The 70633-nt window shown below is 49.7% G+C and overlaps 2 protein-coding genes across 4 annotated transcripts; one reads left to right on the forward strand and one right to left on the reverse strand.

Annotated features, from left to right (window-relative positions):
• Positions 1–5383: 5383 nt before the first annotated feature.
• On the reverse strand, positions 5384–28104 carry PLA2G2C (phospholipase A2 group IIC). Of its 2 annotated transcripts, none has more exons than XM_014562276.2 (5): positions 27979–28104; positions 19237–19352; positions 17134–17278; positions 15358–15461; positions 5384–6496 (listed from the first exon to the last, which is right to left on the reverse strand). In XM_014562276.2, the coding sequence occupies exons 2-5, from the start codon at positions 19274–19276 to the stop codon at positions 6327–6329; spliced, it is 459 nt and encodes a 152-aa protein (XP_014417762.1). In that variant the 5' UTR covers positions 19277–19352; positions 27979–28104; the 3' UTR covers positions 5384–6326. The 2 variants fall into 2 exon arrangements, with proteins under 2 accessions (XP_014417762.1, XP_032351235.1); XM_032495344.1 differs by lacking the exon at positions 27979–28104 and adding an exon at positions 24245–24272.
• UBXN10 (UBX domain protein 10) lies at positions 27780–35789 on the forward strand. 2 transcript variants are annotated; one of them, XM_006188283.3, is made up of 2 exons: positions 27780–27824; positions 33008–35789. In XM_006188283.3, exon 2 carries the CDS (start codon positions 33022–33024, stop codon positions 33862–33864), a length of 843 nt encoding a protein of 280 aa, XP_006188345.1. In that variant the 5' UTR covers positions 27780–27824; positions 33008–33021; the 3' UTR covers positions 33865–35789. The 2 variants fall into 2 exon arrangements, with proteins under 2 accessions (XP_006188345.1, XP_032351234.1); XM_032495343.1 differs by lacking the exon at positions 27780–27824 and adding an exon at positions 27934–28035.
• The last annotated feature ends 34844 nt before the right edge of the window (positions 35790–70633 follow it).

The following is a 70633-nucleotide window of genomic DNA, read 5'->3' on the forward strand; positions in this document are numbered from 1 at the left end:
GAGATTCCTTATGAAAAGTTCCAGCAAAGCAAACTCAAAATGGTCAATTATCATTCTGACTGCCCTTATATAAATAATCATACCAAATCTAATGAGATCAGATTCATTTTGTAAGCAGAAGTCCAAAAGAAGGGTGACTACAAAGATCCATTTTCCATGCTTCAGTGGGAAACTACAGTGCACCGTCATGGATTATCAGTCTTGGTCATTGTCATTCAGCTATTTTTCACCTTTCAGTCGGACTCCGTTTCCCTTTCTGCTTTGTCATCTGCCAGTCCACTGCAATGGGTCCTGCCATCCTGCACGTTTTCTACTAGTTGCCTCCAAAATCTGGCTATGACTCTTCAAATTAATGTTTCCAGCTTTCCTCCCACCTTCTTGACTTGGAGTCACTGAGAACTAAAACCCAACTTCCCTGATTCTATTTTTCATTTTTTTTTAATTGAGTTATAGTCAGTTTACAATGTTGTGCCAATTTCCAATGTAGAGCACAACTTTTCAGTTACACGTGAACATACATATATTCATTGTCGCATTCTTTTTCACCGTCAGCTACCACAAGATCTTGTATATATTTCCCTGTGCTATACAGTATAATCTTGTCTATCTATTCTATATATACCTATCAGTATCTACAAATTTCGAACTCCCAGGCTATCCCTTCCCACCCCTCTCCCCCCTGGCAACCACAAGTTTGTATTCTATGTCTATGAGTCTGTTTCTGTTTTGTATTTTTTTCTCTTTTATTTTTTAAGATTCCACACATGTACCTGGATTCTTACCGCGACCTTGTAAGCCCTATAAGCTGAAGCCGGATGTCCCTATGCTCTTCTCCAAGAAACAAACAGGACTGTGGCAGCAATGTCTGTACCGTCACCAAAGACGATGCAAACTGCAAACCAGGAAGACCGCTGGATTTCCACTGCTGTCCTCACCACACCGTCTAAAGATGCCTGAAGTTCAACATCCAGAGATCTCAACTGGCTGCCCTCTGGACTCAGAAACTGCGTTTAGTCTGCTCCAATCCTTAATCTTTGTTTTTCTTTTTCTTTTTTTTTCCCCATGGAACCCCCCACCTCATTCAAATGCTTGATAGTTCACACCATCCACGAAATACCCTCTACCACCAAGTCTCAACAGATGGTGCCACAGGCCACTAATGAACAAAAAATGACCGATTGAGAAATGCACTCATTGTTCAGAGGAAAGAAAGTCTTCTCTTTTTTCCTTCAACAAGAGGAGGGATTGGCAAAGACTCTCCTAGACCAGACTTTAGTGAGGCTCCTCTGAGACCTCTTCTCAACTTGGCCTCAAACTTTGGGCTTGTCTTTGCATCACCCAGTTTTAGAAAGAATTTTGCTGTATCAGTTTAGTGAGAATCCCTACCCTCCCTCAATAACAAATTCCTCACCCCCTCCCACCAATGTCCAGGTGATAGCTGATGTGAATGAAAAATATTGCCAGCCATAACAGTACACAAAAAATGCTGAGACCATCAAGTCATCAGCTGGTACTGCCACCCCCGACAGTGAGCTCAGGATGCAGATAAGCAGGTAGGCCGGCCTCTGCAGCCACTGCATCGAGCACCCTGAGAGAACTCAGCATGTGAAAGAACAGGACACTGGCCCTAGCTAGCCAGGTGCACGTCAAAGGAGTGGTTTCAATGAGCCCAGACATTTGCACCTTCCCACATATAGAAAAGTGCTAAAATTTTTAACTCGAGATGCCTGGTTTTCTTTAATTAACAGTAATCTTTTGATGCTCCGACTAGCTGGTCTTTGTGGTAAAAACTCCTATCTATCCTGGCTCCTCCTCTGCCTCTTCAGAGCAGTCCCTCAGAGCGGTCTGAGAGGCCACCATCCCAGACTCAAGTGGTCTGAGTCCTCAGAAATGCCCACAGCATAAAACATAGCTCTTAACTTTTAGGTTGTGCATTTTATTTCAGTCGACACTGATCGTCCTGACCTGCCTCCAGCAAGAATCCTGTTAGGTCAGTTTAGCAAGAATCCCCTACTCTCTTAGCAATTTTCCATCCACCAACCCCCCCCCCCCCACTCTGCTCCTTAGTTATAAATCCCCACTTTTCTTTGTTCTGTTAAGAATTGAGACTGGGTCTCTACTCTTTCCTCCCATTGCAATAGTTCTTGGATAAAATCTACTTTTACCACTTTAACTTCTCTCCAGCTCTGAATTTCTACACCACCACCTCTGCCCAGACCTGGGTCAGTCTTCTGCATTCTCGGACAATCACCGCCTCTCTCCCCCATTCTTCAGACTCCTCCTGGAAGTGACTGCCAACTCTTTTCTAGAACTTGGGTGACACCTAGTGGTCAATATAGGTCACCACCAATGCTCTGCTCCAGACCTCCTGCCCTTCTGTTTCTGAACCCACAGTGGGAGACCCTTCCCCAGACTGGCAAGGCCCAGGAGGGGACTAGGAAATGATCACTGTCACCTCCACCTTATCATTGCCATCAACACCTCCTCTCACAAAGAACAGATTGGGTGTAACATTGGCTTTGCCACTCACAGGCCCCACGGCCCTGGGTTAGTCACCACACGCCTCCCAGTCTTGACCGCTCCCTTTGTAAAATGTGGATAATAATGAAGAGGCTGTGGTGGGATCTGAGGACTGTATGAGGCCATGGAGGAAAACGCCCCCAGCCAAGGCCTGGTGCGGAGAATGGAGACCGTCAATGCAGGCGGCTGGAGCCCTTGGCTGTGTGTTGGGGCAAAGGTCCTCAGGGCCAGATCAGCAAATGGCAGTAGCTGGACGGAAGGAAGATGCAGATGGAGGTGTATGGCTTGTGACATTCTCCCCAGAACAGAAACCTGGCAGAGCAAAGCTGCGATTCAGCAAGAATATCTGACTCTCTGCCTGTGCGTGTTGGGGCAGGGGAGATGGGGGTGGAGAGGCGGGAGAGTGGAAGGGGGCAGCTTAGTGCCCCAACCCCACAGCCAGACACCTGCTGCCTGCTGGGCCCTAGTCTCAGCCGGGCCTGGGAGCCACCACCCTCCATGCTCAGGACTATGGGTGCAGGGAGGTGGCCCCAGCCTCCCCAGAGGCTGACACGGCAACGCTGCTGTCAGCTGCCCCAGAGCACTTACTGATGCCAGGCTCTGGGCCCAGCGGTCTGTGTGTGCCATCCGTTTAACCCTCTCTCAACCCTAGCAGGTGGAGTCTATTAATAGCTTTGTTTATAAAAGGAGGAAACAGAGGTCCAGGGACACCAAGGATGTTTCTCAAGGTCATGCAGCAGAAGCAGGGTTTGAACCCCGACTCCAGAGCCTTGGCCTCAGAGAGCATCCCGCCAACTTCCTCATTTTGAGAAAGGGGACGGGACACAAGAAAGTTAGAATCGGAAGACAGGAGTTTCCATTCCACCCACACCCGCCCTCTCAGACCTCTCAGTTTCATCTGTGAAATGGGGATGATTAATTCCTGAGATTCTGCTGATGCTCAACAAGACATCAGATGAAAAAGAGCCTCAGGAAGGGTCAGATGTACACAAATATCAGTTTTTCATTATGATGAGGAAACTGGGGCCCAGAAAGACAAAGGAGCTTATGTGAGGTCGACCTCACTCGAGCTTCCTTCACGAGAGACCTAGGCCCTCTCTCCAGCCTCCTTGCTTACCACCTTCCAGCCCCCTCCAGCTCCACCCCTGGTTCACACTCATCTCTGCTTCTGCCCTCCCGGCACCAGCCTCTCTCCCCCTCACCTTCCTCCTGGGCTTTGTTCAGGCCATCCCCTCTGCCCGGCACACTCTCCCTCCTCTCTGCCTTTCCTGGCTAACTCCCACCTAACCTTCACATCTGAAAGCTTCCTCTAACCAGCAGGCTGGATGGGGTGCCCCACAGGTGTGTCTGCATCCAGGCTCCCCACTCCTCACTGTCCAGTTATCACCTGCTTACCTGTCTCCAGCTCAGCTGTGCCCTTCAGGTGGTGGTGGTGAGGCGTCTCCTATTTCCACTGAAGCCCCAGTGCCCAGTCTCGGCACATTGGATATTTGTATACAGGGTCAATGAATGAATGAACGAATGAATGGAGCCACACAATGATTTAGCGGCTTAGCCAGAATCGGAACCTAGGCCTCCCTCCAAGGCACGTGTTTAACTTCCAGGAGCAGCCTCCTCACTTACCGCCTCCCCCAAGACTCTCCAGCCCTGTATTCCTTCTGGACAGGAAATCTCAGGGTGAGGAGAGTCAGCCCGGGCTCAAGTCCCTGCTCTGCCGCGTGTGTTAGCTGTGTGGCCTGGAGCCTCAGTAAATTGGGGGTTTAAGAGCATCTGCCTAAAGATGGGCGGGTTACTCTGCGTAAAGGTAGCCCTGTGCCAGGACGAGGGAAGCCTCAGTACTGGAGGCTTCCCATTCCAACAGCCAAAGCTTGGGGGACACATCTGGATTCCCCTTCTCCCCACTCAGGACCTGGGGCCGGGGCCATGCCCCTCCCCCAGCTCTCTCTGTTCTCCCATTGGATGTGATTCTGCTTCCTGATGCGCTCAGTGACGCCTGGCCCATCCCAGGAGACACGAGTAACCCCTGTAGTCACTGACGCAGAAACCCAGTCCCCTCGCTGCCCGCCGCACTCCAGCCGGTGGCCCTGCTCCAGGCTTGCCCACGCCTCCTTAGCTGCATTCCCCACATCTGCTCATCCCTGAGCCTTTCACAGCCTCGCAGGAACCCAGGAGACGGGCTGGGGGACAGCGACTCCGCCTGCCATGCATTCAGTCTCCTCAAAGCAGTGACAGCCTCTCCCCTGTGGGGCACTGAGCCCAAAGCCCGCCCCTGGTGGAAGGCATGCCCACCGCTCCACCTCCCTGGCTGTCTGATAGCTTCAACCAGATGGCAAGAGATGTGACGGAGGAAAATCTGCAGACAGAGAGCTGTCCGTAAAAATACATCTACACCCGCAGCCTGTCCCCTTTGAGGCAGGGCGCTCGCTCCAACAACAGTGCCAAGTGGGAAGGGAATGAACACTACTGTGTCCCCATGATTGCCATGCCACCCTCCCTATGTGAGTCATCACGTGCCCTGGTCTCAGCTGTCCATGTTGCCCATGAGGACACTGAGCTGGCCGAGTCCTTACAGGTGGAAAGCGATGGGTGGCTCAGAACCCTGGGACGCCCACTGTTCCCAGGGTCAAGTTCCCAGATTTCTCAGAGTGGCCACAGGCTCTCCTTGACCTAGCCCTGCTCTCCGCATCACTTCAGCTTGCTCTAAAATCCACCCCCATGTTCCATGCTCCCTGCGCTGAGCTAATGCTGTCCTTTCACATTGCACATCCTGCCCTGACCTCACGTCATTCAACATATACATCAGCGAGGGAAAAGGACACAGATCCTTGCCCTCAGGAGTGCATCTTCCATGGGGGGAGGCAGACAATGAACAGTGCGTACCAGTGAGTGCACAGTTCATCGGGTAACAGAGAAGAGAACTGGACAGTGGGGATGGGAGAGGCCAGGGGAGGGTGTGCAGTATTAAAGGAGGTAGTCGGCATAGGCTTTATTAGGAAGCTGAGATTCCAGCAAGCACCTGGAGGTGCTTGAAGGAGGCAGGGAGTGAGGCACGTGGGAAGCACCTTCCAGGCAGAGGGAGCCTCCGGGGCAGGATCCTCAGGAGGGCGTGTCCCTGGTGTGTTCAGTACATGGCATGGAGGCCAGGGTGGGGAAGGGGAGAGTCCAGGAGGTGAGGTTGGGAGGGGACGATCATGCGTGGCTTCAGGGCTCCTACTCAGAGGGAAATGGGGAGCCAGTGGAGGGTGTGATAGAGGAGTGACACGGTCAGACACCAGGCACTCTGCTGACCAGCCGCTGTGTGGACGAGGGATTGCAGAGGCCGAGGGTGGAAGCAGAGAGAACAATGAAGGGCAAGTGGTAGCCCAGAAACGAGGTGAGGGTGGCTCAGACCAAGATGGCAGCCCTCAAGCTGGATCTGGGTTGCAGGCCTGGTTCCCAAGTCCACCCCACATCTTGATTTGGGGGTGGGGATGGACGGAGCATTTAAGGTGGATCCTGGGGCCTCTCCCTTCCTGGAAACTTCCTGAGATGGGAGATGGGGACATCTCCCTCCCCTGTCACCTTGTTTTATTGCTTCCTAGAGCTTACTGCTATTGGAATATATCATTTATTTATGTGTATACTTATGGTCTATCTCCCTCCTTAGAAGGTCAGGATTTTGTCTTGCCCACTCTTGACCTCCAGCCCAGGCCAGATGCTGAAGGGTCAGCTGTGAGAACTGGAGCCTGCTGGGGACAGTGAGAAGGCTCCCCGGAAGGGTGGTACTGGGGCAGATGCTGGTGCCCAGCAGGGACCACACGGCCTCGCTAGCACTGGAGTTTGCGGCGGCCGCAGCGGGGCCGACTGGAGAAGAATTGCTTGAAGTTTTTCTCATAGGTGGGCAGGCTCTCTCGGAAGCAGTATGCAGATTGTTTGTCACACTCGCAGGCCCTCAGCCCACAGAGGCAGCCGACACCAGGACCAAGGGCACATTCACCTGCAGAGAGACAGAGGGTCACCAGGAGCTTCTGGCCACCCCCAGTTTTTGGTTCCAAGATCGGGGAGAACTGGGAGCTCACTGCAAGGGGTCAAGGATAACAAACAGAAAAGAAAGGAACCAGGAGTCCTTTTCCTTCATCCCTAAGCCCTTCCCCTACCACACCTGGACATGCCGGGAGTACTGGCGTGAAGAGGCACCTGGAAGGAAACAAGAGAAGGGGCAGGTGTATGCTGCACGGAGGGGCCCTGACCTAGCACACCTGGGCAGCACACAGGCCAAGGGCACGGGGCCAATTTTCTCAGAACACATCTTCTATTTCCAACAGCTTGCCTGGCGTCTCACGTGGGCGTCACAGGCATCTCCAGTGTAAGACGCCCCAAAGGAAGCTCTTGACGGAAGTGCTCCTCTCACCTGCCAAGTGGTCCTCCACCCCCACTCCCGGCTCAGGAAGTGGTACCACCTCCCACTCAAGCCAGAAAACTAACAGCTAATCTCGATTCTTCCCCTCCTTTCTCTACCACATCCTGTCCCCTCAAAGCTCCACTGATGTCTCTATGTTCAAAATATTTCACACCCCACCCTCTTCTACCTTTTGGCCACAAACCCAATCCATGTCATCACCAGATTTTCCTCCCTAATGGAAGGAAACAAACAGGGATCTTCTTTAAGTGTCACTTGAATTAGGTTCACTCTCCTACTGAAAGCCCTGTAGTGGTTCCCTTCTATTTGGGAAAGACGTTCCAAATCCTTGCCCAGGTTCCAAAGCAGGCTGGTCATGATGGGGCCCCTGACAGCCTCTCCATCCCCACGGTCCTCCACTCTCTCACCTTCACTCTGCTCCAGGAATGCCGGCCTCTCTATGTCACATGTCTCATTCAGTCTTGCCCCAGGGCCTTTGCACTTGCTGTTCACATTGTCTGAAACACTTCTCTCCAGGATCATCAAATGATGGGATCCATCCCACCCTTTGGGTCTTGATCAAATTTCCCCTTTTCAGAGAGGCTCTCCCTGACCACTCCTCCTAAAGCTCTCCCCAGCCACTCTCCCTCACACCCCCGTCTGATGATTCACCATACTTTTCACATCTCTTACTTCTCTTCTTTGTTTACTTGCTTATGCCTGTCTCTCATGGACAAAGTGTAAGCTCTTTGAGGCTGGAGCTTTGTCTGTCTCATCCCTCCCAGTATCTCCAGCATGCAGAGCACATGCTGGCACATAGTAGGTGCTCAGATGTCACTGACTAAATGAAAGAAGCCTCAATGGGCCTTTGGGGTCGAACGTCTGCCCTGTGGCCAAGTGACCACTAGAGGGTGATCTTTCACTTAGTAGTCGGAGCTGTGGTGCTGTGTGTGTGTGTGTGTGTGTGTGTGTGTGTGTGTGTGTGTGTGTATGTGTGTGTACCAGATTCTGGTGTGTTGACCTGGGGCAAGTTCGCTTCAGTATCAGTTATAAAATGGTGATAAAAACCCAACAGTGTCCAAAATAAATAATGGTGCCCACTTCACAAGATCCCTGGGAGGACTTTCGCTGTTGTCACAGGCGGAGCGGCCTGGGCGTGCCCTGTGACGCTGGATTTATGAGGATGATGCGCGCTCAGCCTCACAGGTGGGAAAGAGAAGGGACTTCTGAGCCGGACCCAGCGCTGACGGTGCTCTGCTTGTTTGCCTTTTCCCCTCTCTGATGTCCACAGCTCCTGCAGGAAGCTGTCCTCCCACATCTCGCTGGAGACTGGATGTCTCATGACGGGTTGACACCCACCGTATGCCTCAGCGGTACTCACCCTCAGGAGATGCGCCAGGGTATGGTTCCGGCCGCTCCCGCTGTTCCTGGTGCCTGGGTCACCTCTGCCCTCCCACTTCCCCTTCTCCGTCTGTCTGGCAACATCCTTCAGGCGCCAGCTCCCCCAGGGACTCCCTGAGAGCCCCATCCCCATCCATGTCCGGATCTCTCACCTCTGCTGTGCCCAGCGCGCCCTCTGCTCCCCTCCCTGGATGGCCACCTCTGTGAGGCCACCAGGTCATGTGGCTGGTGGTCTTGGTGGGGCCAAGGGCTTCTTGGACACAGGGCTTCACCCTATCCAACCTCGCTTCCCTCCCAAAAGGCCTGGCACCTCGTGCAGTCACTCATCCGGGTGGAAACCAGACGTGAGACTCTTCTCACCTTTCCTCTTTCTCATCCATCTCTCTTCCTGTTTATCCCTCTGTCTCCTGTTCCTCTTCTTTTCCATCTCTTCTCTCGTCCATCTTAGTTCCCCAAACCCCCTTCTTCTTTTCTCACATGTCCCTCTCCCTTTCTCGTTCTGTCTTCTGGTCCTTCCCAAAGCAGAAAGGACCTTTTCCTTTTGTGGGGTACAATTCTCTCCTGACATCCAGTCCTGCGTCTAATGGCTTTGCCCAGTCCCCAGGCATTTGGGACCGATCTGGAGTTGCGGTCCATCGCTGTGGACCCCCCACAGCCGTGGTAGGATCAGGCCTGTCCTGGGCTGGAAGAAGAGGCAGCCCTAGGCCAAGAAATGGACCAAGCCAACCCAGTGAACTCAGCTGCAAAGGAGAAAAATCTTTGCAAAGTATAAGGACCCAGCCCTAGGCCAAGATGTAGGACCCTAAAGCCAGATCCTGCATCTTCCAATTTGCTTGTGGGGAAACTGAGGCATGAAGAAGGGAACTGACAGCTTCAGGATTTTCTTCCTCATTCCATGAAATATACTTCCATGAGACAACGCGAGAAAGTCTACGTTCCCGCCCAGGCTAACCCAGACTGCCTGCCTGATCTCCATCCTGGTCTCTCAACCCTCTCCTCCAGTGCTCACGTTTCAACGCTCAGGGCTCTAAATACCATCTGATGGGGGGGGGGGTATATGTAGCACAAGTGGGAGAGTGCGTGCTTAGCAAGCATGAGGTCCTGGGTTCAGTCCCCAGTACCTCCTCTAAAAATAAATAAGTATAATTAGCTCTCCCACCCCCGCCAAAATAAAATAATAAAATATACAATAATAAATAAAATATAAAAAGTAAAATGTTTATAAATAAATAAATACCACATGAGCACTGACGGCGCTCTAGTCCTCACCCCAAACCAGACGCCTCCTTTGAACTTCAGACACCAATCTGCTCGTGTCCACCTGACTCCCCCTTGGGTGTCTGATTGCGTCTCAGCCTCAACACGGCTCATGCCAGGCTCTTGCTGTGTCTTCAGAGTCTGCTGTCTCCCATCTGCACGAGCTCATGGGTGACCCCATTAGCCATGGCTGCTCAGACCAAGAACGTCAGATTTGGCTTCCCTTTGCCTCCAGTCCCACAACTCATCCATCAGCAGGTCCTGTCAGTTACCTGCCAAACACAGTCAGCGCACGACGCTTCTTCCCAGCCACTGAGCCACAAGAGGGTAGCTTCTCCCCAGGGTGACTGAATGGTCCCCCCCTCTTTATTCCCTTGCTCCCCAACTTCTCTGTACCGGGTCTGGAGTGATCTTCCTAAAGTAAAATTAGAGCAGATCACTTCCTGTTTTACCTCTTCCCCTTGCAGCTAAAGGAGAAGGCGAGCTCCTTATCCCATCCGCCAGGCCCCATGGGACTCATTCCCGGCGCGACGCCCATCCTCACATCCCCTCCCTCCCGTCTCCGCTGCTCCTACCACACCGGCTCAGTGCCACCTCCTTAGAGAGGTCTTGCTCGGCCGCCTGAAGTAGCCATCCCTCCCCCCCACGGCCATCGTCATCCCTTAGCTTACTGCCTTATCTTAGAGGCTTCACAGCACTTGCTACTACCTGAGTGTCTCTTTATTTCTGAATATTTCATGATCCGTCTCCTTCCCTGAACACAAGCTCCTTCTGGGCAGGGAGTCTGTCTTTTTGTTTCAGATCTTCAACCTCAAACATGTTATAAACTCCCTATCACTGTTTGCCGCTGCCTCCCTGGCTGGACTTAACATAGCCTGTGAGGCAGTGAACGGAGCCCCACCCCAGGAAACAGGCAGTCAGGTTCTCTCTCGGTCCAGATCTGCCCCCTGCCTGCTTTAGCATCTCAGGCAAGTACCCTTCTCTGAGACTCTTTCTTCAGTTTTCAAGTGAGGGTACAGATACTTGCATTCACTATTTCATGAGGTTTTTCCTCCATTCACTGATCAAACAAACAGATACTGAGTTCCTAGCCTGGTCTTTAGCTAGGAAGCAGGGGTGTAGATCTGAATGAGGACCCCACACTGCATAGCTCTGGGCATCCTTCTCTGTGGCTCTATGAGAATGAGCCCCACCACCACCGACAGGTGCTCCCCGATCTCCCAAAACTCACATCGGGTTGATGCCTAAGTAAATAAGTAAGTAAATGAGGTAATGTCAGGTAGAGACAAATGCCAGGAGAGAAAAAGGGTGATGTGTCAGTCAACTCAGTTGCAAAGGAGAAAAATCTTTGCAAACAATAAATGTCAGTGGTTACCCTGTTCACCCTCCCACTTTGGCAGAGGGAGAAGTCACAGGCTCAGAGATGGAGGTGATAGTGGTACCTTTGGCTGGAACCCGGGCTCTGCCGCCCACGGCCGCCCGGCTCCCCCCAGAACTATATATGCATGCATGTGTGGGTGGAGGGGGCGTCACCACAGGCAAATCTTAAAGTCCCTTGCCAATGCCAAGCACTTATGTAAGCCCATTCAAAAGAGGGGTAACAACCTCCCGGTTGCCCGAGGGCGGCCTTCACCACTTGGTAAATTGGCCCCAGGGCTTGGGTCCCAGGCCTTTCTCTGCGTGGATCTCCCAGTGACATTTAGAGACATGGACAGACCAAGTTGTTTTTCTCCTTTCCCTTCCCTGCTCACACCAACTGCATCCTGGAGCAGCCACTGGTTGCTAGGCAACCTGGGACCAGGCTCCGGTGCAGGATTTCAGAACTCAGAGGCTGGGGAGACGGTTAACTCTTGCAGGGCAGCTCTTTGAACTGCAGTATAACTGGGGGGTGAGGGAAAAGCTTTTATCCTATAAGGGGTTAGTGACATCAGGTTGAGGAGATTCAAGTGCAGAGATGCTTCAAAGAAATCTCTCAACAGTAACAAAGAAAATCCCAGTGCTTTTCCACAAAGTAAAGGGGAAAAGAACACTGAGATGAAAAGAGAAACCTTAACTTCTAAAGGAAGGGCATTAACTAAGCACCTGTTACGGGTCAGACCTCTGAGCTGGGTTACCTTGGTCAGTCCTTGCAGCAGCCTTATGAAGTTCCATTTAGTGTCTCCATTCTACAGATGAGGAGACTAAGGCCCAGGGTGGTTGTGTAATTACCCAGCGAGAAAAGGTCAAGGCTGCCTGACTGCAAAGCGTGCGCTCTCTCTGGGCCCCTTAGCAGGGTGCATAGAGCTAGAACTGAAAGGTCTGGGGCGTTACGGTCAGACCAGCTCTTTCAGCATTTTTTCTCCTGTCCCCTGGGCCAGGGCAGAACATTCTGACAAGTGTGCTGGAGATAATGAGGCTGGCATTGGTGTGAGCTCTCCGGTCAAGCGCATCCCCATCACCCTCCCGACAGCCCTGTGACACTGGGGAGGGTAGCATAAGGCAGGAGCATCCGCTGGGGTCAGTTAACTAGGATTTGAACCCCAGCTCTTCTTTCTCTGGCTGTGTGACCTCGGTCATCTGACTTAACCTCTCTGAGCCTCAGGGTCCTCCTGGATGAGGGGGAGAATAATGCCCACCTCCAAGGTTTACCATGGATTCAAGGCGCCGAGTGTAAAGCATCTGTCATAGACGCTCATGAGCCGCAGCTGTTGTTAGTGCGCCTATTTTATGGATGAAGAAACTGAGGCCAAGAAAACTCAGGCCAGCAGTTCCAGAGCACTGGAAAGGCTCCAGACACAGGAGCTTTAACCTCACCTGTTACTTGGATCAAATCCTTCCCCTCTCTGGGCCTCAGTCTCCTCATCACTGCAGTGAGGGGTGGGTCTAGATGGTCTTCAAGGGCACTCTCAGCTCCGGGGAGCGCCAAGACAGCAGGGCCTGGGGCTGCCTTGTTCTGTATGTCTGGCTCCTGGCACAGCACTGGGCCGGGATGGACACCCAGTGGGTGCTCAGTTGATACTGGGCGCGTGAACGGATGTGTGTGGGGCTCGCTTGGAGTCTCAGCACGTATCAGACTCTGGATTAGAAGCCAGATCACCCAGCTCCCAGCCCTGCTCCTGGAGGCCGGGCTTGGTAAAGTACCCACTTTACCTCGTGGGGAACACGAGGTCAGCCTGGTGCTCACTGGCTGGGTCAGCTAAGGAGGGGACGCTGACGTCCTGGTGGGGGTGGGGAAGCATCCCTCCCCGCTGACCCCTAAGCCGGACTCCGGGAGCCCCGGTCAAGCTTCAGGAACAACTGGCCACTGCTGCTTGGCAGGGGGAGCATCTGCGGAAAGCGCAGCCCAGGCCACGAGCTTCCCGGTCCAGCTCTCAGCCCCTGCCTGCACCTCCCACCACCCCCCAGCATGCTGTGCCAAGCAGAGACCTCATCCTGCATGACTGGAGACAGGAAAGAAGGGGGCAGGGCACATTCAAGAAATGACACAGCAATTAACACCAAGACGGTGGAAAACTCAACCGCCAGCAGACCTTGAGACCTAGAATGATGAGAGATTTGACTTCAAGCAGACCTTGAGTTTCAGTATATGCTCATTGTAATATATTAACATGGTAAATGGCTCTTCCGCAGGTGCCATGACAGTTCTGAGGCTGACCGCAAAAGGTCAAAAAGTGGAGAATGGCCCAATTCCTGGGAATCCCTGCCCTTTCCCAAAGTAGTTGGAATAATCCGCCCACTTGTTAGCATATGAAGGTACCGAGCCCATAAAAACTAACAGCCCCCACACCTGTGGCCGCCCTCCCTGCTGAGTGAGACGGCCTGTACTCTGTCTATGCAGTGTGCACCTCCCTGAATAAGTCTACTTTTACTCAACGGTGGCACACTCTTGAATTCTTTCCTGCATGAAACCAAGGGCCCACACTTGGTGGGGCACATGCCAGGGACTCAGCCAAAACCTGGGACACGGCCATCCTCTCGCCCCACATTTTTCCTGTATCACCACCTCCTGGGGCTCCATCCAGCCTCTGCCCGCAGCTCACTTTCCTCCATCCCCTCCGTCCCCTGGGGTCCTGGGCTGTGGCTCTGGCCCCGACCTGGGAGGGTGAAGAGGACTGATTAAGGATCTACTCCTGGTGCAGAGTGCCCGGCCAGGCCTCGGGAGGGCGGCCAGCCCACAGGAGCAGGGGCGGAGGCTTAGTCTGGGCCTGGGATCGCAGGGTGGCGAGGTCCTGTGCAGCTACCACTTCCCTCCTAGACCACTGCTTCCCTCCTTCCTTGGTCCCTGTGCTTTCTGGGGGATCAGAGGAGAGAGCGCTTGGAGTATATTTTCTCTAAAAGTGATGGTCTTCCACCATTTAAAGGTAACACTTGCCAAGACAGATGTTAAGAACAAGATGAAAAGAGGTGAGAAAAAACTATGTGAAAGCGAGACTATGAACCAGGCTGAGGAGAGTCGGGGGCACCTCTTCTGTGTGCCCCTCCCTCACCAACCAACAGCCAGGCCTGCCCCTGGCCCCCCACCACGTGGGGCCAAGACGTGTGGGAGGAAGCAGTCAGAAACTCGGTCCCTGGCCTCCGGCAGGCATCAAGTGCTGAAGCAAAGAGTGCTTTGGCGACAATCACCCCTGGTCCCGCACCCCCTGCCCCTCTACCAGGTCCCACTCCCTTCCCATCTCCTGGATGTGGCCTTGGGGCCTCACAGAAGAGACACCTTGCTTTAGGCCTGAGGGTGGTCATGGCCAGAGAGCTCCAGCACAGGAAGTCTCCTCGAGCTCACACGGGAAAAACAGGGTTTCCTCCCCACCGGCAGTGTGCCTGGGGGCGCTGAGAAGCAGACCACACTGAAGCTAGCCTCGCACTCGCAGGGCTCCGAGCTGCCAGCCCACCACATTTCAGGTCTCACCACTGGGACCAGGGAGCTGGCTCCGCCCTGACTCTCTGTGTCCGGAGCTGGAGCCCTGGGTGGGGGGCACTGGGATGGCTGAAGGGAGATGGTCCCCTGACCTGGGGGGAGGAGACAGGTGGTCTCCAAGACACACTCACAGCTGTGAATAAATACACAGGGAGGGAACGGTGGTTCACACCAGCTCCACAAAGCCCAGCAGAAGGCAAGTCACACGCTCCACGGGGCATGCAAACCACTGGCCCCGCTGAGCTGAGCGGCCACAAGAAGGCTGGGCCCGGCGCCTGCTTGCTTGTTAGATGGAACTTGCCTGACACACCCAGACCCCAGCAGCCCCAGGACACGCTGTGGGGTACGGGGCCCCTCCCCATGTGCTGGCCTCTTAGCACTTACCCACCCTTGTCCTTTGCCCTCCTCCTTGAATGGCCTCGATGACACGTGGGTTCCCTTCCCCATCCCCTCCTATTTACTTTGGTGTCCCCCACGGCACCCATCCCAGTGCCTGGCACGCAATCACCCTTCACAAATATTTGCGCAACTGAAGGAGAGCCGAGCTGCCTTGTTAACGCACGACAGACATCAGGAAGAGAGTTCGCAGCAGCAGCAGCTGCCAAGTGAAGCTGCGAGATTCAGCGCAGTCCCAAGTCAACAGCTCTGTGCCGAGTCCACGCCTGTCTACGCTGCGCACCGTGCCCCGTGACAGCGCTCCGGGCGGTGGCGCCGCACAGCTGCGAGCGGGGGGGCCATAGGGAGAGACCGAGCCAGGACTCTTTTGGGAAGCACTGATCCTCAGAATTGCTGCTTCCCTTCCCAAAGCCCTTGGAAAAATCCCATTTCCCCAAAGTTCTCTGGGTCCACGAGGAGGCAGACCTTAAAGAAGGCCCAGGTTCAAAGACACCCCTAGCAGAAGGCGACTCACAGAGCACGGTCCCGTTGGCGACATGGAACTGGTAGCTGTTCAGCACCGGCTGGCAGCCCAGCCGCTTCAGCTTCTCGTAGCAGCAGTCGTGGGCCAGGCAGCACCTGGGGGCCAGACGGGAAGGAGGTGAGGGGCTGTCCCTGAGGGTGGCCCCGGGGACCCAGCTGGGAAGGACTCGCCCTGGGGGAGAAGGTGCGGAAGCCCGGGAGGTAAATTCCTAATGATATTAAACAGCAGAGAGAGAGCCCTTTCTCTGCCTCCAGCTGCTGCATGAGCCCCTCACAGGAACCCTACGATGTGCCATCGCTGTCCCCATTTTCCAGGGGAGGAAACAAGATTCAGAAGTGAATGGCCCAGAATCACATGGCTGGAAAGTCATGGGGTCGGGCCTCGAATGTAGGTCCCTGTGACTCATTCATTCATTTAATGACTTTTGACTGAGCACCCACTCTGTGCCCAGCCCTGGGAGAGGCTCTAGGAGCCGGGTCAGCACATCACACAAACTCCTTTAGTCTTTGCTCTCTTGATGCTCAGAGTTGGGTGGTGGAAGAGGGAGAACCCTCCTAAGGAGGAGAGGAAACAGCTGCGGGACAGCCTCGGCTGTCTTCCAAACGGGTCTGGGGCTGGATGCTAAGACACGGAAAGGAGCCACTATTGGCCGATACGTTGGCAGCCTCCCCATCCCCAGCCGCACTTGGGCTCTCTGCCGTCTTTATCTTTGGCTAACAGTGTTGAAATTCTCATCAGCCTTAGGACTGGGAAGGGGAGGCACAGAGTGTCAAAGGGCCTGGACTTTGAAACTTGCAAATTCTGGTTCAAACCCTGACCCTGTGCTTGGGGGCTGCGTGTCTGGGCTCTGCCACTTTGTCTAGTGGGTCCTCACTGTCATCACTTGTAGAATGGGAGGGTGGCACGGCCTTGGTTACGCACTGGGTGGACTGAATTGGTCCCTGCATGCAAACCACCAATCCCAGTGCTCAGGATGTGATGGGCATTTCGTCAGTGTCAGTCCCCTCCAGGGCTCTAGGGTCCTTCCAGCTGGAACAGTCTGTGGTCCCAAGAGTCCAACCCAGAGGAATCCAGCTCCAGGGGTGATATTCAGGCCCTGCTGGGACATTTTGCTTCTTATTTCTTCAGATGAAAAGACACACAAACCTTCCTGTTTCCTCCCTCCCTGTTCTCTCCCCGGATTACACCAACCTCCACCTTTTCTGAGAACTCACACTCCCCCACCCCCATCCTTGGAAGTAGGTCTGGCAGCCAAGTTTGTGCCATGTGTCCACACCCAGATGGACATCTTCTCCAAACTGGGCCACTCGGAATCTCTCTCCTGGAAAATGGAATTAGGACTGGGAGAGAGCGGCTCAGTCTTACTGCTCCTGTAATTCTAAAACTGGGGGCCGGGAGAGAAGACCACCTTTAACATGAGGACTGAGGAATGAAAAATGTTTCTGAGCTCTGGGCAGGGCTGACCACCTAATCTGCAAAGCCTGGTGCAACACGAAAACGCGGGGCCTCTTGTTCAACCATTATGAGGCATTTCAAGGGGGTGACAGCAGAGCCATGAACCACGTGCAGGCTCTGAGACTCTGCGCAGCCCTGGCCGTGGCTTGATCCAGACCGCCTTCCCACTCCCATTCAATTTTATTTTTACGCTCAGGCTCACCTGAATTGGTTTTGGTTCCTTGCAATGCAAGTCCCAATACCTGCTCTCTCTTCAAGCCTGCATTTCAATGCAAATCAAAAGACGGGAGTTCTCGGGGCCGCTGCACTCACCTGTCAGTGTCATCCACGGGGGTCCCTTTGCCCCCAAGCCCACAGTAGCAGCCATATCCGTAATAGGAGAAGAAGGCACTCCGCCCAGTGATGCGTTTGACCATCCTTTGGAACTGCCAGAAGCTGCTGTGGGTGGGGGCCATCACTGCCAACGAGAAAACAAGGAAGAAGAGAAGATGTGATAAGAAAGATGCTGCCTTCGCGTCTCCTAACCAGCGCACTTGGCATTCGGATATGAGGAGACCCCCTAAACGCGGTGCCTGGGCATCAGAACCCCTCTGATGCGGGGAGAAGACAGGACCAGCTCTCCCGGGGCACACAGCTAGTTCCTTGCTGGTGCAGGATGAGAACCCAGTCCCCGTGATGTTCACGACAATATTGTCCACTACAGTCTTCCCCCACCATCCGAGGCAGGAACACCCTCAGGTCTGATGTTAAACACTAATGGGAAACGTTGGAAGACAGAAGTGCCAATCCTTGCGAGCATCACTGGGCATTTACAATCTCGCAGGAGAAACAAAATAATTTAAGAGGCATAAAAAGTTGCCCTCAGTCCATTTTTTTTAAATCGCAAATACACATAGACCTAGTAATTTTTACTTCTACAAAACTCACTTAGGAAAGTGAGAGGAAAAAAAAAAATATATATATACACATACACACACAGAAATGTTTTGCTTCAACGTTATTTGTGACAGCAAAAAATTGGAAACTACCCACATGCCCACTGACAGGGAGATAATAACTAAATGATGCCTTGAAAGTATCCTGCTGTTAATAGCAATATCACTAGGCAATGGTGGGGGGGAGGAAGTAGGTGGAGGGAAAAAACAAGCAACGTTTATTTTAAACACTTTTATGCTGTCTGGATTTCTTTTTTTTTTTTTCCCACAATGTGCAGGTATTGCTTTTCTGTTGGAATGTTTGCGACCTACATGTGTAAAGGCCTGGAAGGATGTATGTCAAACTCTTCAGAGTGGTTACGTCTGGGTATAGGAAAAGGATCGGGGTCTGGGAAGGATGAGAAGGGACATTATTTGGTCACTCTATACTCATTTATTTTACTTTTTTCATTACAAGCTGATAATAATTTTACAGTAGAAGTAAAATAAAATATGAACTTGAAGAAGAATATCAAAGATGGGGCAGGGGGCGTTGGGGAGCCTTCCCATCTCATGGGAAGCCTTCCCATCTCATGCTGTGGGTTTTGGATGCCTAGAGGTCACAAAGCACCGCAAAGGATGCTGAAGCCCGGCGGGGGGTCCCTGCTGCTGGAGCAGCCCCTGGAGGGAGGGCGGGACCACACTCCCGCACCGCTCTCACCCTCACCCTCCGAGAACACTGTGGGGCCTGCCTGCAGAAATGACCTCCTATGCAGGGCTCTCCGCCTCTAACAGCACAATCTTGAAAAGTGTAAATTCTACCACTGATGACAGGAAACGGGAACCCCATTTCTGACCTTTTGACTTTAGGGAACCCAAACGTGATTGCATCACCTCTGAAACAGATAGAAAAATGGACCTGGGCAAATCTCTTCTCAACGAATCAAAGAAACCAATGAGTTGAAGGGTTTTCCAACAGACCCATCACTGTTTCCTGGTAAATTTTCTTTCACTTTGCAGAGATACGTAATCTCATCTCCTGGTAGCGAAGCCCTATGATTACCAAGTATTCCATAAATCACCAGAAGAATGCCTTTCTGATGAGAATTAATCATTTCCAAATTAGCTAGATATATGGATGCATTTTTGGTCTGGAATCCACATGACTTTAAATAAAGGCAACTGTCATCCAAAGGGAAAAAAAGGACTCCTGCGGGGGATGGGGGTGGGGGCAAAACAGTAGTCAAATGCCCTTTTTCTTAGCAAAGGGTTAGCAACCTGTTTTCCTTGATGTTCTGTGAGATCCCAGGACTGGGATCGATCCATTTTGCAGAAGAAACAGAAGAAGGAGGACTCTGGTGGGAGCCCGTTTCACTCCCGGTTCTCTTCTGAGTGACACCTGGTTTCCCCCGACCTGATGCCACATGAGGAGGGGCCACCCCCCGGACAGAGACACACAGGACGACAGTGCCTTGGACCTTCCCCAGATGCTACTACTTACGGCAGGAGGCAAAGACCACGAGAACCCTGAAGATCTTCATTCCCAAGGAGACCAGGGGGTCCGAGGCGCCAGGACCACACCTTCCTCGGCTCCCCAGGGCTCTGCCAGTTGAACTCCTGTTTGAGGAGGAAAAGACCAAAATGAGGGAGACCATGTGAGCGCCAAAGCCCAACTATAGCACAGGGCTTTGAAGCCCTCAGTGGACGTTCAGAGCAAAGAGACCTTTTCTAAACCCAATTATCTCTGAATATGATACCCCTTCTGGTATTCAGACTTACATATAAAGGTAAAAAGGGTTCAATTGTTTGAAAAGTGCAAGTGTTTTTTTTTTTTTTTTTTTTTTAATTTCTTTCTTTGGCAACACTATTCCTTCATCTTTTTTTCCCCCTTTGGGGAGTTTGTATTTCCTCTGTTCCCAGGTTGAGAGGCAAATGCTAAATGGTTTGTGATGAAATCCAGTGTGGGAAAGTCTGGCCCCATTTGCATGGCATCCCACCCTCACCCCCAACCCAGTCCCATGTTGTCCTTCCTTGCTGCCCAAACATTTTATTCATAAACTTAGTGCCTCTGAATCTCAGTTTCCTCTCCTGACGAGTGACACTAAAATTGCCTATCAGTAATTCCAAACATGTATTTAGTTAGAAATAGTAAATGCCAGGTGCTATTTTCTTTAAGGGCTGCCTGGTTATTACATTATTTAATCCTCATAATAACTTGAGAGGCTCTGTTATCAGTTTAGAGACAGAGAAACTGAGGCCTGGAGGGTTTGGACAACTTCCTTGTGCTCGCACAGCCCCCTGCTGCCGCACAGACTTTTAGGGACCAACTGGCACAATGCAGGTAAAATTGCTCGGCACTATTAGGATGCTGGGCCAGGTGAGTGCACCCTTATTACTGCTGTTAGCAGTGGTAGCGGTGACCATATCCGGCACACTTCCCACCGGACGACAGAGGGGAAGGTGGGCTCAGGGTCCCAGTCCTCACGTGCAGCCCCCTTGATCAGTCAACAGCTCTCTTTAAACACAAGTGGTTTTTATGCATCCCATCATAAACTAGGCGAAATCTGATAACGTCGGACTTGGAGTATGAACAATAGCTCGGCCGAGCCTAGAGGACTTGGCAGGTATAGGGCTTCAGCTAGATTTGCACTCTGTGGTCAAGTTTCCCAGGAAAATTTCCAAAACAGCGTCCTGCTGCAGAGTCCTGGGAGAGTTAATCAGGTGCCTTTGTGATTTTTGTCCTCTTAGGCAGGGTTCTGGTGGGTGCTGAGAGGCTGGGCCCTGACCAGGCCAGGTCCCAGCCAGCCTTTGTTTCAAATGCTGCATGGGATGTTCTAAAATGAAGTTCCCTCTTTAGAGGCTGGCTTCCTTTTTCTCTTTTGAATATGAAAAATAATGATGTGATGATCTAGCCCACAATAAAAGGCTAATATCTTTCAAAAGAGCGAGTGATGACACTTGGGAGAGACAAAGAAAGGGACCTGGGTGCACTACTGGGGATGAGATGGCACGCGCTGATTAAACACCAACTATGTGTTCCTCTAATGAGACAAGATTCTGGCCCGAGGAGGTCTCCAAGCTGGCGGGAGAGACAAATAGGTAAATACAGACCATATATACAGATCAAAAGCCCCGTGTGGGCAGAAATTCTATGTTTGGTTCTCCATTGCTTTCTGAATGCTCGGCAGAATCTCTGCCAGGTCCCTGCTTTAGGGATGGGATACCAGCTGTTCCTGACACTCTCATCGCTCACTGGGAATTGCCCCTGCTGCAGGGAACTGTCTGGTCAGAGGTCGTGACCCCTCCCAGTGATGGAGAGAGGAGTAGCCCCTGGCTGAGGTGATGATTTAAATGGCCAACCCCCAACCCTCCTAGGACGCTGAGACAAAGGAACACTCATGCACTGCTGGTGGGAATGTAGACTGGTGCAGCCACTAGGAAAGCAGTGCGACGTTTCCTCAAAAAATTAAAAATAGAACTACCATACGCTCCAACTATTCCACTTCTGGGTATTTACTCGGAGAAAACAAAAACAATAATTCAAAAAGATACACAGCCCCGACGTTCACTGCGGCACTATTTACAATAGGCAAGCTATGAAAGCAACCTGAGCGTCCATCGATAGATAAATTGATAAAGAAGATGTGGTGTATGTATACATGTATATGTATATAATGGAGTATTACTCAGCCATAAAGAATAATATTTTGCCATTTGCAACAACGTGGATGGGCCTAGAGGGCATTTTGCCAAGTGAAATAAGCCAGACAGAGAAAGACAACATGATTTCACTTAAATGTGGTTTCTAAAAACCAAAACAAATGAACAAACAGAGCAGAAACAGAGTCATAGATACAGAGAACACACAGGTGGTTGCCAGAGGGGAGACAAGTGGGGGGGTTGAACAAAATAGCTGAAGGAGATTGAGAGGTACAAATTTCCAGTTATAAAATAAGTCATAAGGTATATAGTTAATAATCTTGTAATAACTTTGTACGGTGACAGATGGTTAATAGATCTGCCATGTTGGTCATTTCTTAATGTATTTAGTCACTTGCTATGTTGCACACCTGAAATTAACATGATATTGCTTGTCAACCATACTTCAATAAATAAAAATAAAAATAAAAATAAAATAAAGGGGTCTCCCCTTGCCTCCTTCAGGGCAGCTCTGAGAGGCCATCCCAGGCCCAGAGTACCCTGGAGGACCAGCTGTGGACTCAGCAACTACCCCTGTGTGCCAGCTGCCGCCTGTCCCCAATCCTGCATTGTTCACTTCCTCAAGGTGTCTCTCCAGGGAGCCTCCTGGCTATGCACTTCTCCATCTCAGAGTCTGGGTCCAGGAAGGCCGATCTAAGCTGACGCATAGTGATGAGCATTGCTCTGGTGGTTGTGTAAATAAATGCCTTTGAGCTCAGAGATGGGAGCGGGGAACTTACCTCTGAAAGGAAGGAGGAATATGAGGGGACCTTGAATGACCTTAAATTTGTATTCTGCTGCATTATAACCCCACCAGGTGGGGCCTATCACTTCCCCATTTGACAGTTGAGAAACCAACTCAGAGAGGAGAAGTGACCTGAAAAGATCCATGCAGCTACCAGGCAGTGGGACGAGAACTAACCTCTGCTCCGGAGCTCCAAGGCCAGGGCTTGCCCCACCTCCTGGCTCCCTGTGGCATTTGGAAGGCTGCAGAGCCTTTTCACAGACCGACCTTCACAGCTATGCCTCAGGCAAGATGGACAGAATTCTCTCCCTTTGACTAATCCTTCGAGGGTGCTTGAGAATGTTCCAAACTTAACCAAGAGCACCGGGCCAGAGGCCCAGAGACTGAATGAAGGGGAGACATGGTAGGGAATGAGGCATGATTCCTATGCCAGCCTCCAGGGCAGCAGCCAGCAAGCTGACGGGTCCCTGAAACCTACCCTCCCATCGATTCATCTTACGTGGACAGTGATGAAACATTGGTTGGCTTTTCTCCCCGTGGAGAAGGAGAGAGCCTGTAAGATCGTAAGTCAAAGGTCACTCTATTTTGTTCACCTGGAGTCTAACCAGCACAGTACTCGGCACCAACTAATATGAATGATGAGGATGGGTGTCATTTGTCTCACTTATTTTATACCTTGCACGGTTTCTGAGCGCTTCACACACATTTACTCATTAAGCCCTCATATCCCCAGCTGGATGAGTCCTATTAGTGTCCTCATTTTGTAGGTAGGGAACCTAGGTGCGGAGAGGCGGGCAGCAAGTAAAAATTTGAGGAATGAATGAATGATCAGAGTCCAATCCTGCTTCAAGTCATAGAAATCAAAAGAAAGCTACAACCACTGAGGACCAGAATGGGGCTAAGCACGGCACATGGGTTCTCTCCTTGAATCCTCTATCAGTCCTTCCAAAGAGGCACAGAGGATCAACCCCAGTTAGCAGATGAGGGAGTGGAGACCGGCAGAGGTTAGGTACTTTGCCCCGCAAATGGACAGAGCCAGGACTTAACCCAGGTGTGTCTGACTCCAAAGGCAGCACCTTTAACCCCTAAGCGTTTCTCTTGCTTACCTGTGGGTCCCCGAGTCAAGCACTGTACCTCTCTGAAATACAGCTGAGAAAACAAAACCAAAGATGGCCCCAAGCATCCAGGGACACGCCTCCATGCTCCTATTTGAGACAAACTTCTAGCAAGGTAACAGCCTCTTTTTCTCTCAGACCCCGAAGTTGAACAGGAATGGAACTACAGCCGCTGCTCTCAGCAGGAAGGCAAGGGACAGGGAGGAATGGTTACAGTGGTAACCGACCAAGCCTGCGAGCCCGGGGGCCACTGAGGGTGGGAGCCAGTTCTAGCCACATCAACAGCATTGCACCTGGAGCACAGTGAGTGACTTCCAGGCACCGAGAAAAGAGAGGGCCCACAGCCTGGCAGAGACATTTAAGCTCCCTGAGCCTTAGCGTCTTCATCTGCAAGGAGGAGACAATAATCCTGGCCCCCCACGGACTCCCGGCAAGACTCAACAAGCTCCCGATGGTGAAAGTACTTAGTCAACAGTAGCCAAGGTGAATTACCATGTTTGATGTGCTTTGCTGAAGAACACCGGCAAGCAGGCAATACATTTTTGGGATGTTTTCCAATAACACAGCAGAAATAATAATAATGAAAAAAAAAAAAAAAAAAACCAACTGCAGTGCTTCAAGGGGCGAATGTCATTATCTGGAAATGTCTTTCTTGCCATCCCCTCACGAAGCTGATTCACCAGGAGACACTGACCAGCTGTGCCAGCCTCTTGGCCTCTTTGCCAGAGGATCCACCCAGTTCACCCTCTGCTTGAAGGTCATCTATGATCTCAGTGGACACATCTAATGGGATTGAGGACAGAGTAGGACACTGAGTACAGACTCCAAAATCTAGAATTTGCTAGTTCTAAAAGAGGCCAATTGCTCTTTGGGGACAAGCTGCTAAAGAAATGAAGCTCCTGCCTTCAGCCCAGCCCCGGGAGAGGTCATTTAGACTTCAAGCCACATACCCTTGGGGGATACCAATTGGCGGCTTGCTGGATCTCCCATAAAAAAGCCAGCTGTGCAATCAATGTCACCATCATTATCAATTTAATTCTCATTTGCTAAGCACCGACCGCCAAGCAGGGGCTGTGTGGGCAAAGCAGGGGACTCAGGCAAGTCCCTGCCCACAAGGAGTGCATAACCTGCGGAAGGAGATGTGATCTGTAAGAGAAAAACACTGTGATACTGACCGTTAACCCTCACCCAGCACTGACCACGTGCCACGCACTGCGCTGAGAGCTTTACATGTGTTATCTCCGTGCACCCTGACGACAATCCTATTCTTATCCTCCCCGTCCTAAAGATGTGGAAGCTGAGGTCCAGGGAAGTTAAAGCAGTTACTCAAGGTCTTCAGCTAGCAAGTGGTGGGGCTGGGATTCAAACTCAAGACTTGACTCCAGAGGCCGTGCCTGCCACCCCATGATCCACACAACAGGTGGAGACAGGCAAAGTGGCAGGTGGGAATGCCAGGGTGGGAGAGGGGCTCTGGAGTCCAGGGTGGGCATCGGAATCAGCCAGACTGGGTTTCTGAAACTGCTCTGCCGCTGATTAACATGGGGAACCCTGAGGTCCAACTGTTTTCTACAACTACATTGGCAAGAAGGAAAATCACGTAGGTCAGAGGAGCTGACCCAGCGAGGACGCATGGTGCCGTCTTGGGTGTGTTCCACCGGACCAGAGGGGATCAGAGAAAACTCATGGGTGTAAGTTTGTGTGTGTGTGTGTGTGTGTGTGTGTCTGTTTGTGTGGTAGGGGGGTGGTCAGGAAAGGCCTTGAAGAAAGCAGGTGACTTTAAAGACGGGCCTTGAAGGATCACTACATTTGGATTAACTTCAAGGAAGGGAGCAGGGTCAGGCATGCAGGTGCACAGAATCTAGAGATGAAACGGCTGAGGACCCACTGGGGGAACAAGCTAACTGGAGCCTAGGGAGAGAGGTGAGGGGGTAGAGAGACCCACGGCTGGAAAGGAGGTGAGTCTACCCTGAAGCTGGCAGGGCAGTGCCCTCCAGCCACGTTTACTGAGAATCCACCGTGTATGAGGGCCAGAGACCTGGCATTACAGGGTCATCCTTTAAAGATAGCCTCTTCAAAGGAGGAGGGAGGAAGGCAGAGAGTCAGCCATCTCTTTAAGGAGCCCGCAGGCAAAGCAACTGGCTGGCCAGCTTCCTTTTCTTCCCTCTAGCCTCCCCCTAGGGCTGAGCAGTACACGGCACCTGGGAGCAAAAAGCACACATGGCTGAATATTAAACAGATCCCAGGCTGAGCACCATTTCAGTGCATGCCCCCGTGGGGATACACACACACACACACACACACACACACACACACAGACGCACTCAAACACACTCACACACACAAACGGGGTGACAAGCCAATTTGATTTCCCAAAAGATTGCATAATTCTTAGGTGATATGAAAATAGCTGATGAAGAATCCACTTTAGTCTTTTTGGGGTGGGTGTTGCAGGGCTGAAGAGCCTTGCTTAGATAGTTCTGACAGAACCCTTTACAAGAAGCCAGCCGCCAGCACAAAGCTGCAAAACCATCAGCTCCTCAAACCTCTACCTCCTGCACCTTCTCGCGTCCTTCGATGCCTCTCTAGATGTCCAGGGTGGGTGAGGGGGTGACCCTAGCAGAAGGCCCACCCAGCCCAGCCCATCACTAGCAGCTCCCACAGATCAGGTGCTTCTTTTCTGAGATGGGCAGAAATGCCACTGCTGAAACGGTCCCCTCCTTCCCAGACCCCCAGAGGGCTTCCTGTCCGGGCCGATCACGTGGCACATAATCACGTCCAACTTGTACTGTTCTTCTACCCTTGGCTCAAACTGACCTGAAAAGAATCTCATTTGTACCTCCTTATGGCCATGCGACTTGTCACCTCAGCCAATTGTGAGCATCTTGTAGGAGGGTTGGAGCTAGGCTGTTACAATCCTGTGTCGGTGCATCTGGGATAGACAAGATAGCAAATATTCTGCCACAACACTAGGTAGTGAATTCGAATTCTTTCCTGTAATACCATGGTTCCTGAATGTCTACTAACATTATCTTCTAATGATATAGTTACTAGTTATTCATCTGCAAATCCCAAGAGTCTAGAACAGTGCCTGGCAGACAAGAGTCCAGTTAGTACTCCTTCTGAAGCTACCTTATTTCCTGGAAGAAAGTCTTCATCCATTAAGTTGGGATCTGAAGGGTAAGTGGGCATTAGGCAAAGGAAGGGGATGAAGGGTTGGGGAGGGTGGAGAAGAATCTTCTAGGCAAGGGGACAGTAGGAGCAAAGGCCTGGAATATGATGAGAGTGTGTACATAGTGACCCTGTGGCTTCAGGGAAGCCCTGGAGGGCAGCAGTCAGTCTTGGATGGAATCAGAGGGTGGGTCTCCTCCCATTAGACCAGGAGGAAGGGAGGAAAGTAAGGAGATAAAAGTAGGCAAGTTTGAAGGTCTGATGGCAGAAAGCTGAGAAAGTTTCCACCTGATGGCTTCAATTTTCTCTCTGAAGAGGGACGTAAGGATATCTTCTGAGTTGGAGAAGGAATGGGGAGAGATGAGAGACTTCAGGAGAGAGGAAGGACAAGGTTTGAAATAGCCACTGAGGAGAAAGGAGTCAAAACTCAGCTGGGGAAGAGAAAGGATTTCTGTGTAGGGTTAAGAGTCCCAGTGAGGTCCCTCTGTTTCCATTGCATCAATGTCTGTTGCCAGTCAGGATTTCTGCAGTACCTTGGTGGTGTAGGTGTAGGTGTACCGGCTGGGGTTTCACCAGGTGGGAGTGATGGAAAAACAGCAGGATAAGGGCATGGATTCTTGCAGGAGAGTGGCTGAGGTGATGAAGCTTGAACCCAACAGGTTAGGGAAGAAGCAGGTTGATAGGGAGAAAGCAGAGAGGGCAATGGGAGGGAGTCTGGAAGGTGTTGACAGACAAATGTGGTGGAAGTGGCTGGAGCTGCTGGAAGTGTAAGCGGTCGTGGTTAGAAGGTCAAAGCAGGTGTCGATGTAGTCGACAAGGTTTCGGATGTGGCCCAGGAGTGGGAGGCTGATGTGGAAATGAGGTCAAGGAACTGGTGTTGAAACGGTTGCACTGAGCACAGATGGGTGGTCCCCGACTCAACCAGATGCCCTAAAAGCAGCCACTCCTTCTAGAGTTCGCAAGAATCACAGGCCAGTAGCTACTTCTGGAAACCCAGGGCACGAAGAGGGTCACAAAACGGTTTGAAGCAGGGGGGACTGATACCCCCGGACCCCAGGCCAGGGGTCTGCGCCCCGAGGACTCCCTCTCCCCCAGGAGACGAGGGAGCAGCGAGTCAGGCCGAGGGGAGGCACAGAGGAGGCAGGGGAGGCCAGGCCTGGGTCTCAGGCGCCTCCTAGGGCCTCCGCCCCGCGCCCAGCCCCCACCCCACCCCACCCCCGCCCAGCCCCCACCCCACCCCACCCCCGCCCGTTCACCGGAAGCACGTGGCCGCCCACCGGCGAGGTTGCCCGGGAGACCCGGGCTGTTTACCAGCCGGACGGAGCCCGGCGACGGCGGCGGCGGATGGAGCTGAGCAGCGAGGTGAGCGCGTCTGGCTCCGGCCTGCCGAGGCCTGGGAGGGGCCGGGGGAGGCCAGGCCCGGCCCCAGGAGGAGAACCGAACGGGGGAGACAGGACAGGGGCCAGGAGGGAAGCGGCTCCTCCCCACGGGCAAAGCCAGCCTGGCCCGAGCTCACCGTTGTCGGAGTGGGACAGCTCCCGGGCTCTGCGGAAGCGGAGGGGCCGAGGGACCGGTAGGGACATGCCCGCCTGCCTGAGCAGCACAGACCGGCCTCAGACCCAGACGGCCAAGGGGAGGTCCGGTCACACTGAGACCGGAACCAGATCTGAGCCTCCCCCAGACCAGCGCTCCTTCACCCAAGTCAACTCTCGCTTTCTAGAGGCTTTCTTGCTCCTCCCCCTACATCCCTCTAACTGCTCAAGCTTACTTCTTTCCAGTGCCGCCAGTACTTGGAAATAATTGAACTCTTCCCCTCCACCTACCCGTGATACCCAGCCCCCCTCCCCCACTGCTGTTGGAATCGTCCCCAATTCCTTTCCCAAACCTTTGATCATTTGGTGGCTTGTGGTCCAATTTCTCTACTCCCCTTTTAAACCTGGCACTCCGCATAGGACAGTGTATTCTAACCATTAGTCCTGGGTAGAACTGGGAATGGTACCAAAGTTTTCTCATTCTCAGGCCAACTGCCATCTCCTGTGGGTTCTTCTGAGCATTTTCATCCTGAAAGCCTCACAAGGAGGGGTGGGGATTGGCAGGGGATACTATTAACTGATAAACATTTTTAAAAGACCAATGCAAGTGTATGCAGCCTTGGTATATGCCAGCAGATGGTATGTGGGTGGTTGTATTTTACTGCATTTACTGTAGGTTTAGATTTGGGTTGTGAGTTAAATAGGGTGGTCTGACCCTGTGGTGGGGGGTTGGCTCCTTTGGAAAGCAGGAATATGGCTTTAGCAGCTCCTATCAAATTTTCCTTCTTTCCAGTCGATTTGGCGATTTATCTTAAGGAATAAGGCACCTGCCTGTTTGACAGTTCCTTGGAAACCACTATCAATGTTTGTTTCCTGACTCCTAGCAGGCCTCTGGGGTGCAGCTATTATGTTTAAGTAAACAGGCCACTTGCCCATTCAGCTGGCAGCTTGATGGAAGCCCACGCCTAGATCTTGTCAAATCCCTTTGTGGTTGAGAGTCTGCCAGGCCTAGAGGTGGTGAAGTGAGCTGAGCAGGGTTGGGGAATGGGTGCTACAGAAGCCTTCCCAGACGGAGGAGGGCAGGCAGAGTTCGAGACCCATCGTGTGAATGGAGAGGCACAGTTGGCCCAGGTCCCCAAACACCTGTTTCCCCCACCTCCCCTCTCCATGTGATAGAGGGCTGGGGAGAGCTGGTGTTCCCTCCATGTAGCAGATGGTCCCTGCACTCGGGAGGAGGCAGCGGGTGATGAAAGCAGGTTCTATGGAACGGTTCTACCTGAAGGAGGTGTTAGTCTCTAAATAACCATGAGTGGGCTTGTCGGAATTAGTCATAATTGCGGTTTTTCTCTGAGATAGCTCGCAGTCATGTTATCTTATGACCAGGGTGTCTTGAATATGACACCCCCTGAACGTGGATAATTATATAGAACCAAAAGGTGTAGAAAGTGCACACACACACTCAAGTTTGACGGCTAAAAATAATCCAGCAGAGAGCCTGTGAGAACACATGACTTTCCCCATCAGAGTTGTTAAGGAAGAGGTTTCTAAGTTACCAAACTTACTGACAGTTGAGCCTTCCCCAGGCATGTGTGGGAGTTAGAAGGCAAGTCTGTGATAATTCTGTCGAAGCTGTGGCAAATTAATAGCCGTTCCTGGGCGGCAGGGAGGGTGGGCGGAGAGGGGGAGTTGGTTTACCAGTTGAGTTTATCTTGGACAGAACAGTTGGACAGTTATGAGCTTCTCATGCCTCCCTGAGTTCAAGCGCCAAGCTGCTTAATTACAAGTGAAAGACTTTAGCACTCAACTAAAAGTAAAGGGGAAAAAAAAAAAAACCCCACATTCTTCACAGTTGATCAGAAAATAGACGAAAATAACAAGGAGCTGGATAGGCTTTGTGGACACCAAGGAGACAGCTCCTGAACTGCCGGCGGCCAAACTGGATGCGAAAGACAAGCAGTGGAAAAATGGGAGTGTGAGTGTGGATGCAGACTTGGTCTGGGAGCAGAATGGAGCAAACAGAGAGGCCTTTCAGTTCAGAAAGAGAAGGCAGACTCTGAACCGAGTAGGACTTCAGGAACACATAGGGACATTGTGTTTTGTTCAGCTGTGGTTTTCATGGAGAGGAAGGGGAGGCACCCTAAGCTCTGGCCATTGTGGTCCTATGCACAGAGTGGTCATGCCGGGGGGTAGAGCTAAGGGGCGTGAGTTGCATGGCTCAGGGTTGTGTGAGGATGGCAGCTTGGAGTAAGTGAATGTGACATGAGTATATAATTCAAGTGTGGAATTGGAAGGGATATATCAGAAAGCCTTTTTGGAGGCAGTTTCATAGGTAGCAGCTCGCTGAAGCCCACCTTCTGGCACTTCTGGGCAGTGGGTGGGGCAGGTGGGAGTCCCTGGTTCACCCAGCTGGTTCCAGGTGACGGGGAGGAGACCCACCACAGACGCCCTGGGGGAAAGCTCTGAAGCAACAGGTAAGACTTTTGGACCTAAGATAATAGGAAGCACTGAATAAGCAGAAAATCAGAACCAAAGCATAAAAACCTTACCACTTAATTAAGTCTTTGCTATGCACCAAGCCTGGCGCTTACAGCCTTACCTACAGTATTTCTATCCTCATATTGCAGATAAAGAGGCTGATGTTTGGATTTCGCAGGTTAAATAATGTTTTCAAGGTCATATTGCTATTCTGTAGATGAGGAAAAGCGACGTACCGGAAAGGGAGAATGACTGTGCCATGGTCACCCAGCGAGCTCTCCACAGGGCCTGAACTGGAACCCAGGTCTTATGTCACTGGGCCCGTGCCCTTTGCTCCCAAACATGCTGCTTCTCGTAGACCACAAGGCTCTGAGAAGCTACCAGAAGGTCTTTAGAGGGCCGGGAGAGAGCTGGTCAGCCTGCGGATGGAGAGCGCCATGGTCACAGTAGTGGTCAGAATTCAGAGGGAGGCAGGGAGCCCAGGACGTTACAGAATCCTGGGAAGGACAGGACCGGGGACTGGGAAGAAATGGTGATAGTAACTGTGTGAGTGACAGGGCCACCACGGCGGCGAGGAAACAGGAGCAGACCCGATTTGGCGGTTCCACGCCTGCACCAAGAAATGCTCACGCTTCCCGTGGGGCCTCAGAGCATGGCTTCTATGTGACTTCACAAGCACCCCCAAACCCAGGGTGTGGGAGAGACAAATCCAGCATTCCTCAAAATGTTTACAAGGTGGTTGAAAAGAAGAAATGCAAACAGCTAACAGAGAGACAGATGGGATAAGTGCTGGGGCAAAGGCGAAGCCCAGCCCTCAAGAACAGGACTGGGTGTCGGGACCTGAGGTCTGTTTCAGGCTCTGCCACTAGCTGGCTTGGTTACCTCGGGGCATTTGCTCTGCCTTTCTAGCTCTCACATCTATAGGATGCGTGTGCGCCCACAGTCCCCTTTGGTGTTGGCCTAGGACAGGGTTTGAAAAATGATGGCCCACCACCCGTTTCTATGTGGCTCATAAGCTAAGAGTAGCTTTTACACTTTTAATGGTTGGAAAAAAAAAAACTAAAAGAAGAATATCATGTGCCACATGAAAATTAGATAAAATTCAAATGTCAGTGTCCATAAAGGAGGTTTTCTTGGAACACAGCCACACCCACTCACTTACATCCTGCCCCTGGCGGCTCACACTGCAAAGGCAGAGGTGAGTAGTTGTGACACACTGTGGTCCCCAAAGCCAGAGTATTTACTGTCTGGCCACTTATGGAGAGGGACTGCCACGCCCTGGTCCAGAACCTCAGTACCTCCCTGTGAGTCCTGGCCAATGGGAGGATCAGCAGCGGGGTCTCCTGCCCCTCTCCCCCCGCCCGATGACAAGGTGAGGGCAGTGGGGGACACTGAGTGAAGTGATTTGTGCAGAGACACCTAGCCAGGCTGAATGAAAGGATAGCAGAGAGGGAAATAAAGTAAGGACAAGCTCTGGGTGGATGGAAAAAGAGGAAGGAAACGGTGAGAGGAGAAAGGGAAAATGGGGATCTGGAGGGGGGCTCTTCCCCAGGGATCACCGGCCAGAGCCAAGCGCTGTCAGGTGCAGGAAGCTCTCCAGCTCTGTGCAGGGGGCCTCATGGGTCTGCCGCTCGGCTCTTGAGTAACCCTGAGCCTGGTTTCCCTGCTGAGTAACTTAACAGGGTCACTTCTGCTCTTTTGAGCAAAGACAGCGCCTGATAAGGCTGTGCCTCCACGTCTGTTGTCCGTCAGATGGAATAGGCCACCCCTAGGGAGTACTCCCCACCCCGGGGCCCGGCAGATTCCGGGAGCGCATCTAGCCAGGCCCTGACTCAGGACTTGACCCTCTTCCCTCAACAGACACTTTCCCCTCCATCAATGGTGGGCAAACTGTGTCCTGTGGACCAAATCTGGCCCACCTTGATCTTTGTGAATAGAGATTCATCGGAACACAGTGGCAGTCCTTTGTCTACCTGTTGTCTGCGGCCGTCCCAGGCTACAGTGGCAGGGCTGAGTGGTTGGGTCAGAGACCACGTGGCTCCCACAGCCAAAACTATTGACAGAGAAAGCTCGCCGACCCCGGCTCTGTATTGTAACACGGCTCATTCCTTCTCATCATTCTGGTCTTTCAGTTTAAAGCCACCCCATGCCCCCCCGCCACCGTAAGAATACGAGTTAGTCTCCCACCCTAGTCACTCTCCAGTGCAATGCTTTATTTTCCTCATAGTGGTTATTACTCTTTGAAAATAGCTGTTTACTTGTGGGTTTAACACCAGTCTTTCCTCACTGTGATAATTCAAGCTGCAAGAACTTTGATTCACTGATACATTCCAGTGCTGGAAATGAATGAATGAACTAATGAATGAATGAATGAATGAATTGCTGCGCTTCTCCAGATGCCAGAAATTCAGAGAGAAGCTCCCCCCACCCCCTGGCATTGTGGTCAATCCTTATTCTGGCCCCTGGGGGTGGATGGTTTGGATCCAGAAGTCCCAGAAAGTTTAACTTACAGCCTCCTTTTTTCTCCTGCTTCCTTAGAATCTTGAGAAGCAATGGCCACAGAAGCCCCTGTGAATATTGCCCCTGAATGCAGCCCTGTTGTTGGCACAGCAGCTGACAGCTTCATTTGGCAGCCGAACTCGCCCAGCATGCACGTCATAAGGCCCAAATCCGCCAAGGGCCGGACTCGGCCAAGTCTGCACAAACCCCAGGGCCCGGAGGGGCGCTCCCGCCGCACACCATCCTCTCCGCCTCCAGCTGTTCCCTGCGAGTCGCCAAGCAGCCAGAAACTGGGGGTCTGCACGCCCAAATCTCCAAGTCAGGGAGCTCCCAATGAGATCCCGGAGCTGCGGCAACAAGCGCCCATCGGGGCTTCCTCTTCCCTCAACAAATACCCAGTCCTTCCTTCCATCAACAGGAAGACCGTGGAGGAGGGGGCCGTGGAAACCATAGCTAAGAAGGCTGGCTCCCTGCAGCTGAGCAGCATCCAGGCTCCCTACCAAGAGCAGACCTGCACTGTGAAGACGAGCGAAGAAGATTCCAGAGCCCAACCTCATTCCCTGGAGAGGAAATTTGTCGTCCAGACCATGAGACAAAGTTCCTACAGGGCCAGAGACCTGGAGGAACCATCAGATCAGGAGCCAAGGCTGCTGCTGGCTGTCAGGTCACCATCAGGCCGAAGGTTCGTCCGCCATTTCCGGCCAACCGATGCCTTGCAAACTGTTGTCGCTGTGGCAGAACACAAGAACAAGGCCACCTACCAACGCTGCAGCATTGAGACTATGGAAGTGCCCAGGAGACGTTTCTCTGACCTCACCAAGTCTCTGCAGGAGTGCAGAATCCCCCACAAGTCAGTGCTGGGCATCTCACAGGAAGATGGAGAGGGGTGGCCCTGAGTCCGCCGCCACCCAGCTGGGGTCCTGGGTCTCTGAGCAAGGAGCATGCTTGGGTGGCATGGCTTCCCAGGCAGCTTGGTTCCAAGTGCCATATGAACCTGGTACCACTGTGACTCCTGGGATGCTCGCCCTCTGAGCGGCTTCTTTGAAGCAGTGAAATCGGCACATGCCCCAAGTTCATTAAGAAGGTTCTCCTCCTCCAGCCATTAAATTCTCCCCACCGCTGGAGTGAAGTGTCAAGTTAGCAAGGCTGTTCCTGGAGCAGCTGTGACCAGGCTTTCTTTTCTCCTTGGATCCTTTTCTGAAGCAGCTGCCTGCCCTTACAGTGAACTCATGCTCTCTTGAAGCCAGTGGTTTGCCTTTCTGTATTTGATGTAGGATTAAACACTTCACAGAGAGGACTCTGCTCTGGTCAATAACCAGAAATACTGCACTGGCGTTTGTGTTTCTTGCCAGCATCTTTAAGAAACAGGCAGTTGACCCTATCTTGGGAGCAGCCTCTTTGCCAGGCTTGGGTGGCCCGAGTTTCTTGGGGATTGCCATTTGTGTGAGGTCATTTCTGAGGAAATAATAGGCCTTTAGCTAATACAAACCCCCCAATACATTTCTTAAAAGAGCCTGAGAGCTGGAAAGTAAATCCCTTCCACAAGCATAGATTATCCAGTAGCTACTTTACTTTTAGTAGAGATTGACCAGGTCTACAATTTTTGGTAGCTACTCCCTGTGTACAAAATTTTTCCCAGACTGAGAAAAGCCAGCGGAATCTGACGTCCTTTGCTTTTGTAAGTAATGGAATCTTTTGTTTTTAAATTGCACACACCTGCAAGTCTGCAGAGTGTGTAGGAAAGCCCCCCTTGGCTTACCTGGGTGTGGATACGTTGTCTGATCCCCAGTTTCAGTGTCTTCTCTACTTCCAACACGGAGGCTCCCTTGAAAGGATGGCGGTACCCTGTTCTCTGATTTAGAATCCTCTGGAGGAAGAGGCCTCCTCGGGCTGGTGTCACTTTGCTGTGCCTGTGCTAAGAGTCCATGTGCCCAAACGTCTGGTTGATGAGCATGACGCCTGTAGCTGTGTTGCAGACCTCAGAGTCGCATTTCTCCTACTCCAGAGTGGTGATATGGACATTTGCCAAAGTTCTCTTGTGTTGTGAGCTCAGCAAGACTCCCCCGTCTCATCTGGATCCCGTTTATGGCCAAAGCACCACCCAGGGTAGGGGAGACCTGTCCTCCCCGAGCCCGGCCATCACACAGCCCTGAGTGCTAACACGCAACCCTGCCTCCTAGGTACCCAGTGGAGGCAGGCGGTCTAGAAGCGTCCTAGTGTTGCCACCTCTACAACACGTGCATCTTGTGCACAGATTAGGACTCTGGTTGGAAGTGTTACTTCCAGCAAATCGATACTTAGCCATGGAGATGAATCGCAACATCGCTCCCTCTGAAGAAGGCTCATCTTGTCCCAACTGCATCCCACGCCGCCCAGATCATTCTAGAATAGGTTATTTTGGAACATTTTGCCAAGTTTCTTATTAAGATACCAAATACCATTTGGTCAGCCGCTCCTTTGTCTGCAAAGATCAGCTTGTGGTGCCTTGGGCAGGCCCACGCGATGGGCCACATCCCCCCGCTGCTGACCACGCAGAAGGGCCTGGTGACTTGAGCCTGGAACTCACAGTACAGGAGTTTCACCTCCCACCCAGGACTCAAGCACATTAATTCTGCCTCTGATCTAGGAGGCTGGGGGAAGAGCCTCCCACAAACTCACACCTACTCTGCGGTAAGAATAAAATCCCACCCACCTGGGACTCGGTAACTTCTCCAGGCAGGAAATCTTTAGATCGCAGTGAAATGGAGCATGCTTGAAAGAGGCAGACTGTTCACACTTGGGGTTTTGCTACTGCTGTTGAACTTAGACTTTGCGGTGGTGGGAAAAAATGGAAGGCATAGAGCATAGAAATAGTTTAGGATAGTTTGGGATATGCGAACAAAGCTAGATTTGAAACACTTTAATCCACATTTGTGCAGGGATGAAAGATGATGATACTAACAATAAAAATCCATTTGCATGAAACTGAGTCAGTGGAGAAACACGTCTTCTTATTTCAGCCCAAGACTTGAGCCACCGCACACTCGTGGACAGAGGGACTTGTTCACCCCAGCTTCACTCTCCCTCTTGGCCAAGCACTTGGCTCTGCTGCTAGATCCCAGTGCCTTCCCCAGGTGCCCAGATGCCCACCCTTCCCGCAGCTCCGGCTCCCCGCTTCTGTCAGAGCACTGAGCCCGTCTGTGTGGGGAGAGGCTCCTGAATTTCTCCCCCAAATCATTCCACGTACTCCCCTTTTGAGGTTGGCAAGAACAGGCTGCGTGAGAATTTCAGAGTTCTTGGCTCTGCGTGTGGCACTGCCAATCAGGTGCCCTGGTCCAGTGGGCCCTGCACACTGCTCTTGGTGGCCCGGGGTAGGTCTGAAGTTTGCCCACTGTGCGGTCACAGACCTGAGTCACTCATTTAACCAACAGTCATGGAAGGGCATACCCTGTGCTACACGCTTGGTGACAGGCGTGGGCACCCTAGCAAAGGAACATCGGCGGGAAAATGTGGAACCATCTCTGGACTCGGACCAGCTGAAGGCGGCAGCTGTAGCTTTACCCGGAAGGATCCTGGGGCGAGGACCAGGCCAGGTCACTACCCACTCTTCACCCCACCTTGTGGAAACGCGAAGGGAACTCTTCCCCACCGCCCCCTCAGCCTTTTCTAGCGATGCAGGATCGCTCATTAGGGATGTGAACTTTGCATAGGACAGAGCTTCATGACAAGTTATTCTACTGTACCCCTGACGGAGTCCAGTGGGTAAATCAGTCCTGGCAGCAGAAGGAACAGCAGGACGAATAAGTGACTCATCATTCAGTATCCAAAACATTTTCACCAACAGATGGCAGGTGGTTTTAACATAACAGTTTTGCCCCAAAAGTACCTGGGGACTCAGCCAACAGCCATCAGTCCAGGGAGGCCCTGCTGAAGAGGCGAGGTAAACAGGACTGTGGGCCGGGAGTCACCCCAGAACTGCCCCACGAACACACTTCACGAGGAAACGAAGACAAGCCTTGAGGTTTCCACTCCAATTAAAAGCTTGAAAGACCAGTGACAGGTCACTGTCACTGTCATGCATGACAAAAGTAAGGCCATCCACGCCCTAGGCTTTGCTTTTGTTCACGCTTTTAGCACCATTTTAGAGGGGTGTCTAATGTCAAATAAAGCCATCCTGCCCCAAGGGGCAAAAAAGCTTCTCTTTACACAGTTTTTCATTCAAGGCTTCAAAATAAATGGAGAGAAAAGTGTGCACGGTTGCCTGTGGTTTTGGGTGTATTTTCCATGAGCCTTTTATATGGTCAGAGGATCTACTTTTACACCTTTTAAACAGAATTGCAAAGAAACCCTGAGATTTTTTTACTTCAGCGCAAGCTTGGCGATCATTCTGAGAACTGAAGCAGGAATACCTGTTTTCTTCGTCCACTAAGGCAGCACACCACAACAAAGTTAAAATTCGGAGCATGTTCACCCTCACCCTGAAACCAGAACCAACCAACCCCCAACCTCATACGCAGAGAGGGTCGGAGGCCACCGCGGAGGAGTTAGCAGCCCTGCGGAGCAGACTTCTGGTGACTCACTCACCAACACACAAGGCAGTCACTCACATTATAAAAATAAAATCCGGTGTTTTATTTTGTGTCTACATAGGTGATATGACATTTTCCCTTCCCGATGAGGGTAGTTTCAACCAGCCCTTTTTGACATCCCTCTGTGTTCCTCTCCCTACAAACAGTTCAGAAATCAGCAGCCCTGAACAGCTGATGCACAAGCACAAATCTCTGGGGGTATTTTTGGACACACTTCAGCCTTATCCCAAGAAGTCGAACAACTGATGTTGGGTGTCATTAGGGGACCCTCATTCCCACGGTCTTGCTCAGAGGGGCGCTCTGGCTGCTGTGTTGAGAGTGGACTGTAGGGGGCAAAGCGGAAGACGGGAGGCCAACTACTGGACACTGACAGTAACCAGAGGAGAGATGTGGTGGCTTGGGCCAGGGTGGTAGCCGTAGGTGTCATGGACACATAATCCACTTTCTTAAGGAAAACAAAAAGGCAAGATAGTTTGACAAGTTGGGATTTTGTTCGACCATGCCACCAGAGTTTCTGTAGAAACAAACATGACAGCAACAAGACAAATACATGGTTGGCAAGGGAAAAACACACCAGCAGCAACATTCATACGCGGGAAATGTGTGAATGTTTTTGGACAAATGTGTAGAGACTTTCAAAGCTATTAATTGCTTCAGTTAAGAGATGTAACTAAAAAGGTCACTATTTCACATAATGTATAGGTTAAATCAATTACCATCTCACTCTAGGGGTATGATTACTGGCCAAGGTTACTTTAGGAGAAATCCTTGTTCCAGTAAAATAACACATTGTTTATTTCTCTCTTCCTTCCCTCCCTCTCCTGCCTCCCTTCATTCCCTTATTCATCCAAATCCAGCAGCTCTGATTTGGGGTGCATTTCCACTTGGGCAGGCAAGGAAAACCTCTGTCCTTTGGTATAACTGACAAAGCCCCTAGTTTCGTAATTTCCATGCCCACATGTTCTTTGCTTTACAATGAGATCTGTGCAGGAGGGCCCTGGTCCCTTTGTGTGACCAGCTCAGAGCTGCACCTCTGACATCTGCCCTCTAGCAGAGAGGTGGGGGTCATGGGTCTTCTCTGGTTGGTGAGTACCACCGGCAGGCATCCTGGGTCTGCTCTAGCCCCAGCCCACTGTTAACAAGGCCAGCCACCTGCAGACCATGGGAGAATGGCAGCGACTCTCACCCTCCCCACGGGGAAGTACAGTCTGGAAGTGACCTGCTGTCCCCACTCCAGCCCTGCACCCAGTCCTGGAACACTGCAGTGTCAACCCGGACCAGACCTGAATGGGCCATGTCCCAGAGACTCTGGATCCAGACCCTGTAGAGGTTTGTTGGTTTCCCCAGCCCAGGCCTGGGCCACAGCTGGCTCTTTTCCTTCTTAATGGAGTTCCCAGCAGGCCCTCATATTATTCAGATCAGCGGTATGTAACAAAATAGTTCAAAAATGTATACAGGCACCTGAATGCCAGGCACATATTAGGTCTGTCAGTGAACAGGGCCAAAATTCCCTGCCCTTATGGAGGTTACAGTCTAATGCCTGGAGACAGAAAAGAAACAATGTACATAGTAAATAATATAGTAAAAAAAAAAAATACACCTGATGGAAAATGGAAAAGCAGAACAGGGTGAGGGGGAGCTGGAGAGCACAGGGGAGTGGGGAGTGGGGTAGGGGGAGGTTGTAGGGTGCGGAGTGGGGTTTGTAGAGGATGAAATCTTACATGGCAGGGGGGTGGGAGGTGTCAAGGCAGACCTCATAGACAAAGCAACATCTGAGTGGAGAACTTGAGGGAATCAGCCGAGCTCCTGGCTGGGGGCAGGGGCGGGGGTTGGTGGGGGTAGGGATCATGCTCCTGCCAGAGGTGATGCACATGTCCTAAGGAAGGAGCATGTCTAGCCTATTAGAGGGAAGGGCAGTCCATGCGACTAGAGTGAGGAAGGAGTAGGGCTGTCGGAGATGGAAGCAGAGCGACAGATCACATGGGACGTTTCAGGCACTGTAACCCTGGGTAGGATGGGCCCGCTGCAGGGTGCTGGGCGGATGAGTCAGACCTGACATACATGTTCACATCAGCACTCTGGCTGCTGTGCTGAGAAGAGGCGAGGGTAAAAGACGGAAGACCAAGTAGAAGCTATTGCTTCTACAATCCAAGCGAGAGATGCAGACTAGGGAGGTAGCCACAGAGGTCACGCGAAGCGGTCAGCTTCTGGGTAAATCTAATCCATTTACTTTTTAAAGAAGTATTACTTAATTTTATTGTAAAAATCATATTAAAGTAAGTGCTAACCCATAATATGCAACGGCATCATCAATTATTTCTCCAGGCAGAAGAGGCTTACCCTACAGAATCCATTACACTCTGCCCCCCCCCAAAAAAAACACACTTTTTTTTTAAATAATGGGAAATTTGAAAAATAAAGAGAAGATTGACAAGGAAACTAAAAATTGCCTATAATCCTTTCAGTCAGAGATAACCGTTGTTAATATTTTGGAATATATTATTTCATTCTTAAAGATTACATTTATTTTGCACATTACTTTCTTGCCAGGAGGCACACATTGCATATTTTTAACATTTGTAACCCTAGCAAAAACAGCAGTTTTATATCCTTTTCCCCAATTTCTATAGTCTTCATCATTATTATAAGACTGAGTAATATTTCAACATAACTGTAATTTATTAAGTCATTTCCCTTTTGGGGAACATTTACATATTTCCATTTTTTGCAATAGAAGTTAATGCTGAAATCGTCATTTGTGTGGCTTTTTGCATCTTCTGAATTATTTCTTTAGAACAAATTTCCAGGAATAGTATAGGTAGGTCAAATTTTATATATATATCTTTATGGATTCTGCTTTGCTTTTTGACAGGTTATTTAATAAGCACCTAACAGTTTCATTACAGCATCTTCAGTTTTAAGGTTACTGCTTTTTATATTTTATTTTTGTGTAAAATAGAACCTAAAAGTTTAAAAAATATTTTTCATGTCTTTGAGTACCTTAAATATTAATACTTTTTACATGTCCTTCAAATAATTTTAATATTAAAATTAAAAACTCAAGGGGCAGTTAATTTGTTGTCATAATGTGAGACACTCCATTCCAGTAAAGCCAAGGAAAGAGGAGACTGGGGGGTGGTGCTAAGAGAGAAATTTGTTCTTACTATTCGTATTTGTTGATACATGCATCATAGTTGATATAAGCATTACACTTTTCAAACTATATGTAGTCATGAACTGAACTGTATGCATGTTGGATTTTTATGAATCAAATCTTGGTTAAATACATATCTCTTCATTTTTTTTTTCAGATTTGCAGCTGTATTTTATTTATTTTTTTTAACATTTTTTATTGGGTTATAGTCATTTTACAATGTTGTGTCAAATTCCAGTGTAGAGCATACATATCTCTTCACTGAGCCAGAAAACTGAACATGTCCATGCACCAGCCATGGGGCATAAAGAGGAACTAGGCAGGTCTTTGCTCTCAAGGAATTTCCAGTCTAGTGGGAAAAGGCATGTACATTTTAAAAAATCGTATGTGGTAAGTTGTATGCTAGTCTTTTATCTCATCTGACAATGGCCTAAAACCAACTAAGCACCATAGTGGCAGAAAATAGTCCTATTGATCTGAAAGAAACAGTCTTGGAAGGAAGCCTGAATGCTCAGCTCTCAAAGCCGTGAATGATCGGTCTGAGGACCTGGGCTACCAAACCACAGTCTTCTAACATCTTTTAATTTGGATTTAAAAAGAGGGTGGATGGAGGAGATACAAGAGGCAGACTGAGGCAGAGGCCGGTCTGGTAGTGCAGAAGTCAGTCCACTCTGCAGAGAGCGTCTGCCCCACTGGCATATACACTGGAAAGGGGCCATTGAGGACACACTCCTGGGATTTACTGAAGATGCTCTTGGACTTGGTCCTGGCTGTCCAGGCTGGCCCGTGCTCCTCAAATCAGTCCCCAAAGGCCAGGCCACCAAGGCATCTGGCACCAACCAGCCTTGATTCCTTGGTCTTGTCCTCTAGGAATTTCAAGTGTAACGTACGTGCTCAAGAGAGGACAAATCAACACACACATTCACAGTCAACCCCGGAGGCTGCAGCTTCTTCAGGCACAGGAGTGGGAAGACCAGTGTGTAAAAGGGTGGTGGTGGGTGCCATGCAGCTGGCAGACTAGGGTGAGGCTGCAAGCACTGGGGAAAATTCAGACCATCCCCAATATACCTTTGACTCAGCAGAGACACAGTGCCTCCCAGTGAACTCTAAGACTGTGTCTGATAGGCAAAAATTGAAGCACAGATTTTAAAAGGGGGCCACAGCATACAAAAGCTCTGGAGATTTTTTAAAAGATTCACCCCAGGTCTTCTGAACTAAAGTCTCCTGGGTTGGAGCCTGGGAACCAGCCCCAGGGAATGACAAATTTCCCCAGACTGAGCACCACTGGGCTGTGCTAGGTCATGTCAAGGTCCCTTCCAACACCTGTGGTCTCTGAGGCACTTCATCTCAGTCTCAACAGGCCAGACCAGCGACTGGCCTCCCAGCCCGCCCTGGGCCATCCAGCTCGGCTTGTCAGGAGTCCCCTCTGAGTTGCAGCCTCAGGCCCAGCCTTCTCTAATGCTCTCTGTGGGGAGCAACCTCTCCCTTCCCTGGGTTTCTCCAGCTCAGGATCCCCCCAAGTTCTCAGAAAAAATACTCCTATATGGAGTAGAAAGAGCACAGGATTTAGCATCAAGGCCTCATCGTCTACTGGGTGGGTCATGCTTGGCCGAAGTGTCAATCTTCCCGCCTGCAAACGGAAATGATTACTTCACGAGGGGCTGTGGGGAAGAGAAGCAATGTTTATTGAGAATGTTTTGACACATGTAAATATATGTATAAGTGCTCATTTTTTTATTTTCGTAACTACCTGTCTTATATGGTTGTCATCTCTCTCTTCATTTGTTCCACAGACATTTATTGAGCAGCTGCTTTGCGCCAGGGACCAGGGGTACACGAATGAAGACGTGCTCACTGCCCTCAGGGAGCTCCCCACGCAGTGAGGGAGGCCGATCGGTGCACAGAAAACTGTCACATCACCAGATCAGTACAAGTGTCTAAGCAGTGCTTGGCACACAGTAGGTGCTCAGTTAGTGTTTGTGGGCTTAATGAATACATTAAAGGATATTATGGAATCACAGATGGAGGATGAAGGAAGTTTCTAGAGGCTCCGAGGGCCGGGTAGGAGAGAACTAGCCAAGGGAGGAGCGATGTCCCAGAACCAGCACAAAGCTGGCCTCTTTTACGAGGCTGCGAGGCCCTTCGACACTGGCCTCTGACTCATTCATCCTCTGCTCCTCTTGGTGCTCAGCAGTGGGGCATCTGAGCAGGTGCCAAAGTCCCCAGAGTGAAATTGTTAAAGAGTCTGCTTTCGAAACAAAATGAATCTTCAGCATCAGCAGCCTAAAACTGACTTAGGTCATTTGGGTCACTCAAGCCCTCTGGCCAGTTCACAGTGACATGTCTCAATGACGCCAAGAGAGCTTGGCAGGGTTTTCCAAGTCCCTGCAGTGCTCTGGGGAGAGCTGGCAAACACAGGCTAATTCAGTCCATCTGCTCCGGTCCTCATCCACATATTTCAGAGCACGTCTCTCCTCACCTTAATCAAGATAATACGTGCTTAGCAGTGAGGGACCTGGAAGACAGGGAGGACCCTGTTCTCTCAGTACTTCCCATTTCCACAAGAACAGAAGCCCAGTCTGCAGGGAAGACAGGCATCAGACCAGTAATCAAACACTCTCATGGCCCTTGCTTGGGTGCCTTTCAGAGACCACGATTCTGAATTGAAAACTGTGGACTCAGAGAGTGGCTCTGAGACAGAGCTGTCACCCCGAGGACATGGGGTGAATGCATCTATGATCTTCGTCCTTGGATACATTCAAGAATAGAAATGCAGCCTTGAGACCAGAATGGTTTACACATTCCCTGGCTGGGCAGTCTCTCAGGGTCCTGTCACTTCTATGACCCTGCAGCCCACCAGGGGGCTGGGTCTTCAGCACACGGAACTGGAGCTTTTGCTAAAAGCAAACACGACTGCCAAGCTGTAAGCACAAACAGCTCTGTCCTGCAACGTGCTCACAACTGAAGTTCAGGTTCAACAGCTGCCACAGAGCTCTCTGACACGGCCAGCTGCCCGGACCGAATGGGACTGCGTTTCTCCACCGTTTACATCCGGGGCCAGGTGAGCCAGCGAGGTGTGCAGACAGCCTGACCAAGCTCCGGAACCTCCAGCCCTGGGAGAGTCAGTCTTCCCTCGTTTGATGCATAGCCTGTGCGTGGCACTGTGACGGTAGAGGGTGGTTATACAGGTGAGTGTGTGTAGAGGTTGCGGTTCAAGCCAGACGACATTCTCCCTGCCTGCAGGAGATCACAGAAGAAGGACACGTGCGGTTCAGAATTCATACAGAATGATCTGCCTGCTGCACCAGCCGGTTCTCTCCCCCTCCTCCAGCCACTGCTCAGTCTCTACCCCATTAACCTGCCTTTACTTTCCTTCATTTTTTATTGTTACCTGAAATTTTATTTATGGATTTGTTTGATAGCTGTTTTCCTAACCCCAATATAAAGTCCATGAGAACTGCGACCTTGCCTGTCTGGCTGGTAAACTTGTGCTGAACAAGTGAATGAAAGCCCCAGGGCCCAGAGCTCATCCCAGGTACACCAGTTTGGCATCTCTTGGAAATGGCAACCTAAGGGTACATTATCCAAGAGGAAGTGGTTTTCAGCTTCCTGAAGCACCTTCTCTAAGCTGATGTGGCTGATTTAACCTCAAACAACTGGAGGTAACCTGAACCCCATAAAGTTATTTAAGCTGCCAGGGCAAACGCAGCTCTTTGTGTAAGGTGGCCAGACCACCTGGGCCCAATCCCAGGCCCCCCACCTTCCAGCCAGGCCTCCTTGGGCAAGTTATTAACCTCTCTGTGCCCCCGCTGCCCAGGGTTTTTAGTCAGGGTGGTGAGCGTGCTTGGCTCCCAGGGCTGTGAGAATGAACCAGGTTAATACACACAAAGCACTTAGAATTGAATGTGGTATGTGGTCACCACTCTTGTCAAAACTCTGCAAGGGAAATGGATGGAGATGCTCTTGCATGTGCTCAAATGAGTCAAGAGAGGTGTTTCTGAGCAGGGCGCCTGCGCCTGATGGATATCAGGCCACCAAGGGCTCTCTGTCCAACCCAAGGGTCCCCTGGCCTCAGGCTTCTCCCTGTCTGCATCACCTTGGCTTCTACCCTCTCCCAAGTGCGCCGTCTGAGGTCCCTCCTTCAGGCCCTTCAGTTACTCCACAGCGCCACCTGGTGTCCTTCCTAGAGGAGCCGCTCAGAGGTTCCCAGGCCCATCCTCACCCTAGTGATGAAATCCAGCGGATCGGGCACAGATTTTGCAACTAGGATGCGAACACAGACATGAGTTAGCATAGCAACTGCTATGAACACAGTTTCCCCATCCAGGACAACGTCTGGGGTAAATCTTTCCCCTCCGTCTCCCAAGGAGAGCACGTGACAAGTCTGGGAGACTGTGTCCCGAGGCCAGGCGACACCTACGTGCCTCAGTGATACCGAAGCCCCGCACAGAAGGCGGGGGTGGGCAGGGGCTGGCTCTCGAATAACAGGAAACGTCTTGGCCTTCACCAGGCACGAGGTTCTTGCTCACTGCTGGGCAGCACGTGAACCTCTGCCTGAGAAAGTCAGGGGAGGCCATGGCGAGGAGGTCACCCTGCAGCCGAGTCTTACATGGTGGAACAAGAGGGCGGAGAAGTGGGGAGGGAAGAGCCTTCTAGGCAGCGGGGTGAGCACGGAGCCAGGAAGGGCCACAGATTTTCGAACTGGAGTGTCTCGTGACCAAAATCAGAAGGTGGTTCCAGAAAGGCCTCTCGGTGTCTGTCTAAAGGGTCAAGGAGGGTGAGGCCAGGAGACCGGCTTGCAGGGCCTGAGGCTGTGGCAGCCGGAAGTACAGCCTCGCTCCAAGCCACTTGGCAATGACTAAGCATCTTTATAAAGGACAGCATGGAAATTCTCGATTTACCACCATGCTGGTAGGTCAGCCTCACGGTCTGAGCACAACCCAGATGGCCAGAGTGCATGGGAAGGGGGCCTGGGCTGCCGTGGAAGTGACCTTGACCAGTGGCCAGCACTGGGGCTAAAGTCCGACCGGCCCTGATGGACAAGCCAGAGACAGGGGAGACCTTCTGCAGTGGCCATGGGCAGAGGTCCTCCTTAACCTGCTGCTCCCTCCCCATTCACAGAAAGGGACACACCTCCTCCCAGGATGGTAGGATCACGCGTCACCCAGGCAACGAATGCCCTAAACACATGCTCTGTGCCAGGCCCTTAAGTACAAACTTTCCATGGACTCTCTTTCCACCTCACACAACCCCAGGGGTGGGCTCCCACAGAGGAAGTAAATGCCCACATGACACAAGGGTCCTTGCCAAGAAGGGAGGAAGAATTCAGAACAATATGAACCCTGAAATCCCAAACTAGTGGCTGTTTGATGAACAGAGGACAGTACATCAGAAACCTTCCTCCTTACCCTTCTCAGCCCTCCACACGCAGCCAGAAATCAGGGCTTTTGTTTCTTTAAGGCTGGTGAATGCTCTTTGTCTATCAAGATGTCTGCTGAATACTTGTCACATTTTCTTTTTTAAGTCCTTTATTAATTGATGAGGTGGCTTTTCTCTGGGGATTTTCATTTCTGTCCAACCTGGGAAATGGCCCTGAGCTTTCATGAGGTGGTCTCTGGTTTTTTCAGTGTGCTCATTACTTACACGTTTCAATTCCTGGTTTTAAAAAGACATTCTATTCCTACAGGCACACGATGGATTCCATCGCCCCTAACACTTGCCCCTCTATAACCAGGCCCTGGAGAGTGCATGGGAGGTGGACCATTTCATCCAGGCATTTACTGCTTGGAACAATAGTTGGGGAGGCTGGCGTGAGCTACAGCTGGTCCAGCTGGTTAGAGATGAGTCCGGGCAAGCTTCTCCTGCTATTCACTTAGGAAGACAACTCAGCTGGGAAAGTTAACTAAGACCAGGATCCCAGACAACTGCATTGGCCAAGTGTCTCATGTACCGTTTTAAGGAAGGCTGCGTGACTAGCTGTGAGCAGGTGTTTTTCACGAGCGGAGGCTTATGTCGCTAAGTTGAGGATGACAGCTCTTTGTTCTTCTGTGAAAAGGATAGCAGAAAGTCCAACCAGCACGAGGGCTGTACGCCAGAGAGCTGCCCCACCCAGTGCCCGAGAAGGGGAGGGTCTTGGGGTTTGTGCAACGTGTCCTCATAAGCCAGAGCCCAAAGTATGTCGGTAACAGAAACAGCCTCAGGGCGAAGCTGTATCGGAGTGGGGACCAAAGAGTAGTTAGTTACCTCTGAAGCCCTGGGCAAACGGCAACTGTCACTCCCCTGGGAAGCAATGGATATTTAGAGGATGCATTTCCCCTCTGGTCTTGTTGAAGCAGAGTCAAGAACTGCCTAGAAAAATGCCCATCAGGGTTCTGTGACCTCTGAGGGAAAATGGTATCCAGGGAGCCAAGGGCCTTACCGAGCAGCGTGCTGGGAGCAGCCTCCATGAGTCACTTGTAAACCTAAAGAGCTTCCCAGAAGAAGGGTAAAGGAGACAGCAGACTGATGCTTCTGTGAGCACAGCCGCCTGTCGGACCCCAACTCTCAGGAGACACCCGACACCCTATGGTGTGGTGCCAAGATTCCCGGCCTCCGCAGGAGACAGCCCCGGACCCCCGCCCCAGGCTGGCAGGTCGCATACCAGCTCAGCAAACACACCCACAGCCTTTTCGAGCTTCGGTTCCCTTCTCTACAAAGCGGAGGCGTTAACACCTGCCCTGTTCACTTTCCAAACTGTTCTGAGGGACTGAAGGGAGAGAATAAACGTGGAAGCATGTTGTACACGATAGGAGCCTGTGCCCACGGCATGTGAGGAGGTGAAAGGTCACAGGGTGAAAGGTCACCTGAACCTCTGGGTTTGAGCACCCACGGGCTCCTGGGACTCAATTTCACCCCCAGCTGGATCAGAAACCCAGAGCCTCCTGTCTCACTTCACCAAATCCCTGCAGAATAGTCCTTAAAACTTGGCTGTTGATTTGAATTTCTGGGTTCCCTGAATATTTGTCTAAAACTGGCCGGTCTTTACAAGCACCATAGGTGCTGAAAGGTGAGCTCTGAAAAACAAACAAGAAAGAATCTCCCACACCTGGGCCAGAAAATGTGGGACTACAGTCCAGGCACCCTGTCCAGACCTAGTTTATAAAGCAGGATCCAACCCCATCTCATGTCATCCCCCAGAAGGTCAAGGTTAAAAGGTCCCTGAGCCACTTTTGGTGGAGAGATAGAAGCCCAGACCAGCTGTCTCCAAAACCAAGGCAGGGTTGCATGGCGACCAGGTGGTCACCTTCCCAAAGACAGAAAGAAAACCTTTACCTAGGTTGTGCTTCCAGAAGGGATTCGCATTTTGCTCTCGTAAAACTATTTCCTGGCTGAGAGCTGACCTACATGGCCGTCCCTGCCCACACTGGTAATTGTTTACCACGGGGTGCCTGCTCTTTGGCCACCGTCCTTTCTCTGGCTTTCAGCCTGTTAATTGGTTTCCAGTGGTTCTGTTGCACCAACTGTACTGAATCCCTCCCTGTGATCTGTCTGCTGGCTTCCCTGAGATGCCCAGGAGAACAGATGCCCCCAAAGGCATCGCACTGACCCCAAAGAGGCATCTTCCCACAGCCACCATCTTTCAAGAAGGGGTCATTTGACGGTTCTTGAAAAATATTTGTGACTACGTAGAAATGGAGAAGGGAGGCTACAGGGGAATGACGGAGGAAGGCAGGCAGGGCAACCCGATGGAGAGGTGCTCCTTTTCTTTCTTTCTTTCTTAAGACCAAAGAATACTCAAAGCAGAAAAGAGTCGCAAGGCAGAGCTGGGAGGGGAGCCATACTTATGGAGAGGCGGGGGAGCTCCGCTCTCTCGGCTGGGAAGCCAAGGACTCTACAGTTTAAGATGGGTCACAAATCAAAGCACCCTTAGATGGTCACAGGGAAGGACTCTGGTGAGGAGTCTGGATCAGAGAGGGAGAAGTGACTTAGCCGGTTAGGGGAAGCATCGGACTAGCTCCTCAGACTTTCTGGCTCCCACGCCAACGGTCTTTCCAGTCATCAGACCGATGCCATCGCCTTCCCCTCTAGAGCTCTGTGTGGGTTTTCATCTGTTTTATTCACAGCTGTATCTGAGTGCCTTGGAAAGAGCCTGGCGCCTAGAAAGAGGACAATAAATACCTTTGCCACCAAGGAGTGCCCTCTTTAGCTCCCCTTTCCTCTTGAAGCGTAGTGGTTCAGGCTGTTTTAGAGCTCTGACCCGTAAGTGCGTTACCCAGGGGGCTTCTTCACACGCTCATCGCGGTCCAGGTCCAATAACGTGAAGAGGGAGGTGATGAGGACGATCGGGGTGCTGCTCGTCACCGCGTGGATTACATCCTGCGGTGGGGGGGGGCGGGGTACTGCAGGGAAAGGAGGGCGTATGAAATTGTGAACTGTTCAGAGGTCTTTGAGTTCAGTGAATTTGGTGAGGAAAGGAGATGAGCCAGCCAGGGTGGAGCAACTTGGGGATCAAAATCAAGGCCAGGAGAGGAGATGAAGGGGCTCCAGCGTGCGTGGCTGGGGAGGGACGGCTCGGCTCAGGAACGCTGAGTCATGAGCTGGGGGCCCCCGCCAGCATCAAGGGAAAAAGGCTCGTCAGAGATTTCCTTCTGGTGTACGATTACAGAGGCTTGGGGACATATTGGCTTTTGTGACCTGCTGCTGGATAGCGCTGTGATTCATTCGCTGCCAGGACTCTGGTTAGAAATGCACCCCAATTACAACAGTGTTCCTGCGGGAAATGTGATCTCCATCATGAAGATACCCTTTATAGCCCCTTTTTCAGGGATGTATGGGGCTGAAAAGAAGAACAGTCTGTGCTTCTCCATCTCAACAGACTCCTGGATGCTGCCACAGAGCCCAGTTTTAACCACACACTTTTGGAGGAGGATGACTTTGGGAGAGCAGGACAGTAGCGATGGTTAGGGGACTGAAGCAGGTGGAAGCAGGACCCCGCTTGGGGGTGGGCTTTCGGTCTGGGGGCTGCAGCCCAGGCCTTCAGCGCTCGGCATCAGCCACACTGTCATCCGGAGAACCCAGAACATTTTTGCCTGGGATGAATGGGGCCACGTGATACTGCCCTGTGACTCTGCCAGGGCCCTGGGCACCGAAGGTTTTGTCCAGTCTTGGCCAATTCAGGACATTCCAATCCACAGAAGTCCCCGAGTCAGATTCCCTGGGTTAGAAAAACAAATGGCATGAATCGTTCCCCTTCCTCTAATCTGATTTAAAGAAATTAAATGAAACGCATGAGCTTAAAGGTTAACAGAATACTCACATTCACGGTTTAAGTCTCCACCAACGACCTTCAGTTTCAGGCAAGATGGATCATCCTTCCTGCTGAAATGATGGTCCAGGAGTCAAGGGAAGGCCCAGACTCTGAAGGAAGAGAATGCCACCAAGAAATCCTTTTGCTGTTTTAGGTTATCCATGAGAAACTAGAGAAAGATTTACCCTAAAGCTTAGCCATCTGTTGCAAGTCAACATTTAGGATTTTATTTCGAGGGAATGAAGTTAGGCGATGGCTTTCACCTTTCCCTCCACCCTGCAAACTGACACTGAATAATGCAGCGTGCATTTTTCCCTCCACAATCTACCCAGCCTGGATGCCTTTTAGCTGCAGACCTGGCTGGGAAGCGCACATACTGTGCAATTCCTCATGGCCGCCTCTAGAGTGCAGGAAACAAGGGTGCTGCTCCCCACCTCCCTCTCCCATCCCTCTTCTGGGATCTGGAGACCTGGAAGGACCAGGAAGCACCTGGGGACCACAAAGGTGCAACATTCTCCTTAGGTCAAAAAAATGTGGGAGGGAAAAGTGCTGGGAAAGACTAGTTCTGGTAGCCCACATGCTGTTTCTCTTCTCTCTCCTCTGGGCACAGGTCACCTGTGGCATCTTCTGCTCTGTAACCCAGTGCAACGTATGTGGTCTTATCTTGTGCAGTTTCATGGCAGATTGGTAGGGGAGAAGGAGAGGGGTGGACAACTGTATTTGCTCTAGCCTTGCACCCATCACCAGGAGTCTGGCCAAGAACAATAAATAACTGAGACTTCTCTTCAGATGTTGACTCCCACACATGTTCACTTCCACCTCAGAAGAGAGCTGAAATGCCCCTCAACCAAAACTAGAAGCTCTTTTATCTTCTGGTTTCTTTATTTCAGTGTCGGGCAAGGAATGCTGAACCAAGGCTCCAGTGACCAGCTTCTGTAGTGTCGAAGCTGCCCCTAGCTGACTGTGTGATATTTGGGAAATCCATTTCCTTCTCTGGTTCTCAGGCTCCTTTGGTATCAAATGAGGACAGTTGATTCTTTGGTCTACTTCAATGAATCGGCTAATTAAAAACAAAAAGAAAAGAAAAAAAGCAATGAGGGGCTTTTTTGTTCATTCCACTAGATGGCGCTGTGTCTCTAACTGCAGCTGACCAAGACCTGCAGCCATCCCGCGGGTATCTGTTCAGCGTTTCCACTTGGCCCAGCGCAGCAAAGGCAAGGTTGGCTGCAGCTCTGCCAGGACCAGACTGAGATGGTGCAATCAGGCTCTGCAGGTTGAATCAGGGCAGAACAGGAAATGGTCAGGAGCTTACACTTCAAAAAGCAATGTGGTTTTAAAGGGTGAAGCCCAGGTTAAGGTCGGACAGGCCAGGCACGTTCCTGGAGACAGGTCCTGCACTCTGAACCTCACGGCATCGCCTGTGTGGCCATATGCATCCTGTTTTCACCAGGACAAGATACCACAGGGTTCTGCTGCAGGCGCGGTGCTGGATCTTCATTTGTGGCTCAGCTTTCTAGAATGTCAGCCTCATAGATCAGACGCTCTGAAGCATTAGGAAGAACCTTAGACCAAAGGCTCTCTGCCACAGAGTCCTGGCCATGGAGTCCCCTAGTGGTGGGGATCCAGGTCACCTTGACCGACACCTTTCCTCATGTCTGTTTAAGTCAAAGATGACAAGACTGACACCTCTTTCCTTTTAGTTACAATCTCAATGCTATTTTTTTTTTAAAGAGAAGGTCAAATAGTTCAAGTGAATAAATGTTCCAGAATATTGATGTTTTAAAGTGTAGTCAGTAAACCCTTCTCTGCATGTTTGAAACAATACAGTATTGTACAGTGTAAGTAAAAAATACTTAAGAGTCTTTTGTGGGAAAAAAAAACTGAATAAATGTATCTAAAGCTATGTCAAAATTGTGTGCCTATATGTGAGCAAATATTAGAACATAAAGAACAAACAGAAATATGGTTTGGTTTATGGCATTTGTGTGTTATGGGGAAATTTTCCTCACATATAGCATGTTCTTAGTTTTGCTCTAATGTTTCAAAAAAATATCAATAGCAAATCTGTAATTAGACTGGGATCTGCTGGCTTCTAAAAGCTTCCTGTATTTCCCTAAAATTGTGTTTCTGCTTTAAAACCCCTTTCAAGTTCTCTGCCCAAAGGTCAGAATTTCCATCAAGTGTGACTGTTCCTGAGTTATTTTTAAAGATTCCCTTTCTCAACCTCACCATTGATGCTTTTCCAACTGATTTTTTTTTTAAAAAAAAGGAATGTTTTGGCTAGAACAAAATAATTATTTGCTCTTTTCTCTTTAAATTGAAGGCAATGCAATACTGAAAAAAAATTTTTTTTCCATAAAAAAGAAGTCATCATCTCACCACTGGAAAATAACTACTTCACCGTGCATGTTCCCATCTGGGTGGTGGACACATATATGGGTATTTTCGTATAATTGTAGTCATAGAATACATGTTATTTTGCAGAACGCTTATTTTTAAAGACTTATTTTAAAATGTGACCAATATCTGGCTGACATAGTTTCCAAAATGTCAGAAGTATCAGTACTTAACCCAAAGATCAATCAAGATGATAATCACTTAAAGCTAAAATGATATTGGGGAATTACATTACCTATCGCAACCTATTTAGTTCTTAGAAATAATGGTACTTGTGGGTTCTGATTAGTACAAGTGGTCTGTGAGGTGGCCAGCAATCCCGTAGCCGGACCCTCAGAGTGAATCACCCCTTCCTCTGCACTCCCCTGCGTATCTCTATTTAGCACATTTGCGGTTCTGATTTGTTTAGTTTACTGTGTATCCATCTCTGTGTGATGAGCCGGGGCAGTGCATCTCTTGATCCTTCTATCTTGGTCCATTGCTGAGCACAGCACCACCTCACAATCGACAGTTCAGTAAGAGATTCCGATGAGTACATCTTCTTTTGTCAGATGGCAGTGGGCTGCCATCTATGGCAGAAGTTGGGCTTCTGAAAGAAGGTAAGAAATAAAAAGAAGTCATCCCCCAACTCCGAGTGTGAGGGAAGAATTACAGATATTTCTCCAGTACCAAGATTCTGCCTTCCATCTCCCACCTGGCGAGGACTGGCACCAGCCAGCACAGTCATATTTCTTTGCGTCACTGATTGCCCCGGTCCTTCTACAAACTCAGTGATATCCTTCACTGGCCTATGCAGAGCTAGAGAATCCCAAACAGTTTCATTGCTCAGGATCATCCTGCCTACCCACTTGCCCATCCCTCAGGCCGTCTTCAGCGGCCAAGGCTCCCTGAGAAAGGGCAGGAGGGATATCAATTAACTCCTGGCAGGAAAGAGGCAGGGGAGTCACTTTAACACCAAATGTATTTCTGGCTACCCCAAACGGTGCAGAAATCACATTACAGCACAGTCTCTTTGCTTTAACTACCCAGAGAACCAGTCAAGAACAGTGCTAATGTTTAATTAAAACAAATACAACATACACTACTGTTGTGTCCTTAAATTTTGCTCAGAGCAGCCCAGCAGATACCAGTAACGAGACATGGCAAGCCAGTAATTAAAACGTAGACTTTGCTTTCATGCCATTACAGGGTAAGAATGGACACGACTTGCTAAAATACTTCCACACCACGGTAATTACATGATACTTCTCTGCAAGGTTATATTAAAGCAGTCCATGGAACCCCAGATGCCAAGAAAAAGAGATACCTTTTAATAAAGCTCTATCACATCGACGTCTATTTATACTCTGCCTTGACTCAGAAATGATCTGAGGTAGCCAACAACAACAATGATGATAGAAAAAAATAGCTGTCATTTGTGAGTAATTCTGACATGTCAGACGCTGCATAACAAGTGTTTTATTTACTTTGCTTATAATTTTACAGAAACCCTACCAGGAGAGGTATTATTAGGGAGGCAATGGGTGTTGAGGTTAAGAACTCAGTCCCTGGAGTCAGATTATTTGGTGTTAAATCCTGGCTCCATCACTCACTAGCTGTGAGACTTTGGCAAGTTGCCTAACCTCCCTGTGGCTCAGTTTATCCTATATATGATGGAGGTATTAGCAACTACGTGATAAGGTTTAGGGTAAGTGGGATCAGCGTGTAAAGCATTTATAGCACGCTTGGCACATGGGAAGGGCTCGATTAATGTTAGTAATGTGGCAGAGACATTTACTGCGCACTCAGTGGCCCCTGTGTTCCCTTAAACATCCAATCCCCCTGCAGTCAAGCAAAGCCATATGATGAGTTTGAGTCAATCAATGAAATATGAGAGGAAGTGACATGTGTCGTTTCTGGACACAGCATTTCAGGGACAGTGCATGACCTTTTAGTGCTTTCTTCCAGAACTCAGTGACCCTAGAAGTCACATGTTAGATGGTGGCAACACTAAATAAAAGTTTGCATCCCAGACTCACCAGATCGAGGAGGGCCCAGGTAATACACATCAGATTTCACACAAGCAAAAACTCAATTTTCCCTGTACTAAACTACTGATATTTCCAGATTTACTTGTTACAGCAGCATAGCATACCCTATCCCAACTAACACAGCCACTGTTATGTTATTCTGATTTCCTTCTTTTTACACTTTGAAGAAACCAAGGGTCAACTAGCCAAAGAAAGAACCTCCATTCAAACCCAGGTATCTGTTAAACTCCAAAAGTTGCATCTTCACATTAACATCTGCCTTTTCTGGAGTTCTGGGAAACTCCTGGATGCTACAGAAAAAAACTCATCTTCCATTTAAGCACTGATGAAAACACTAGAGATGGTAACTGTTAGGGCATATGTGTATTTGCCTCCTCTGAATCTGGACTGTGACCACCTTAAAAAATGACATCAGAAAACTGGGAGGGAGAGTAGCTTAGAATTCTTTTGTCGCCCTAAGGGGAATATACTCTGAATCCCAAAGACGAGAATTCTCATAGATGGACTGGCATGCTGGGGACATCGGTGGTAGGAGACTGGAGGGCCACAGAGGAGGAGCCTAGGTTGTCAGACTGTTACAGGGGGATGAGAAGAACCCCAGATACACTGACCTGGGGAGAACTCAGCAAGCAGGAGGTTGGCCCACGTTCTCTGGCTGCCAGTAGCCTCCTTACCTGCCCCATCTCCAATCCACTCGGTAAAAATCCAGCATCCCTCCCCTTTCTTTGGAGGAGTCTCCGCAGGTATAATGTCATATGTTAAAGCAGAAGGCTCCTTGGGCAGATTCCCTGTGCTGAACAAGTGAGCACGGGAATGACCTTTCCACGTACTAGGCCAACTCACTGTTTCCCCTCGGTCTCCTTTTTGTAGGGCAGTGGACAGCACGCTGTTTCTGCGGTTCCTGCCAATCCTAAATGTCTATGTGTCTGTGAATGAGGAACAGTAGCAACATGTCCTCATGTGGGCCCGAATTTCACAGCTTAAAAACACCAGCAGAAGCAAAATGCAGTGCTCATTCTGTCCCTGTTTTTTTTTTTTTCACCCACAAAAATCATTACAATTCCTACTGCCTGCCACACAGGGATGGTATGAAAATGAGCTCAAGTGCAATAAAAGACCATAAAAGCCTCCCATGAGATGTTATATCAGTGCTAAACATTAATATCCAGCCTCTGCCACTTGCTACCAATTTCTAATTTAAAGGTTCTACCACCATCACCTCCCTGGGCCTATGAGCTTTTGTCTTGACTTTCACTAAATAACACTTTCACCTAAATTGAAGTTATTACTGTGCACTGTGAAAAATTAGAAAGTATGGAAAAATACAAAGAACAAAATAAAAATCACTTATAGGCCCACTCCCAGGGAACAACTTTAGTACAGTTATCATCTTGGAACATTTCCTTTCAGTCTTGTGAATGAAAAGTATCGCCTGCCAAATCAGTGAACTCAGAATGCTGCGGCCATCAAGTCATCAGCCACTACTTCACCACCCACCATGGTGAGCCGGAGGGAAATCAGGAAATCTTAACCAAGCAGGCCACCTGCTGCCAAGCCCTCTGCCACTGCAGCCACCCCCAGTGGTGCCACCTAAGGGGACCCAGTATGGGAAGTACAGGGTACTGGCCCTAGCTAGCTAGGTGCATATTAAAGGGATGATTTCAATGCGCCCAGACTCTTGCATCTTCCTACACACAGAAGAGCACTAAATTCCTTAACTTGAGATATCTGGCTTTCTCTAATTAACAGTAATCTTTCAATGTTTCAACTACCTGGTCTTTGTTGCAAAACTCATATATATCCTGGCTCCTCCTCTGCCTCTTTGGAGCAGCCCCTCAGAGTGATCTGAGAGGCTGTCATCCCGGGTCTAAGTCCTCAGAAATGTCCGCCGAATAAAACATAACTCTCAACTTTCAGATTGTATGCGTGTGTTTTTTTTTTCAGTCGACTGTCTTCATCTATGTATCTTTTAAAATTTAAGTCACGATCAGGCATAACATACAATTTTATGTCCTACTTTAACATGACATCATAAAATGTTCCCATGTCTGCCATTAAAACCTTCCTAAATGCAACATTTAGTGGCTGCATCAGTCTCCCTTGTATGGTGTGGGCTCATCTCCTTCACCAAGGCTTCACTACTGGACATCTCTGGTGTTGACAATGCTTTCCTACTATGAGTAATGCTGAGATGGATTTAAGCTTTTGGGGTGCTCCTAATTATTTCCTTAGGGTACCACTAGGTTGTACTAAAACAGTTTCCAGCAAATCCCCAATACTGCAAAAAGAGTGAAGAGAAACAAGTCATTGTATTTGATGTTACGAATGGCCTATCAAGTAGCTGGGCTCCTTCAGGGAGTGCCCCTGAGTAGAAAAGTGATGGATTCTGGTATAAAGATACAAAGAAAGAAAAAATCCTTCCGGATGCTCTTAAACTAGGGTTAAGATGCTGTTATATGGCACCTCTTAACCAGAGAGCTATTAAATCAAAATCAGACATTTGTGTAAAGAGTATAATATTTCTGTTCAAGGGAAAGAATCTGGCTACCCACATCTTGCTCGTGATTCAACAGGCTCTCTAAAAGCCACATATTGCCTGCAGACATTAGCTGACAGACACAAAGAGCTTTGAAAATATAACCTTTGTGTGTCCTCCATCCAAAAGCAGAGCTCTGGGAAGCTTGGCTCTCGCCTAACCAGTTGCCAAGGATACCCTGAGCAGCTGCAGAATCGGGGCTCCATTAGTCCAAGTGCCCCCATAGGTTAAACACTTTTATCTCTTTCTTTTGACAGATTAATTCATATTAATTCAAAACAGGCAAAATACATAACGTGATCCGGGTTTCATTCTTTGTTTGCATCCGGTTACAAGAACCTATCTTTAAAAGAGCAAGTCCATCAAAAAGCATCAGGATGGTGATGTTAACGACATCAGTAATTAGAGCGGCAAAGCATCTACCGCACCAGGCACTCACGTCCATGAAAATGGTGAGCAGACGGATCAATCGTAACCAGTCAGAACCGTTTCTGTTGTGCAACCAGGATTAAGGCAAGTACAGTGAGTGATTTCACCTAAAGTAATGTGATTAATTAACAACAAATGTTCATTAGGTGGCTTACGTGGGACAAGCACTTGGCCAGGCGCTTTGTATTCATTTTCACCAGTCCTCACAACTACCCCTCCTCCCCAGGGAGGTGCTATCAGTCCCAGTCTACAAAGGAAGAAACTGAGGCTCATGGAGCTAACGTTAAGGGGCAGAGTGCACACTGGTAAGCGGCAGAGCTGGGGTTTGAACACGGCATCAAGTCCAGAGCTTTTGCTCTTCCTTCCTACTGCCTTCTCCACTTCCTCAACAAAATTGGTCAGGCTGACAATAATTCGTAGCCAGAAGCTGGGAGGTGGAGGTGGCCTAGTGCGAGAGGCGGGGACCTGAAGGGAAACAGCTGCCCCAGGAAATTGAGAAACAGGAAAGAGAAGTGAACAGGCAGGTTCTCGGCCCCGTCAGCCAGTTCTTTCTAAATTGGGGGTGGGGTGGGGTCACAGCATCGCCTGTACTGAAGGTGAGAGAGAAGTTTTGGCCCCTCTTACACTCAAGGATGCCTCTTGAGAACCCGCTCTTCAACTTCAAAAAAAAAAAAAAAAAGAACTGTTACTCTGTCTCTAAGGAACAGAGTCCAATTTTACTTTTTCCCCCGAGGAATTGCTAACCCCCGTCCAAACACAGAAAGCGCCAGAGCCTTTATATTGGAACCATTCTTGGGCCAAATCCTGTAAGAGGAAATTAAAAACAAACAAACAAAGCATTTCCCCTAGGAAATGGCCCTGTTTCTGAAAGTAAGAATTTAAAGTGACAGGAAATCATGAAGGAGCCAGAACCATGACAGGTGGTGAGGGCAAGCGGGAGAGGCCAAGCGCACTCCTACTTACGAAAAGCAAGCGACTCCGCAGAAAGTCACTTGACGCCATGGGCCTGGTGGGCGATACTGAGACAGCACCATTTAAGCCAGCAGGAGCCACCCGCAGCTTGCAAACTGGGGAGTTTCTCCCCCAACATTTACATATTTATTCAGTGCTGCTAACTCTTGAGCACGGCAGGAAGGATCCTAAGAAAACTGGACTGGAAGTCAGGAGTCTGGATTTCAGAACCAGCTCTGCCAGCGATGAGCTGGAGCTTATCCTCTCCTTCACTGACAAGAAGGCAGGACTGGAGACTATCTGAGGGCCCTTTCAAGTTTAATACAATGTGATTTAATCCAATGGGGCAAACATGTATTCCCCACCCATACTGTGCCAGGCACTATCCTGGCTTTAAGATGTACAGACTTGGTCCCTGCCCTAGGGAAACTCAGAGTCTGGGAGGAAGGGGAGTGTAAACAAATAATCCAAGTTGTCTGTGAAATGACTGCAGCGAAAAGCAGCGTGGAGTGGGGGCAGGATCCGTTCTGAATCGGGGGCCCCGGCAGGTTCGTGAAGTAAATGACGTCTAAGATGGGTTTCAAAGGATTATGAGGCATTTATTGATGGGGGAAGAGGGGAGGTGTCTGGTAATCGGCTCCCTGATACTTCCTAACCTGGAGTAACACAGATCTCCGTAAGCTCCAGGGAGCAAAGGAGCCAGGCCTTCGGTGGGTTCATGGGGCGGAGTGGGTGTGGCCCTGGAAGACAGTCCGAGATGATTCTGCTGGGAGGAGCCCTCGCTCAGTGGGCCAGGTGGCTGTCCTCTAGGGTAGGGCTGTTCCAACGTCCTTCTTCAGAGCCTTGGGGTTCAGGAGCGGGGCTGACAAGAGGAAGGCTGGGCGAGCAGGGCCCCAAGCCCAGCCCCCACTCTTCCCCGTGTCATCTATGTAAGATTTTACTTTCAGGAGTTCTGTTACTCAAACATTTTGGAAAATCAGTGCTCTCGGGCCTGAGTGGTGATTGGTCCACCGTGATCTCCTCCCAGAGAGCCTTGGACGTGAAAACCGTCACAGCGAGGTCCTCTCCAGGTTTCTCTTCTTGTCTCTGGAAGCTTCTTCTTAGTTGTCTTGGCGACTCCCCATTCCTCCTTCTCTAAGAGGCCATTCATTAAACGATGGAATTCCTCAGGGCTCTGCTGCAGGTCTGAGCGCCCTCTAGGAGGGGTATTTCATGGAATGCCACAGATTCACAGCCTGCTGTGGGCTGAGTGCTCCCGCTTCTCCAGCTCATCCAGGCTCCAGACCCACCAACCCCACTGGCCTACTTGACCCTGCCATTCGATGCCTCAAACTAAATATGGCCAGGGCTTGAATTATAATCGCCCCAGTTCTACTCTCTCCCCATCGCTCCTAATCTCAGTAAATGGTCCCACTATAAAACCCAGTGCTCAAGCATATGTTTACGAACCATTCTTGCCTATGCCCTCTTCCTCACTACCAACATCCAATTAACCAGCAATTCTTGCTCATTCTAACTTCTAAAGGTGTCTCAAGCCTACCCACTTCTCCCACCCCCGCTGTCGGGACCCTAGTTCAGGCCAGCGGTGACTTCCATTTGGACCACTGTAAAAACCCCAATGAGCCCCCCGACTTCCCATCTGGACTCCTTCTGCTCAGTTCCCCACGCAGCTGCTGGGATAGTTCAAGAATACAATCTGATCATAAGAATCCCCTGCTTAAAACCCTCTAATGCCTTCCTCACTGCAAGAACAGTCCCAAATCCTTCGTGTGACTTAAAAGGCTGTGAATGACTGGGCACCGCTCCAGGCTCAGCTCATGAAATCCTTCCCTTCCTTTCTCTGCTCCAACAGGTGGGACTTTTCTCAGATCCTAGAACAAAACCTGTGCTCTCTCTCCCTCGCTCCCTCCCACTTCCTCTGTGCCATCCCTGCAGTGGAGACTCTGTTCTGGCCCCTCTGCCTAGCCATCTCGTATTTAAACTTCATGTCTCAGCTGAAACTTCTTTTCTGCAATGTCCATATAGGACTTGCCCACAGCGCTCAGAATTTATCTTCTGCCGCACTTTACGCACTTCATGTACAATCATTGGTTGGTCTGTCTTCCAAAGAGTCATGTTTCATTCAGTGCTCTAGAACCCCTGACCACTATAGTGCCTGGCATATAACAGATGCTCAATATGTATTTTTTAAAAATATTTTGTTAAACCACTTGTAATACCCTTCTCTTCTTCAGTGTAAACACCCGGACACCACCCACCGCCCTTCTCCAGGGGTCCCCTCTCCCTCATCTCACCGTCTGCTTCCCATCAGCAGGCTCTCCCATCTTATTTGCAGGCCTGGCTTCACAGTAATCCTCACACATTGTGTGAGATGCATGCAACCTAGAAATCAACTTCCTTTTCTCCCAAGTCATGCCTACGATGCCAGAATTCACCCACTATTATTATTTCTTCCAAAAATAATCGTCAAAACTCTAGAGTTCTGTGTCTAAGGTCCAGCATCCAGGTAAGCAGAAAAAGAAAAAAGAAGAAATATTATTTATAATGTCTCTCTGGTTTCAATTCTCCCTGCTACTTTTTCAGATATATACATACATACACTACGGGGGATGTGCTGGTTAAATGGTAATTCAGCTTAATCGGGGTTTATAGCTATTATGTGGGTGATCAGGGGCGAGGACAGGTAGGCAGAACAATCCCCTTACAAGTGTAAGGTTTATGAAGCTTCAAGCACAGAGAAAGAGAAACCTTGTTCTCCAAAGTCCAAATGCTTCCCTCCTGCTGCAGTGCAGCCTCTCGCTGGCACAGGCCACGTGACCAGGGGCCCAGAGGCGAAGACAGAGGCCGATTGGTCCAGCAAAGCCTGCTTCGAAGCAATTAAAAAGAGAATGTCATCTCCTGGAGAGGCTGCAAACAAAAGGCCAGGGAGGCTTCTTTCCCCCTTTTTAATTGATCTGGGCTGTCAACTACTTCATCAGCAACCCGATCAGGTTCTAATTAGGACCCTCATTAAGTGCTTTTTAAATCAGAACCCCAGAGGGTGTGAGCTGGGAAGTGAAGGTGAGGGCAGGTTGGAGGGGACCATTTGCAAGAAATGTAAATGGGTTTCTTAACCTGAGGCCATGGCATAAGCTTTATTCTTGCAAGTGGATTTCCCAGTGGGGGAGTCCTGTGAACATTTTATTCCTGAAGCAAATGGTTCAACCCCTTATATTGAAAGTCTAGGCAGTAAAGCACGAAGAACTACTTGCTTAACAACAATGTGGGAAAATAGTTGGAAAATATTTCACAGGCAGGAGTAAAGGGAAAAAGCAAAATTGATGCTTTGGGCTCACAGTCTTTGCTCACATGTTCTCTGAGGGGCCTTTCTTTGACCTTATGAAATCCTTGGACTGTAGGCAACCAAGAAGAATCTTGGAAAGACCTTTCAAACCCAAGATTCAGGGACACCCAGCATCACCTCTTGTAACACCACGATGAGGCCAGCAGTGACCCTCACACGCACTCCACTTTTAAATTACTTAACTTTTGAGATGTTGTTGTGAACTAGTGGCAGTTGTTTATCAGCTGTAAGTTCAACTGCCAATATTAACAGTTCCGATCACGCTCAGCTCAGGCTGTGGGAAGGCAGCCAGACCTGAGCCCCACAAAAGTCCAATGTAAAGCCTTGGGAATTTCACTCTTCAAAACCACAAGTATCAAATTTCAACCGCAAAAGTTATTTAAAAAAAAAATCAAGCACAGAGGAGAGGAAACATCTTTCTTTCTTTCCTAAACTCTCTGTTTCAAAATAATTTCTCCTTCTCTTGCCTTTGCAGCAGTCATAAAAAGGCATCAGATAAGAAATCATTTGGAATAGCTCCTCATAGAAGCAAGAATTTTTCACACACGTGTGATGAAAGGATTTCACTGGGCAATACGAGGCCTTATCTTAGTACCCAGGTGTTATCACACCACCTGCCTCCAGAATTTCCTAAACTCAGAAAGCAGATTGAAAGCAGGCTCAATCCATCTGGCTATAATGGGTTGAACCATAGCTAAGCTAGTATGAGAATGAACAGAACTGAAGCTCGCCCAAGACTCTTCTGAATCAAGGAGAGCGAGTGCACGGTGTGTGTGTGTGTGTGTTTGGGGGAGGATGGGTGTAGAGGGAGGAGGGCTGTGAATCCATCGTAAGACTCTGATTTGTTTGTGTTATAAACAAAGCAAGGTCACTACTTGGGAATATCTTGTTTAGCCATGACCTTATAGCACTGTCCCTACATGTCACATGGTTTAATGACAGAAATGAAAGTTGCCTGAAGACCTTAAAGTCACAGCATCATGGTGCCCTACTCCTAAGTCAGTCAGTTCTTCTGGAGGGGTGGGGGTTAAGAACACAGGCTTTAGGGTCAGACCGTCCTGAGTGTGGCCTGAGGAAGAGTTTTTTTCCCTGAGTCCCCATTTCCTTATCTATAAAATAGGGTAACAGATCCTCTCCTTCGTCTTCTGAATACTGAATGAGAAAACATATGTCAGGTACAGAGCGTATGGTGTTGACCAGGAAATGTTAGCTCTCTCCCCACTTTTCAACTTTTCTGGTGCTGGCTCTCCTCTCCCAGTCCCCTCTCCTCCTAGAACCACGCTTTTTAACGCTAACCTTTGACATCAGAAAATATTTTTTCGTTGATTTAGTTGTCAATCAACTGAATCCAAAACACAAGCCATCGGTGGAATTCCTCCGCATATAATTTTCATGGGTTTTATGTTTCCCTCGAAGTCTTGTAATTCACATGTAAACAACCGAGATTTAAGGTACTAATCAAAACAAGTCTAAAAATGAAGCCCAGAGAACAATGGATCATTGTCCTCATTATTCTGGGACTTTTGCAGAATCCCTTTCTCCGTGTCTTGTCACCGAACTTCAAATGGCAGTTCCCCCTTCTCTACGCCCCCTCCTGCCTTCTCTGCGTTATCAGCCTTGACAATAGCACCTATTACAGACAGGCGGATGCCCTTACTCAAGGGCAGAAGTTGAAAACCAAATCGCTCACACAACTCACAAGCTTTGACAGACTGACTTTTGGAGCAGCCCAAATGGGCCATGCTCCAGTTAGTCATGCAAATGACAGGTCTGCCCATCCTCCTCAAAAACCACTTCAATTAAAAACAAAAAATACATGCAGCCCACTTCAGGGGCTCTTCAAGGCACTCCAGGGCTTGTAGGCCACTTTCAGAGTGGAGAGTGGGGAGTGGCAGAGTGGAGGAGGCTGGGGAGATAACACATGGAAAAAGAAGGGAAGAGAAAGTGGGAACGGGACAGACGCTGAAGACTAGCCAAATGAAGAGGAGAGAAGGAGGAAGAAGAGCCAGCCAAGCAAACAGGACAAGTGTTGAGAAAATAGTGTGATTTCAAGGAAGTGGGGAAATGCAGAGGGCGTCCTTCACTACTGATGCCCAGCACGTACTGCCATGTGCCACGTCACCACTTGCCAGGCTCTGTTCTAAATACAGGACCTGTTATCTCGACTGCCACAGTGGATGGCATAGATATTATTACCATGCTTGGATTACAAATAATAAAACCGAGGTTCTGAGAATCAGTCTGCAAGATCACACTGCTGTAAGTGATGGAGGGTGAGAGTTTAATCCAGGCCACGTGGCCCGCAAGCCATTCTCCTCTCCCACCAGTAGGGTGCAGGCCAATGCGCTCACTGTCGGGCACTAGAATATGGACATTTCCAAGTTTCCTGGGGAGTGTGCTCTGGATCACACTGTGGGGAGAGTGAAGGCCATAGACAGAGTGGGCAGAGGGATAGGACAGTGATGGAGTCACGGCTAAAGGCTTGGCTGATCCCACCAGGAGCCTGGAGCTGAGTTGGCCCCGCAGAGCTGTGCTGCAGAGGCAAGCAGGCCGTGGAGGGGACTCAGCCAGCCACCAACACTCCCAGCAGCTGGAGGAATGAGTGCTTCAGTCCTGGAGGCTGGGGATGGGGCTGGGGGACTCACCACAGACTGTAAGAGGAAAGGGTGGCTTCCCAACAGGGCATTTGCTAGGGGCTTGGTCACACGCTGGGGTTTGCCTTCCAGCTCGGTCATTTGTTGGATGTACAGCCTTGGTAACTTGCTCAGCTTCTCAGCGTCTCCACGTCTTCAGCTGTAAAACAAAGACAACCAAGCCCATTCCACAGGATGGGGGAGAAGTACATGAGATTGTGTACGTAAGGCCACATGGCTAAGCAGATGATTCCTCCCCAGTTGTGGAGGAATCTAATACTCTGCAGAGAAGGAACACGGTGAAGAAAAGCAAAGCTAGAAAGGGGGCTGCTGTCAATTCACGCAGGACAGACTCATGACAGGCCACTGAGGGAGACATCAGCCAGGAACTCATAACAGAAAACTCATGCAAGCACTCTGCTGCTCCTGGGCAGGCCCAGTCATCAAGCCCACTGAAGTGCGACACATTTCCCACGCTTCCTCAAAAAAGACCTGAGTTCTAACCCCATCTTTTACCGCTTGATAGTTGCCTGAGCTTGAGTAAATGACATGAACCCTCTGAGCCTCAGTCCTCACCTGTAAAATGGGGTGGTGACATCTCCCTGCCAGCTTGTCACATGGCAGTGTTTCCCTCGGGGGGAAACGGGGACACTGAGACCACTGAGATTATTAGGTAGCCTGTTGACCTGGCAATAAAGTACACAGGGTCACACATTAGAATGTTGTTCTTTCCCCATTCCTTTTCAGTTGTTCCAGCTATGGACAGAGGAAATACCTGTTTGGATCCAGTAAGTCTTAAAGACTTAACACCTGCTAATCTCCCTCTTTGACAAAGAACAGGCTTCAGGTCCAGAGAATTATCCAGCTGGAACTGGACAACATGGCTTTGCCTTAACTGCATCTATTTCCCTGGTTATCCTCTAGTTAAGGCGAATAATCCTAACTACTTACAATACTGACAGCTTTTCTTTCGAAATACATTTATTTAAGTAATAATAAGAGCCAATTTTTAAAGAAAATTAAGTAATATAATGGTATAGGTGGTATACAGAAATGGCAAAAATTGTGACGATAGAACACAAATGACAGAGTTTTGGAGAACACTGTTGAAAAGATGCCAAATGCCTCACCTGCTCCTACCATATACTGGGTACTCAATAGATATTAACCATCATATTATAATTTTTTATTATTAGCCTTGGAGTTTAATTGCATAGCACACTGCCAAAGTACCCAGGAGTTCCCATTTTTTTCCCACAGTGCTCTGGCACTAACACGGCATCCTTTCTAATAGAGGAGGAGAGGAAGGAAAGGAAATAGAAAACTTGAATTCACAGCTCAGTTCCATCACTAGCCAGGTGTATAATCTCGGATAAGTCAAGTAACCTGACTCAGTTCAACCTCTCTGTGATAATGGCTAGCCTTTATTAAGCACTTACGACATGCCAAGGCCTTGTGGTAAGGGCTTTACATCAACAATCCTGCTTAAATCTCACAGCAGACCTAAGGACAGGGGAATACTGTCTTCATTCTACAGATGGGAAAAGAAAACTCAGAGACATCATCTGAGGTACTTCAGGTCACACAGCTGGGGAATGGCAGCACCAGCATTCAAACCCAGGTCTTTCTGGCTCCATTCCAGCCTCCCGGAGTTGATATGAGGGTTGAAAGATACAGTAAAGAGGACCTGCCTTCTGCATAATAGGCATTTGATCCAAGAGCTGTGGCTTAATATATTTAGAACATTCCTGGCCAAGGCACCAAAGGAATGTTCTTTCCTCAAACTGGGTTCAAGAGACACACAGGAGGAAAGAAGGAGGACCCAGCTGCTGCTTAGGAGGAGTTAAGTCAGTGAACATCCGGCTTCTGGCATCTGCAGGAGGACGAGAACTTGCATTCCCCTGATGATTTGCCTCGAAGAAAGACAGCTAATGAGGATGAGCATGGGTGGGTGTACAGCAGCGCATCTGCTCCTGCCAACCATGTTTTCGCTTTAGATGCTCAGGGCTGACAAAGAGAGCATTGAGGGGAGGAATTGCCCACATCCAACCCAGCACAGGGACCAACTTGCAAAGGGCTGTGCAGTGCTGGCAGGTGGAAGGGGCTGAGAGGCACAGCAGAGGCCAGGAGCGGCTGCATCAGAGCCATGTATCTCTGAAGAGCAAACACAGTGCGATTAAGAGGGAGAGTTGAGAGTGGTGCAATTCTCCGTTGCCTACACCCGCCAAGGCATCCACAGGCGTAAAGAATTGCCCTGATTTAAAGGAAAAGCGAGGTTCAGACTGCTGGTCCCAGATATCAGGTGCTGGTACTGTATAATCGATTACATTATTATTTATGAGGTTAAATACATATTTTTTTTAAATCACTGTAAAAGAAAGAGTGCCTTAAAACTTCCATAGGATGGTGATGATTTTTCAATTTTCCTGAAAACTAGCTCTGAAAATAGTTCATTGGAGGCAGCACCCAGTTGAAGTGGGCAGGACATTGAAGTGGGTGTGGGAAGGCAAGGAGGGTTGGGGCGGCCAGCGCCGTGTTCCCGTCTGCTTGGCTAGGGAGAGAATGAATACAGGAGAAGCCTCGTGGGAACAGGAGAGGAGTGAGGACTGGGCAACTGGAGGCTCGGTGTCACAGACAAGAAAACCACAACTCCACAGAAGCATTTAGGAAATGGCTCCATTCATTTTGATGGGCATGAGCTGATAAATGTTGATTGTACTGGCTTGTGTGTGCGTTATGCAGATAAACCCAGAGGGGACAGATAATACTTCAGGGTCACCACCTGTCACATTCTAGTACCTTGCATTTTGAAAAGGGTTAAGAACGGCTGACATAGTCCTTAAAATACCTGAGTGGGAGTCACCAGTTTTGAATACCATTACTTCAGATCTGACTCATTGTGGGCAACGCTGATTTCCTATTTACAGAAACCACTTTCGATACATGAGAGAGCCTAGTTATTCAATTTACCGCCTGCGTATCTGTCAGATGTTACAGATGTCCAACGGCTCAGCAGATACTAGTCTCCCCCACTCATTTAGACAAGCTATGCTCTTTTCAGTTATGGGTCTTAAAATGGTGCCATTTGATGGTCTCAATCACACCAAATTAACAGATGAGTCATGTGTTATTAAAAAGACTTCAAATGCTGGAGGGAAAAATCCTGTATCAGAGAAGGTCAGTCCATCAGATGACAATCTTACCACGAGACAGTCCCACGCCAGCCCTTTTGGCGTTCAGAGATCAATGCGAATGTCGGGAGGAGGGTTTCCCCACATCAATGAGCAAGTGCAATTCTTGGGCACCGGCAGGTTTCAACTCAGCGCTGACAGTACCCAGAAAAAGCATCAGATTCCACAGGTTGAGGGCTCAGTCTTATAAGACTGCCACCCCTAGCCCCAAATTTAGATGCCAGTTGCAAGCCTAGGTTGTTACCTGTGCTTCTGACCAACTAGCTACAGATTGGAGGTGCCAATGACCTCTTCCCTGGAGTTCAATTAATTTGCTAGAGCAGCTCCCAGAACAGAGAAACATTTTACTTATTAGATCACTGGTTTAGTATAAAAGGACGTAACTCAGGAACAGTTGGATGGAAGAGACGCACAGGGCAGAGTCTGGGGAAAGGGCGCAGAGCTTCCATGCCCTCTCCAGGCCAGCCACTTCCCCCAGATCTCAAGTGCTCAGCTGTCTGAACCCTGTCCTTTGGGGTTTTTAAGCAGGCTTCATTGAGTCATGATTAATCAAATCATTGGTCATTGGTAATGGATTCAACTTTCAGCCCCTCTCCCCTCCTGGAGGGCAGTGGGTAGGACTGCAAATTCCAACCCACTAATCACAGATTTGGGTCTTCTGGGAACCAGCCCTCAACCTTAAGTGGGGTCCAAAAGTCCCTTCATTAACATAACAAAAGACACCTCTAAGGCTCTCATCATTTAGGAAATTCCAAGGATTTTAGGAGCTCTGTGCCAGAAAGACCAAATATAGATTTCTCATTATAAATCACAATATCACATCAGCCATCCTCCCCTCTCAGCCAGGCACACAACAAAAGGATTCATTACTCATGTTCTCAAATATGTATTTAATGCTCTCCTGGTTCTATGGGGTTTTCAGAAAGTTGAAAACTCAATGACCCAGCCAGCTCTCAAGAGATTACACTAGAAGACTGAAGATGTTTCAGAAGCTACATTTCCTTCACATACGAGACTGTGCCACAGAAGAAATGACTCCAGGCAAAAGGTAAACAAACACACAGATTCCTTCCTTTAGTCCCAATTTCCTCAAACTCTTCCGTCTGAAAATTGAATGAGTAAGGACCATAGTTTTTTCCTACCCAGCCAGTACTTACTTAAAAATTCAACAGAGCACTGTTGTGCTCTGTACTAATATGCCTCATGGTGCTGTTACAGAATGAGGTTTGTTTGTTTGTTTGACCAGTCAACATTTAGAGGATAAAAGATAAATTGAAGTCAGTATTTAGACATCTGCCAAGGACTGTCTGTCTCTTTAAAAAGACATTTACAGTAGCCTACTATTTCCCTCCTTTTTTTTTCTTCCTTGACTGTTGTTGTGATATTACTTGTGTAATAAATAAAAACTAGGAGAAAACCAAAAAAGAATCCAGTCTTTTTTTTTTAACCCATTTTTTTAATAACAAATTCAGAAAAAGTTAAATCACCAGAAGCCTAGATAGATAAACAATCCTGCCAAGTTAGCAGCCTTGCCTCCCAAACACACTGCTGCAGTAGCTGCCAAAGTGAAGCAGTGAGGCTCTTCTTAAACGGTAGCATATGACTGATTTACGGACAATGAGATAAATGTACGGCCCCCCAGACACCTTTTATCCATCATAAATCCTTCTTCCCTTCTGATTTACCTCCACGGAGACAATTCAGTAGCTCTGTGGGGACCTCTGGCCAGCAGAGCATTATAAGAGGGGCAGTGATGGTTGCAAAGAACTGAGCGGTCAAGTGCAATGCTCTCAGGCCACTGCACGAAACAGAAGAATGAAAAACCCCCAGCAGCGGTCTCTCTCTGCTCCACTCTATTCTCTACATCGCCACTCCGACCTTCCCTCCTGCTGTGGACGTGTATTGATTTGGGGCCCAGCCTTTAAGTACCCTGCTTCCAGCAACGATCCTGTTCTCTTTTGGAAATCTGCTCCTCCCGTGCTCTCATCCAATGTGGTGTTGGGGAGGAAATTTTCCTCTCCTCTTCTAGGTTCTTCTGGCTGGTCTGAGAATTAAATTGACATGAGACAGATTAACAGGAGAAAATCAAACAAAAATTTAATAATATGTGTACATAGGAGAGACCCAGGAGAACTGAGTCACTCACCACAATGTTGTACTGAAACCCTCACCTCAAATACCATTGTCAGCTAAAGGCACAAGAGGATGCTGGAGGTAGTGGTTTAGGACCTCAAAGGGAAGGAAGATGGTAGATAAATGATCGCTGGGCCCTGCAGAGGCAGTGGGACACAGAGAGGAATTATAACCGCCTTTGCTGGGTTCCTCCTGCCTACACACCTAGTTCATACTACAGCTATCCATGGTGATAGCTCCCTTCCTGGAACAGGTCCTCCATCTACATTCTTTAGGCAGTTAGGGGAAAGGTCAAAGCTTCTTCCTAGGTCTTTTGGGCCTTGTTTGTTTACGGCTCAAAATAATCTACATGCCAAAGAGACATTCTGGGGTGGCAAATTTTGCTGATCTCCCTGAGCTGGGAAAGGAGGGCTGTGATTTGAACTAGGCCTAAGCCAGCTGGCACACTGTATTCCTCTAGTGGTCCTGAGAGGTGCACAGGAACCAAACCAGTCAGTCCCAGCCATGTAGATGCAACCCCAGGACTGTTATTGGAGCTATCAGAAAGCTGACGATCTCTTTTTCCTAGACTTCAGCCTTGAAAGATGTGGCCCTGGAGCTGCAGCAGCCATCCTATCACCATGAGGAAAAAGCCTGGCAGAGAAAGGAGCCTACCCAAAGGATGCAGCCCAGAGAGATTCAGGAAGAAACCAGTTACATCATTTGAGCTGCTGGATCAAGCTCTGCCTAAAGTGGGTCTATCCCAGGACTTCCCAATGTGTCGTCAATAAATTCCCTTTGGTTAAGCCTATTTAGCATAGATTTCTTTCATTGGCAACTGAGAGTCCCCCAAGATATATTTCTCAGGCCACAGATTTGCAAATGTTACCACCCATGCTTAAAAACTATCAATGGCAAAAAATAAGTTTAAATCTCTTAGTCTGGCCCCCACAGCTATCGACAAGATGGCCTCGACTCACTTCCCCACCTTTATTTCAAATTGCTACCTTATATGAAACTCTTCTTCTGCCAAAC

This window comes from Camelus ferus, chromosome 13 (assembly GCF_009834535.1).
Source record: "Camelus ferus isolate YT-003-E chromosome 13, BCGSAC_Cfer_1.0, whole genome shotgun sequence".
Taxonomy (NCBI): Eukaryota; Metazoa; Chordata; class Mammalia; order Artiodactyla; family Camelidae; genus Camelus; species Camelus ferus.

What these genes read in the sequence shown, in the direction of transcription:
- PLA2G2C (XM_014562276.2), bottom strand. Translation starts at nt 19,276, where the DNA reads ATGAAGATCTTCAGGGTTCTCGTGGTCTTTGCCTCCTGCC. An exon ending in CGTGGTCTTTGCCTCCTGCC is followed by an intron (nt 17,279 to 19,236) that starts GTAAGTAGTAGC and finishes TCTCGTTGGCAG; the next exon opens with TGATGGCCCCCACCCACAGC. An exon ending in CCCGTGGATGACACTGACAG is followed by an intron (nt 15,462 to 17,133) that starts GTGAGTGCAGCG and finishes TCTGGCCCCCAG; the next exon opens with GTGCTGCCTGGCCCACGACT.
- UBXN10 (XM_006188283.3), top strand. Translation starts at nt 33,022, where the DNA reads ATGGCCACAGAAGCCCCTGTGAATATTGCCCCTGAATGCAGCCCTGTT.